We start from the raw sequence: 60,948 nt of genomic DNA on the forward strand, positions 1-60,948 counted from the left end.
AAAAGCGGAACCCAAATCCCCAAAACTATATCTTTTAAACTGAGGTTTTATCGCCGGTGATGTTGGAAGATTGTGAAGGCGATTCTTGAAATCGCATTTTTGGACGAAAGATGTTTTCGTGTCATTGTGTTGAAATGGTGATATTCTTCGAACGGATTGAGCAATTTCAGTATGGTTTTCATCTAAAAGTAGCTTATGAAATTGGCTTTCCAGTCATTATTATGTTTGATGCTACATGTTTTTTTAAATATGAAATATAATTTTGGGGGCTTGGGTTCCGCTTTTTTTCCCGCTTTTGTTTTTAATCACCCTGTATGACTGCAATACATGTACATGTACAAGGTCAGGGATCACACTATCACTGCCATCTTTAATCAAAGAGGCTTTCGTATCAAGCAAATGACCATATTTTTTTTTAAGAAAACGAAAACCATCATAATCTGTACTGGATAGTTTTTGTTAATATGTGAATTTTTAAAAGTGTAGATTTGCCAGTGTGTAGATAATGAAAACTGCCTTTTATTCGTTTTATTTTTAACGTTTGTCGTCTCTAATATTACTGCTCAATATTTGCCAGCTACCAAAAAAGCTTAAGCTTATGTACTCGAATATTCAGTCAGGCAAAAGTACTCGGCATGCAGTTTAATTGTAATCATCTTTAATACATGTACACGAACATCATGAAAACTTTAAAACGTTTGCACAAACGATTAAAGCTGTACTTACATTGCCATAGACAACGAGACTAATGTCTACTCATATTATGTATGCGCAAGATTTGCGAAGATCCTTAGTAAAATGAAATGCAAGAATTGATGATGGTTGTGTCCTTTTTGGGGGGGGGGGGTAGTTGTCGTAGTACATGTGCACATGTATATGTATGCAGAATCTGCAAGAAATATATTGTCAGTGTGTCTGTAGAACACTTTAATTTCCAAAATTCAGTTAATCGTTGGGAAAACGCCAGCAAGCCAGATGGATAATTCCATGGGGTGTTTACTTGTGCAAGTATACCGATGCCGTTGAAAATGTAAGCATTTTGATAAGGGCCTCCCTTGTTATTTCTTTGGTTCTCATTTTCCGGCCGATTTTTGCCACCTATAGGCCATCAGCCTCGGTCCAAAATGTTGGCCACCGGTATCAAATGAGGGGAATAATCGTCATAGCGATTTTTGGCAAGGTATACACCTCCAGAGTTGGAAAATATGTGTGATAGCATTGCATCGGTGGCAGCTTTTTGGGTGTTGTCACCCTTTTTTTTCAGGATGTCCATCAAAATGCTTGTTGCCACTCTAGGGGCGGTATTCCTTGCGCATGCGCACTATCATCATTTATGCCCTGATTTGATACTGACCAAACCCCCAGGCTGATGGCCTACTACCGAAGAAAACCCCTGTCTAGAACTACACAGAACTACCCATGTAGTCTGTGGATTAGCAACAGGCAAGGCAAGCTGGTCTATGACATGCGAGCAGATTCCGACATTAATTATGCAAGACAAGACGCAGAATCTGACCATTCAGCGGGCGCCTTCTTTCAGCAACCCATTTTTGTAAAATTACAAAAAACATGGCAGCCAATTGACCAATCAGCAGCTTAGGATTTAACGCGGCAAAATAATGCAGTCAGGCAAGATGGCGTCGATCGGTCACCGGGCCCCCACTGATCTCATTGCCGGTGAGGGGGTACTTGTGAACGGAGCGGATAGCTGCAAAGTGTAGAGAATCTCTAAGCCATGAAAACGCGTAACAAAAACGTAACCATGCGAAACATCTGGTAACCTATATTATAACACCTCATCCACAGCTTCCTTATCTTGATTGGCCGAGAGCAAGTCACGTGGCATTTGCTATTTTTACTTTTTGCTGTGCACGGCCAAAAGTACTATGCATACGGGTGTGCGTGTAAAAAGCGCTTCGCTAGTCGCTACAGAATTGGGTTCAAACATTTCGTGAAGGGGTAGTTCAGAAAAGTGCAAGTAAATGTTCAACTAATTTCGTATTCAAATTGAAGTACATGTACATTTTAATTGTATTTAGATTACATTAATCAGTTATCGCTTAAAATCAAGCATAATCTGTCGGCGAGGTGTTATAAAACAAATATTGATGGTGACTGTTTTATCTTGTGGTGTAAAACTAGCCTACCTCGGTGATCCATGTAGCATTTTATTTTTCCTCGGCTTCGCCTCGGGAAAAATACATGTAGAATGCTTCATGGATCACCTCGGGAGGCTAGTTTTACTCACCACTCGAAGCAGTCAATAATTATTTGTATACTATAGGGTGTCCCTCCAAAAAGGTGACCCATAAACTATAATGTGAATAAACTGCGAACTGTATACATGTAAATATGGCTTCATCATAAATGATAGGAAGTATAGCTTTCCATTGATACCTGTGATGAATAATTCTGGTCATGCAACACTGAGTTTCATTGTATTAAAAATGTATGTAAAAACCTTCTTGCGACAGTTTGTGTAAAACAGTGTAAACGCAATGAAAGGTAAAGAAAAAACAGCAAAACAAGCTATCCATCATGATCTTTTTCGGCATCACCAACACCCATGTATCTTCCAACATCATAGTTGGGCAGGCACATTTAGACAGTGCTTGAGCCCACTCAAGACTCATTGCTATCAGGATTCGCTTTGAGAATATTCGGAGATAAATGGTATGATCTCCCACTCCCAGGTCACGGAATTTTACTCTTGTGCCTTTTGGGGTTTAGTTTGTTTAGTAGTGTTGTGGTTGTCGTCGTCGTCGTTGTTGTTTGGGGGGGGGGGGGGGGGTCGGGTTTTCAGTAGTCCACTTCCGAAATCTCAGGATTTTGCAGGCCTGCGTTTGGCACGTGGTGGGCAATTTGATCAGCCTGGAATGCCTGGTGCTCGATATAGCCACAGTGGTTCGTCGGCAATAGCTCCCTCTTCCGGTGGATGCGAAATAATTCAAATTATAATACATGTACATAAACTAAAGCGAGTATTGTTGATGTACCCTAACGTGGCGCGGCCCCTAACGTGGCGCACTTTTATTTTTCGCCTGTAGCGCCTAGCTAGAGCAAAAGTTTTAACTGAAAATAAAATGAAAGTGAAATTTCATCAAGTTCTAAACACTCCCGTTCATAAATCGCGAGTTTATTTACCCGTTACAAAGTTAAAAGAAAAAATTATTTTGGCGTGATTTTCCGATTTTATTTTCAAGTGCAAAGTGAACCCTTTGAAAATGCCCCGAAAAATAAGAAAATAATTTTCTGACAAACATCTGGCTGGGTTTGTAAGTAAAGATAGTAATGATTTATCAGAATTTATCAAGTTTACAGAAATTCTTAAATGTTAATTTGGAATTTTCTGAGATTTATTCAAGTGCGCCACGTTAGGGAACCTCCGCCAATTTTTGCCCAATTTCCGGACGCGACCGTTTTTGCATTTCGGATTAAATTTTATGAAACCGAAATTGTTCACAGAGGTTAAATAGCAAGCATTAAAAAGGTAAAAGTACCAGCATTTCACTGCATGAATTTGAGGTTTATCAACAAAGAGGTTTGGCAACACTACACGAGGAAAGTTGGGTAAGCTTCGAAGTGCGCCACGTTAGGGAACACGACTATAAGTACCATCATGCGGGAAAAAAACTCACCAACTTGAGGAATTTCGGAGTGGCCAGAACACGACGGGTCACCAATGCTATCTTTTGTGTGGGGGATTATTAAGACTATCTCATCAATGTCTGAGATGCAATGGCTGATAATAGCAATGCCAACATTGGCTCGGGTTCTTATTTGAAAGACTCGTCTACACAGATGGTCTACAAAGGGTTAAAAAAAAACCGGGGGCAAATTATAATAAGTACTGAACGGTACGCGTAATTTTTATTCCTAGGAGGGTTAGGGGCAATGTCATGAATAATTCATGTTTATCCATGAGAACGGACAATGTCATCAACAGTATTGTTGTTAGTTACTCAACTAGTTACAATACATCAAAGCATTTTAAAGAACGGTTGTCGTCGAGCTACCACACAGTAGCCTAGTGGATAGCGAGATGAACTATGGATACAAAGATCCCTGGTTCGAATCCACGTCGTCGCTGCTCATTTTCATCAGCTATTTTTCTTCTCCAAATTTATCACTGAGATAATTTTAAATTAAGGGGAAAACAGAACGAGAACCTAAGTCTTGCAATGATTCAAAGGAAAAACTGAATTATTCATGACATTGCCCCTAACCCTCCTAGGAAAAAAATTACGCGAACGGAACGAACTCAACCTCGTCCCCAGTGCTTACTTTATTTCCAACACGGTTTCCAATAGTAAACCCTGGATAGGAAACTTTCTTCCTGTATCCTGATTGGATACCGCAATTGGCTAGTAATGGATTTTTATCGTGTACTTGGTGCTATTATATTCACAACGTGCAGTACGTGTTTTCGAGATCATTCGTCCACGCCTTCTCGAAAGTACTAATTTCCTTTCTAATTTGCTCATATTAATGTAACGATATGGGTTTTGGGTTTAAAATAATGAATAATTCATAAGGAGCATGAATAATGCAATGTTATTTTCTGGCTGTTCCTTTTAGTGTACTTACCCCGCCAGCCTAATTGCCCAAGTTAACAAGTTTGGACATATGTTCGTCGACATTTAGGTCATTTGATAATTCTATCTTGAGAATGATTATTTGGTAACAGTATGTCATCATCATTGTCAGTAATCAAAGTCAACACTCCTTCTGAGTCAATTTTATGCGCGACGAGGGGTTGTGGTCATTGCATTACGGTAAGAGCGCTACCGCTCACATGGTTTGTCCTCTTGCGAGCGGGCCGTGAAAGAAGCTCAGACCGAGCCAACCTTTGTCTAAAAGTCGCCCACTTTTCCCTCATTTTGGGGGTAAGTTGGATTCTAATTAAGTATTGAGTAGATCAGGTAAGGGACATAGAAGAGGTTGGTTGATATGATTATTGTCAAACTGATTGATTCTTATAGTTTTTAGGGTGTTAGTTTCGTGTGGAAGTGTCAAAACTTTTCTAGAGTTGAATGACCGTTTTCGTACACATTCACGCACAATGCATTATATAATGGCGACATTGAGTTCAGCATTGTGTACATTCAGTACGTGGTGTGCGTATGCACAGCACAACGTTGAATCTCGACCACACTGTGGAATTAGACCTACTCGCTTTATTTCGAAATGTTGTTCGTGTATGTCGCATTGTTTATTGGTGCAGGGGACCTTTTATGATAGAAGCTATTTCCTTAAATATGTTCCCCGTGTATGCTATTTGTATTTTTATGTATTTTAATTTATAGCTGAGACATTGCTGTCACAAGCTTTGAAGGTTGACATCTCAAGTGCATTACAGGCCTTCTCTATTTTATATCAGGGTAAGACTGTAATTCTCTTTGTATGCTTGATTAAGTAGTCATCCTATTTAGTATTATTTTGGAGTGATCATGACACTGTCTACAAAACAACCATATTACTTATAGTTTATGCTGTGTAATTAAAATAACTGTTGTTTATAATATTAATGTAATCCAATGACTTTGGAACAAGACTTACAAAAGTTTAAGATCAATTCATTTTATTCATGGTCAACAGGGTCTTCTTTTATGGTCTTCATTGTCGTCTTATTGGAATCTTTATTCGGATCTTCATTTGGATTATTTTGTATAATTGGAGAAAGTGAATTAAATTAAAACTTAATCAAGTGAATCAGTGTAAACAACCGTCTGAGTGTTCCAGTTCAATTCTACTTGCTTTCCACCTTACTCTATCTTCATGAGGGTGAACCTGACCACCCTTATCATCGTTGGGGTTGCCACCTCGCGACATTAATATGAAATATGATACTGCATGTTGTCTCGATAAGATCGTAACAATTTGATTTCAAAGATCGTGTTTTCGTAACTCACGCCGTGCTCGCGCTGCTACGAATTGACTCTGTTTTTACCCCAGATACCGCATACAAAAACAAACGCTAATGTGTAACGCATATCCAGGCACCAGACTGTTCCTCATTTGCATACGTGTGCAAAAATCTTGCACATGCAAATGATCCAATACCAGGGTGAGAGAGCAGGTAGTGGTGGGCGCGTACTGCTCGACACCCTGGGGACGAGGTTGGTACGAACTCCGTTCAGAAACATTCGGCATGCAAATCCCTTAGATTGAGTAATGCGCGTTTCAGAATCGAGGTCGGGAACGTATGTGTATGCGGTCATCATTTAGTCGAGTAGGCCCTCACAATCAATGGTACGTACACACCATACTAAGCAGCGACTGAGGCAAAAGTTGAACACTCGACTATGGCACGATACCCGACTGTGGTCAAGGCATTGATTTGCTTTTGCACTATTTCATTATTACTTTACCTCACCTTGCTCCCTGGTTTCTCCAAGTACGATGAGCCTCAGCAGAACATACCGTCACCGAAGCGACAAGCGGATCATACCGCCGATGCACGACCCGAGACCGATCTCAGTGCAACACACGGCTATTCCCTGACACTAACAATCCGCATGGCAGCCATACCCAAACTGGTTCAGCGTCTGTACTGCATATTCATCCGTTCGGCTACGTTGTTTTGGTCTCCCAAGCTAGGCCCAACTATAAGCCTGATTCTTGACAAGGAATCGGCAAGAGATCATCGGTTTGCACGTAAACTGAGACAAAAGGAGAAAGAGCTGGGCCTGAAGTTTGACTTCCTGTACGAGCCTCTCCCTGATACTGCCTCCGGATGGAAACCTCAAGGCTACCAACGTCAACTGTGGAGTAGTTTCTTCATGGATCTATCCGTTAATGCTTCCATCATTGGCTGGACTGATTCGGACGCGGTGTTCACGACGCCAGTGACTCCGGAAAACATCTTCAACGGCCATCGATTGCGGGTGTTAACTTTCACTGACATGAAGCGCATGCACAAACTACGCTGGTACGACTCCACGCTGAAGGCCATCGGGAAGGCAATGGTTTCTGACTTCATGACGTACTTTCCTACCTTCGTCTGGAGAGACACCTTCACCAACTGCAGGAATCACATAATGAAGCACATGAACGTAAGCCAATGATTAATACCTAATAATCACGAAATAATCTAGCCCCATAAATGTGGCCAATTTACTGGACTACCTCCGTAAATAAAGGCCACACTTCCACCATGTACAAAAACATGTCGAACTTTGTCAAATTTTGATTTTCACATTTATGCTTAGTTTGTAGTTTATTTTTGCTTTAGAAGCATACTCACCCTCTTTATAGGCTAATCAGAAAGTGCTGCCGTTTTCAGATGTCTATTTTTCGTGAAATTTCCAGATTCGTTTGCACACATTTGCATATCAAAATTTCAACATGAAATTTCACGAAAAATAGACATCTGAAAAGGGACTCGGACTTGAGAGAGGTGGCTCGGACTCGGACTCAATGTTTGGTGACTCGAATACAATTAAGACTGATAGCTTGTGACAAATTTTGCTTAAGACTTAATAACTTGTGGTGGGCTTGGTTAGGACTTGTGAGACTAAGAATAGATTCGACTTTAACCTCCATGAAATTTCTTTTGCAGGTCTCTCACTTTGAGGATGCCTTTCTCCAGCTGGCCCACTTGAGCCCCGTCAACATCATCATGAACTACGCCTACTACTTCGAGCACGACCGTTACGACTGGCACTTGGATTTCAAGAAGACTTTGAAGAACTATAATGCGAAGCTACCTCCAGGTGTAAACATAAAACCGAGTGAGAATAAACCAGATTTACATGTCACCATCCACGAGAGCTACTACACTAAGATGCCCTACCCATTACTGCAGGGATATTGCGTAGCCAAGCGCTATGTTGGTACCCTTCCCACAAGCTGCCAGAAATTTGAAAATGTCACCAACTTTCAGCTGTTCGAGTTTATCTCTTGCAAGAAAGCTGTGAAGGCCCATCTGAGTCCCGGGACCTGGTGTTCGGGCAACGGGCGCCGGGAGTGTATTCGACGCATCGAAGCGCACTACAAGAACGTCAAGAAATATTACAATCTTGGATGGTATGACCTGGATCTGAGGCGAATGACTGCCGTTGAAAAGGTAGCCAGGCGGGAAAATATCACATGTCCAAATATATTCCAATTAGATTAAATGCAGTTTCATAGTTTTAACTTCCCGATCCAAAATAATCGGTACAAGTTAATAAGCACCGCCACTGCCGCTGGAACAAACTTTTGCCATGGGGTGCTGGAATAAAGGGCGGATAAAATTAATGCGAAAGCGGAGCGCAAAGCCCTTACATCGTGGCTTAATTTGAAATATAGATGCTGTGTGGTGCAATCTGGGGGCGATTCCTGGCCACTTTCATTAGACTTTTTTTAGCAAAAGTTTTTTGAGATTATGAAGACAATTTATTTCATTATTTTGTTTAGAATGTACAAGTTGCTCTAATAACGTTTAACTGTACTGAAAGTGGAGAAAGTGGTTCCATTTCATTCTGGAAAAAGAATTGTATCATTATGCAAGACATCGCATGTAAATATTATTGTTGCAAGGCTGCTTTCTTACATTTAGTAAATTCCTTCGTGTATGTTTTGTTTTATTACGGCGTGGGGCCACAGGGCCAGGGGCCGCTTTAGTTCTGTCTCACCAAACGATGTAGCTCTCGATATATTTGCAGTTTTCTTTGTTTGTTACACAGAGAATGGCAAATATAAAACACTAAAAGACCAAATACATCTTTATGTTTATGCTCGGTAGATAGCAAGTTTGGGGTTAGGCAAGGATTTATCGGTATACTGAGAATTTATGAGAAAAACAACTTGCAGAGGTAATGCATGAATAGCTTTTTTATTAAAACGAAACTACACTGGAATTGGCGTAAAGCATGACTAGTTTCAATAAAAAAACGTCCCACTCCTTTTAGCCTGGGGATGCGTCACGGTTAACCTTGCTCTTTGTTAATCTCGAGTACTAGCAACGTCAATTAAACTTTAAACTGAACAGAAAAACTTCAGGGGAAAAGTGCATTTGCCCCTATTGAAAGATAGAATGAAAAGAATCCTGGCAAGCATTATCAACTTTGCCACCATTGTCATGGCCGAGGTTATTGCTTTCGGGTCAAAGCTTCCATCGTGGCGGAAATATCATACATGTCATGATTTTAGATACATTGAGAGAAATATCGATTCTGCACTGCCTGAAATTTAGAAAATACCTCCTCCTGATATTTTACAGTGTTACTTTGTGCTAGACGTTCGAAGCGCCGCGACTTTTTTAGCAAACGTTTTTTTGAGATTATAAAGACAATTTATTTCACGTTTTTGTTTAGAATATACTGTTGCTCTTATAACGTTTCTACTGTACTGAAAAGTCGAAAACCTTGTATTTTTATCTCCATTCTTTGTTCCATTTAATTCTGGACAAAGAATTGTATCATTATGCATGACATCGCATGTGAATAATATTGTTTCTAGGCTGCTTTCTTACATTTAGTAAATTCCGTCGTGTATGTTTTGTTTTATTTTCCGAGCCCTTACGGCGTGGGGCCACAGGGCCAGGGGCCTGCTTTAAGGCCCCTGAAAATTTTGGATTCTGGATGCACTGTGATGAAATATACTGAAGTATATACTTAAACTTCTAAAACCCGAAAGGGTGTTTTTTGGTTCAAGTTAAAACAAAATGGTTCCACTGGAAGCGGGTGAATTTCTGTTCATAAAAATATTCACATAGGCCTAAACGATGTAGCTCTTGATATATTTGCAATGTTATTTGTTTGTTACAGGGAATGGCAAATATAAAAGACTAACAGACCAAATGCATCTTTATGTTTACGATCGGTAGGTGGCAAGTTTGGGGCTAGGCAAGGATTTATCGGTCTACTGAGTTTTTATGAGAAAAACTTGCAAAGGTTAACACATGAATAGCTGTTTTATTAAAACGAAACTACACTGGAACTAGTTTCAATGGAAGCCCGTCCCACTCCTATTAGGTTGGGATTTGTGTGAACCTTGATATTTGTTAATGTTGAGTACAGAATGCTAGCAACGTCAATGAAACTTTTAAATGAAAAGAAAAACCATCAGGGGAAAGGTATGAACTTTGCCCCTATTGAAAGATCGAATGAAAAAATCGTGGCAAGCATTATCAACTTTGCCACCATTGTCATGGCCGAGGTTATTGCTTTCGGGTCAAAGCTTCCATCATGGCGGAAATATAGACATGTCATGATTTTGGATACCTTGAGAGAAACATCGATTCTGCACTGCCTGAAGATTTAGAAAATACCTCCTCTTAATATTTCTTGACCTCCAGAATCATCGCTCAATTAGCAGACCCATCGCTCAATTAGCAGACCCATACTTGAATACGCAGCTCCAGTCTGGTGCCCTGTTCTTTCGACTCAGCAAAAACGCTAGAGAAGGTACAGAGGCGATTCACCCGTTTTTGTTTGGGTCTGCCGAGAAGGGTTTTAATTGATTCTGTAAATGAAATTGAATATTCAGACAGGTGTGTCAAGCTGGGTCTGCCTCTTTTAATCAACAGGGTTCATTTCCTTTCAATTACGTTTGTTATTAAATGTTTATATAATAAATTTGACATTGACACTGACACTCTAATTCCCATTAATTGTAGACATATCGAATCTGTTAAATTTGTCCATCATCGGGCTCGTTCCAATGCTGCCCATCATTCTCTTTTTCACAGATTCCCTAGATTATGGGATGAACTACCGGCCTTCATTAAAGATACAATTATCCATAGTTTATCCTCCTTTACAAATTCTCTCAGAAATCATTTATTAGTCCCTGGCCAGGAAGTCCCCTTGACCAAAACAGTTTAACTTTCTAGTTGCCTTGCCCATTCAAATACCTTGCTGCTTGTTTTTTTCCCTCAATTTTATAGTGCCTTTTGCATTATAATTCACTCGAATCTCTCTTTTACCGAATTTGTATTTTTTAATGCCCATTTGTGCTTTTAAAGTTTTAACTGCTTGTATAGTTCTATATTCTTATACTGTAAGCCATGTTTTAATAATGTCCATTTGTAATGTCCTTTTGTATTGTCTCTTCTTAAATTGTGGCATCAGGAGATTAACTTGATAGTAATTTAGTTTACTTTTTTAAAATCCATCAGGGGTGCTACTTCTTTTTTTTTTTTTTCTTGTTCTCTCTCCTAACTGTATGTGCATGTTTTTGTTTTCTTTACTGTATTGTCTGTACTTGAATTTTTACCTGTGAAATTAATAAATGAAATAAATGAAATGAAATGAATTCAGCGGGCGCCTTCTTTCAGCAACCCATTTTTGTAAAATTACAAAAAACATGGCAGCCAATTGACCAATCAGCAGCTTAGGCTTCAACGCGGCAAAATAATGCAGTCAGGCAAGATGGCGTCGATCGGTCACCCCCACTGATCTCATTGCCGGTGAGGGGGTACTTGTGAACGGAGCGGATAGCTGCAAAGTGTAGAGAATCTCTAAGCCATGAAAACGCGTAACAAAAACGTAACCATGCGAAACATCTGGTAACCTATATTATAACACCTCATCCACAGCTTCCTTATCTTGATTGGCCGAGAGCAAGTCACGTGGCATTTGCTATTTTTACGTTTTGCTGTGCACGGCCAAAAGTTCTATGCATACGGGTGTGCGTGTAAAAAGCGCTTCGCTAGTCGCTACAGAATTGGGTTCAAACATTTCGTGAAGGGGTAGTTCAGAAAAGTGCAAGTAAATGTTCAACTAATTTCGTATTCAAATTGAAGTACATGTACATTTTAATTGTATTTAGATTACATTAATCAGTTATCGCTTAAAATCAAGCATAATCTGTCGGCGAGGTGTTATAAAACAAATATTGATGGTGACTGTTTTATCTTGTGGTGTAAAACTAGCCTACCTCGGTGATCCATGTAGCATTTTATTTTTCCTCGGCTTCGCCTCGGGAAAAATACATGTAGAATGCTTCATGGATCACCTCGGGAGGCTAGTTTTACTCACCACTCGAAGCAGTCAATAATTATTTGTATACTATAGGGTGTCCCTCCAAAAAGGTGACCCATAAACTATAATGTGAATAAACTGCGAACTGTATACATGTAAATATGGCTTCATCATAAATGATAGGAAGTATAGCTTTCCATTGATACCTGTGATGAATAATTCTGGTCATGCAACACTGAGTTTCATTGTTTTAAAAATGGTATGTAAAAACCTTCTTGCGACAGTTTGTGTAAAACAGTGTAAACGCAATGTAAGGTAAAGAAAAAACAGCAAAACAGCAAAACACTATATTATGGGACTGACTGCATCCTACGCATTGTATATTTACACCGTCCGATCAGATAGAGCTGTTTCCCTTATGCATAAAGACGTAATTCGATCAAGACAGTGTTCATTATATCGATTATAATCCCTCGGACAATGGCTGTAATTGGCAGCCCACGGCACGGCTGTATACATAAAATAATGTTTAGTCAGTCAATTTCATTGACTTCTTTGGCGTATTATGAAGCTCCCTTTCATGCCGTGCGCTGCCAATTACAGTCTATTGTCCGAGAGATTATCTCACGCAAACAGGTGGCTGTGTTCACTACCGTTACACAACTCGTAGGGACGGCAACTGAAATCATAATGCAACATTTTTATACGCTATATTACAGAGAATCATAGCGACAGGGCCAATCCAACTAATCCTTTGCCTGACAGTAAACTTTCTCGATTTTGTGGGGATGTCTGTACACGTACACGAATTTGCCCGTGTGGATTGCACAATGGACTACCGGGACGAGTCATTCGCAACAAATCTTACGGGTTGCTCCATGCTCCATTCTAGACGATGTTCGCCGTACTCGATAATATTAAACTAAAAGATAAATTCTTCAATTAGACAATCATAATTGTTTCGTACATTTCAATTTACGTAAAATGCATATTTATTATACGTATATTCAATACCATAATAATGGTACACGCCGTTAATTATTTGCATTTACACAAGCCCCTCCGCCCATGGTACTCCCCGTGGTGAATGGTAGATTCCCGTTGCTCATTTTATGCTAATGAGGGTCACGTGGGGCCAAATCCGGCCTTCTGATTGGTCGAAGCCCGTCAAAAATGGGGAAAATATCCTGGTTAGACGGGCTTCACTACTAACACCCATGTATCTTCCAACATCATAGGTGGGCAGGCACATTTAGACAGTGCCTGAGCCCACTCAAGACTCATTGCTATCAGGATTCGCTTTGAGAATATTCGGAGATAAATGGTATTATCTCCCACTCCCAGGTCACGGAATTTTACTCTTGTGCCTTTTGGGGTTTAGTTTGTTTAGTAGTGTTGTGGTTGTCGTCGTTGTCGTCGTTGTCGTCGTCGTTGTTGTTTTTTTGGGGGGATGGTCGGGTTTTCAGTAGTACACTTCCGAAATCTCAGGATTTTGCAGGCCTGCATTTGGCACGTGGTGGGCAATTTGATCAGCCTGGAATGTCTGGTGCTCGATATAGCCACAGTGGTTCGTCGGCAATAGCTCCCTCTTCTGGTGGATGCGAAATAATTCAAATAATAATACATGTACATTGTAACTAAAGCGAGTAAGTACCATCATGCGGGGAAAAAACTCACCAACTTGAGGAATTTCGGAGTGGCCAGAACACGACGGGTCACTAATGCTGTCTTTTGTGTGGGGGATTATTAAGACTATCTCATCAATGTCTGAGATGCAATGGCTTATAATAGCAATGCCAACATTGGCTCGGGTTCTTATTTAAAAGACTCGTCTACACAGATGGTCTACAAAGGGTGAAAAAAAAACCGGGGGCAAATTATAATAAGTACTGAACGGTACGAACTCCGTTCAGAAACATTCGGCATGCAAATCCCTTAGATTGAGTAATGCGCGTTTCAGAATCGAGGTCGGGAACGTATGTGTGTGTGGTCATCATTTAGTCGAGTAGGCCCTCACAATCAATGGTACGTACACACCATACTAAGCAGCGACTGAGGCAAAAGTTGAACACTCGACTATGGCACGATACCCGACTGTGGTCAAGGCATTGATTTGCTTTTGCACTATTTCATTATTACTTTACCTCACCTTGCTCCCTGGTTTCTCCAAGTACGATGAGCCTCAGCAGAACATTCCGTTACCGAAGCGACAAGCGGATCATACCGCCGATGCACGACCCGAGACCGATCTCAGTGCAACACACGGCTTTTCCCTGACACTAACAATCCGCATGGCAGCCATACCCAAACTGGTTCAGCGTCTGTACTGCATATTCATCCGTTCGGCAACCTTATTTTGGTCTCCCAAGCTAGGCCCAACTATAAGCCTGATTCTTGACAAGGAATCGGCAAGAGATCATCGGTTTGCACGTAAACTGAAACAAAAGGAGAAAGAACTGGGCCTGAAGTTTGACTTCCTGTACGAGCCTCTCCCTGATACTGCCTCCGGATGGAAACCTCAAGGATACCAACGTCAACTGTGGAGCAGCTTCTTCATGGATCTATCCGTTAATGCTTCCATCATTGGCTGGACTGATTCGGACGCGGTGTTCACGACGCCAGTGACTCCGGAAAACATCTTCAACGGCCATCGATTGCGGGTGTTAACTTTCACTGACATGGAGCGCATGCACAAACTACGCTGGTACGACTCCACGCTGCAGGCCATCGGGAAGGCAATGATTTCTGACTTCATGACGTACTTTCCTACCTTCGTCTGGAGAGACACCTTCACCAACTGCAGGAATCACATAATGAAGCACATGAACGTAATGATTAATACCCAATGATTAATACCTAATAATCATAAAATATTCTAGCCCCATAAATGTGGCCAATGTACAAAAACATGTCGAACTTTGTCAAATTTTGATTTTCACATTTAGGCTTAGTTTGTAGTTTATTTTTGCTTTAGAAGCATACTCACCCTCTTTATAGAAAAATCAGAAAGTGCTGCCGTTTTCAGATGTCTATTTTTCGTGAAATTTCCAGATTCGTATGCACACATTTGCATATCGAAATTTCAACACGAATTTTCACGAAAAATAGACATCTGGAAAAGGCAGCACTTTTTGATTAGCCTATAAAGAGTGTGAGTATGCTTCTAAAGCAAAAATAAACTACAAACTAAGCCTAAATGTGAAAATCAAAATTTGACAAAGTTCGACATGTTTTTGTACATGGTGGAAGTGTGGCCTTTATTTACGGAGGTAGTCCAGTAAATTGGCCACATTATGGGGTTAGAAATAATCTTGACTCTGACCTCATTCTAGCCCCATAAATGTGGCCTATTTACTGGACTGCCTCCGTAAACATAGGCCACACATCCACATGTACAAAAATCGTGTCGACGGAGCCAAATTTTGATTTTCACATTTAGGCTTAGTTTGTAGGGTTTTTTTGCTTTAGAAGCATACTCACCCTCTTTACAGGCTAATCAGAAAGTGCTGCCTTTTTCAGATGTATATTTTTCGTGAAATTTCCAGATTCATTTTTACACGTTTGCGTATCAAAATTTTAACATGAAATTTCACAAAAATTAGACATCTGAAAAAGGCAGCACTTTCTGATTAGCCTATAAAGAGGGTGAGTATGCTTCTAAAGCAAAAAAACCCTACAAACTAAGCCTAAATGTGAAAATCAAAATTTGGCTCCGTCGACACGATTTTTGTACATGTGGATGTGTGGCCTATGTTTACGGAGGCAGTCCAGTAAATAGGCCACATTTATGGGGCTAACCTCATTCCAGTGCCACCCTAAATGCTTTGCCCTTAAAATTGAGAGACGGTTTTGAGACTGGGGCTAAATCGTTCATTCCATATAGATTCTCCTTCCAACGAGTCGCAATAACTGTATATTTAAACCCAAAAGGCCCCTTGTACACACTGCATTAATTCTAACAAAAAATATATATATTACTTCCTGATTTCTAACAAACGAAGATTGACACATTGAACATATTTCATGTGTAAGAGTTTCCTTGTTCAAAATGTTCAAACTCATTTAATCCTTACTTATCGGGCCAGATTTCCATTGTCTTCTTTTTGTGAGATGTCCGTTTGTTAGAAAGCTCATACTTTGTCGGCTGCTTAAAAAAATTAGCGACTCAACTTGAAAAGGTTAACCATCAGGCATATCCAGAAAAGCAGCGTAGTGGGCCAAAAGTTGGAAACTCTTCGTTAATTGGGCCCAAAAAAATATCAATACATTTTGTTACATTTTTACGTTCGTTTTGTCTTATGATTGATTTAACCATGGATTATCTTTATTGATTTCATATTATTTTTTTTAAGTTGATTTGCCAGAAATGGTGTTGTATGTAGCCTAGTCCATCGCAAGTCCGGTTACAAGATCTTCAGATCGAATACTTAATGGCAATAACAACGGAATGTTGTTTGTCACAGTTCATTTTTAGCTTGCAGACTTGTATGACTCGTGACTCGGACTGGGACTCGAGTCCGACTTGAGTCCCATTTTCCGTGACTCGGACTCGAGTCACGATGACAAAATGACTCGGACTCGGACTCCACCCTGCGGTCTCGGACTGACTCGGACTCGACCTGCGTGACTGAGGACTCGATCAAAATACCACATAACATCACCTCTTTTTTCGACAATATAATTGCAAACTGCTTTGAAGACGGTCCTCTCCTGAGCAAACAATGCAGTCTGTGCGGTGCAGATGAAACGCATCTAAGTACCGTATACATGACATCGCTTGCGACTGGCTTGTTTCCGACGTCTACACTTGATGATTGCGTAAATGCAAGCTTGACTGTGTTCGATACCATTATTATCCTTTCCAGACACCGTCCAGTTATTTAAATAAATGGAGAAAAGCTGTGCAAAAAAATGGAAACGTTTACACTGTGAGGTTTTAGCAGTGCCTCAGACTTTATTTCCATTATACATTAAAGGTGACTCGTCACTCGGACTCGGCGGATTCGACCAGCATGACTCGGGACTCGGACTTTAGAGAGGTGACTCGGACTCGGACTCGGACTCGGACTCGATGTTAGGTGACTCGAATACAATTAAGGGCCAGCGTCCTTAATAATTTACTCTGCGCGCCGCGATCCACTTCACTGCGCCGACTAGCGCCGGAGAGCGCCGTGCTCACGGCCTCCCTAGCCCCGCCGATGCCCGGTGCTGTGCGGCGCTGGAGGAAAACACGCATAACAATAGGCGTTACGGCCGAACGCACTTCATACACCGTGGATACACACGGCCCGCCTCGGCGCGCCGGCAGTGAGTTCTTGAGTTAAAATGTATATTGTGCATGATCTTCACTTTGTATTGGAATTCTACGAATGTACATGTATAATTTGTGAACAGCTGTTGACTGAAAAGCATTTTCAGACTATCAGACACCGAGCTCAGTAGTTCCCAATATGAACATGATGATGAGAATACTTGCGGCAATCCGGCGATTGGTTCCGAGAACGGAAACAATTCCCAGCTTTTATAGCTCCACGGATAAACACAATATCTGATAGCTTGTGACATATTTTGCTTAGGACTGAATAACTTCTGGTGGACTTGGTTAGGACTTGTGAGACTTAGGATAGATTCGACTTTAACCTCCATACAATTTCTTTTGCAGGTCTCTCACTTTGAGGATGCCTTTCTCCAGCTGTCCCACTTTAGCCCCGTCAACATCATCATGAACTACGCTTACTACTTCGAGCACGACCGTTACGACTGGCACTTGGATTTCAAGGAGACTTTGAAGAGCTATAATGCGAAGCTACCTCCAGGTGTAAACATAAAACCGAGTGAGAATAAACCAGATTTACATGTCACCATCCACGAGAGCTACTACACTAAGATGCCCTACCCATTACTGCAGGGATATTGCGTAGCCAAGCGCTATGTTGATATCCTTCCCACAAGCTGCCAGAAATTTGAAAATGTCACCAACTTTCAGCTGTTCGAGTTTATCTCTTGCAAGAAAGCTGTGAAGGCCCATCTGAGTCCCGGGACCTGGTGTTCGGGCAACGGGCGCCGGGAGTGTATTCGACGCATCGAAGCGCACTACAAGAACGTCAAGAAATATTACAATCTTGGATGGTATGACCTGGATCTGAGGCGAATGACTGCCGTTGAGAAGGTAGCCAGGCGGGAAAATATCACATGTCCAAATATATTCCAATTAGATTAAATGCAGTTTCATAGTTTTAACATCCCCACCCGAAATAATCGGTACAAGATAATAAGCACTAATAAGCACATCTTATAATAATCATAATAATAAGCACTGGTTGTTTAGTTGTAGTGCCTGTTGGAATATCACTACTATTGACAGTGTATCACTACTATTGACAGTGTGAGATACAAGTAAACGGTCAATAAAAAAAATACCCAATGGCCAACATCGTATTCCAAGCAAATTGTAAATATAAATCGTATATGACAATATTGAGCCTAGTTCCCATATCGAGGTAAGAAGCACGCAGAGAGCAACGCAAACAAGACCCAAAATGCAACGCAGAAATAATGGAAACATTTCTATCCGCAAATGTCGCCGACAACCCAAACAGACGCAAACTATATCGCAGACGATCGGCAAAGGTCAACTTTGCCGACTGTTCTGCGCACTGTCTGAGAAGTCTGCGCAGTCTGCATAAGCTTAACGTCGATATTGAAACTCGGCTGAAACACTGCTACAAGTCTCTTTCAAATTAATACCAACTTACAACGTGTGGAATTCGTAAGAGGGAGTGTCTAATGTCTGTTGTTTGCAGAAGTAGAGCATGCAGTCGCAAATCGAAACAGAAGAAGAATGTCTTCTGAACTAGGCAGTCAGTTTCGGGTCCGCTCATAAGTCCGACGCCTCATAGGTCCGACGCCTCATAAGTCCGAAATTTAGGACGTATGAGGCGTCGAACGTATGAGGCATAACAGTTATGTATTCCGCCTCATAGGTCCGACGCCGCATAAGTCCGAAACAGCGTTTGTCTATTGTCGGACTCATGAGGCGGCGGACTTATGAGGCGGATTTATGCCTCATAAGTCCGACGCCTCAATTTTGGGCTTATGAGGCGCCGGACCTATGAGGCGTCGGACTTATGATACGGCCCCGTCAGTTTGTAGGCATTAATGCAGTTACTTTGTTCGAGTTATGGAATGTATGCAGCGTACCTTGGAACAAAGCTAACATGAATTCAGATGTCTTTTGGTAAGACTGGAATAAAGCGTACTAATGTGACATAGGAATAATCCGACTTGGTATTCTTTTTTTTTCTCTGGAATAATCTGTAACATGGCAGCTATATATTTCTGGATGTGACACAGTGTACAGTTCTTGTTGAACCCATAAATATTTACACTTTTATAATCACAATAAGGTTGAGTTAAGCTTGGCTCCAAGCTGTTGGACAAACGCGAAACGAGTCCTGCACCCTTGCATCTGATCTTCTTACGTGTACAAAATAATACTCAGCAGGCGCGTAGGAAGATGATTTTAACAGGGGGGGGGGGCAGATTATATTTTGTGAAACAACAGCGCACCCAGGATTTTGTCTTCGGTGGGTTCAAAGAAAAAAATACTCTCACAAATTAACTAGGCCTTTAGCAGGTGCGGTTCCAGGATTTTTTTAGACGGGGGGGGGGGGGGGGGGGGGGGGGCACACCTTTGGAGCAATTTTGTTCCGAGAACTAATGCGAGCGCGGAGCGTGAAGCCTTTACAGCGTGGGGTCCGGGGTCCACTTAAGAGCCCCGAAAAATGTTGGATTCTATAAATGCTCTGTGGTGCAATCTGAGGAGAATCCTGGCCCCTTTCCCCTGAATTATTTGAGCAAAAGTTTGTAAGATTATAAGGATTTTTTTCATTGGTTTAAAATATAGGCCTACTCTTGCTTTTACAAACCTTTTAAGTTTCTTCTGTTCTTCACTTGATAACCATGTATTTTCGTCTGCATAATTATATTTGTGCATTTTATTTTTGAAAAGGAATTGTACAGACTTAGTTTGTAAACTGTTGCAAGAGTGTTTTCTTATGTTTTGTTTCAAGTTGAAATTTTCAGTTCATCAATAAGAAAAAACGGCTTGAAGATGTAAATGAATTCAAGTTTAAAATTAGTGTAATTTAGGAAAAAGGAAAAACGAATCAATTTGAAATATGCACGAACCACGTAAAAATTTTAGCCCGGACAAATTGCCCCATTGGTTTAAAATGTTTATGTTATTGTTAAAAATTTAAACGATTATAGTGCGATTTCATGAGACATCATAATAAAATAATTTTGGCAGAAAAAAAAGTGGCATGAGATTAAAAGAAATCCACCCTGCCGCCAGGCCGAAAAAAAGGAAAAATAAACAAAATATCTGCAATGAAATTTCCACCTCCGCTGTGGTTTGATTTAATAGTCTACACACTGCAATTCTATTCCTCGAAAAACGCAATTTATGAAAGGTTTGTATTTTTATTTTTTTTTTATTTTTTTTTTTAGGGGGAGCCCGGCCCCCATCATATTTTCAGCGAGGGCCATTGGCCCCCGCGGCCCCCCGCCCGCCCTCCCCCCCCGGTTCCTACGTGCCTGCTCAGGTAGACTTGAAACTTGCATCTAAACAAGTGGAACATTGACGGACTCTACCTCCTGATAAAGTCCTATCATAAATAAAGGTGACGGATAAACAGCTGGTCAAAAAAGCATGTTAACTTAATTCACACGTGACGTCACACTTGTTTGTCACCCCGAACCCATTTTTGTCTCCTTTCTGATCGGTGTTTCGTCATTGATAATGGGCGCGGCATCGATACGGACATCAGTTTCAATGAGAGAATAAAATACGCCTTTTATTTTTTAAAGTTTAAAGCGGCCGATGTTTAAAATGTATACCTGCATTCGGTTTATGAACTGATACACGCTCAGTTTGTCAACATACCTTCCATTAAAAACAAATGTAATCGGTCTATAAAGATATCCACTCCTTTTTTTTTTAAAATACATGAAAACATGGGGCACACGCGGAACAACACTTGCCGAGAAACATATGCGTTCATTCAAGGGGCACTGCGTCCTGGAACAGCCCAATTGGGCTACAAAACGCGCTTTGAACAAAATGATGTTAATCGGAAAGAACATTTGAAAGTAGAATATAAACATCCACACAACTATCCTTTAAAAACTGGGCATTTTTGTGTTATTCCTGTATGCGTGCGAGAACGACTTTCGGGGTCCACTTCATCGGTTCTACGTAGGCTATAGGCCCCTACCCGTTGTCATGGCATAATCATAGGCAGGCTTATGGAACGTAGCCACACTGCTGTACTATAGCAGATACTCTAAATGACAGTACCTATGGCATTTGCCACCGTACTTTACAGAGCTAATGTCTAACTCACCTCGTTTCAGTATCAGTTAATGAGTCTTTATTGAATCATTCAGGGGAAAAAATTGCAAGCGTCATTGATCGCAAGGATAATGGACGGTGAGAGACGCCTACTCCAGTTCAGTGGTTCAATATTTATAATTTGTTTTATTATTTTACCTAAAAATGGCATTAGGCCTATGGAGATGATGAATAATCAATGGGTATCTTAGCTCAAGGACTAAAACATAATTACCGAAGGTCAAAGCTATACATGGATAGTAAATTCCCCTATCTGAAATTCGAATGAAGTCGAGAAATAGGGGCTTATCTCTCATTATAATTAGCTACAGACTGCAGACACGACCAGGGTGGCCTGTCACGGACTCATTTGTACATCTTTAGTTGATAGCTTTTGTTTTAAGTGAAGGCATATAAAGAATTTACTTGCGTCACTTGGACTTCAGATCGGAATTAGTTCCTATGCTATACCCACGTACGCTGCCACTGAGCGGCTTCGCGCACGCGCAGTGTTCTTGTTTCGTGTGTGCATAGTTGAAGTTGTCGGATGAGCAAAGATCATTAGGTGCAAGAAACGAGCGAGACCACAATAACGTTCCTGTGTTCCAAGTGAAGGTAAGTTTAAGCAAATCATTGTGACTTTTGTAACTTCACATTTTTTTCGCCACTAGAAAAAAAAATGACAATGATGATTTCAACACAGTGGTTAATAGCAACTGATGTAACATTCTCGATGCTAAACCAGCCATCACGGAGAATTAAAGAGTAAGTTTTATTCTCAATATGTTGATGATCACATAAAATGTATTTCAAAGAAAGTGCTGGCCTATAGTTTCAAAATTTTAAATTTAAGGGTCCACCATTATGCACAGTACAGGTAGCCCCTCCATCGTTTAGTAATACTGAGGGCGTATACACGTTTAAAGGGAATATACAACATTTGCCAACATCGAAAAATGAAACTACCAAGTTTTTACAAAATACCTTACTAGTCTTAAGCATCCTGTAAAATTATGGCACCTGGTGTGAAGTCATTTTCAAGAAAATGGTATTTATTTTTCAACTACTGCTACAAATTTTGTTAACTATTGGTTACATGTTCATGAACGGGTGCAGGTCAGCTAGACTGGTTCCCTTACCTTACAATTTTCCGGCATCTATAAATGGATCCATTTTTATCTTTAGTGGAGTCATGGAACCAGACTACTTGAACATTTTTGGGGGTTTGGGGGTTTTTTTTTGCAGCATTTTCGATCACAGAACTTCAAACATGTCAGTGTAACAATATTTTATCTATTATACTAACCCCTCAAATAGTTCATCTCTGAAAATTACAGCAAAAGCCAATGGTGTACATTCCCTTTAATCATGGTTAGGTTTGACTCGTTGTGGTTCTCAGTTCTCTACATACGTTTATAATAAATCACATTATTAATTAGGCCTCTTCATGATCATTTACGGCTACTGGTTGGAAATGGATCCATGTTTCTGGGTACACAAACAAAATAAGGGTTTTTTTGGAAACCGTTGCCGCTACCAACAGCAACAGCTATTCACAACGTCACAACTGTATGCTGCCACACGTAATGCAATGAGGAGAATAAGATCTGTCCCCTTATCCATGTTCGGATTGTATCCAACGAAATTTAAAGTGTCGTTTCATGTCACTTTTCATCTGCCACATGCATACAGCATATATTGGACGACGAAAACAACGATATGCTAATTCAGCCAAAAAGACACTTCCCCTGGCAAAGGTTGGTTGTTTTCCTGGCGAATTTCACATCATTAAAATGTGGTAAGTTGGAGTTAATCTGACTTTGTTGTCCATTTAAACATGGAGAATTATTTCAACATGCTAGTATAACAACTTTGTGATCTTTGTTTTTCGTATGAAATTCAACTTACAGAAAATGAAAAAAGGTTCTTTCAAGATAAACTATCGTGGCGAAATAAGATGTCTAGAATGTTTCTGAGATGTTAGGACATCTTCACTAAGGGACCCATTTTTCTCATATAAATGATGTTCAAAGATGTTATACTGAGAAAAGGAATTTACAAAAGATTATACGTTTCTACAGAAAAGCATCTTTCAAAAGCTGGTTTCTTCGATGAATAAAATACTGCTTGGAAAGACTTTTCCTCACTTCGTTGCTATAGGGAGTACATAATACAATTGACAGAATTTGCCACCAATTATGTATTGCCAGTCCAGCTAACATAACACACCATATGGCTTAACCAGAGAAAAGTCTTGTTAAAAAAAACGCATTATTATGGATGAAACGTGATATGCTAATACCAAAAGCGAAGACATTATTCCGCCCAAATCCCTTTTATCATGAACGTTAATTCACAGGACTAATAAAAAGCATATATTAATTTCTCGTCAATGCACTTTTTAAGTTTCTAAATATTTTGCAAAATGAATGAACCCAGCCGTTTGTGCTTTCAGCCTGTTATTACCATCGATAATGATGTCCTTGGCATTAGTACACGTACGGTGAGCTGGCTCATCGAACACAATTCGTAGCTCGAGTCTTTCAGCTTGATAAATTATAATTTTGAATATGGATGTATTTTAGGCCTATATGTGTTGTTGGGGGTAAGTAATGAAGAATGGTACACTTCAGTATGGGATGTTCATTTTATGGGTGAAATTTTGAATAAGGCCATCACGGACATTACCAAAATACCATACTTTTTTGAATGTCAGACCTCTCAGTCGTGCTGCAAAAAAGTCCCGAATATTCCTAAAATTCATTTAACTACAAAACAAACCAAACTCAAAGTATAAAGTTGTTCAATGTTTTCCCCTGTAATCAAATTGAATGTCTATTTTCCAATATGTTTCGTTCGCGTTGTAAACAGGTTAAGATATTAAACATGTTTAGAGTATTGCTTTATTGTGTAAGTAATTGAACATTGATGTATAGGAATTGTACACGTAATACTCAGCTTCTAAACATGTTTACAAAGTGATAGCAAGATTGTATTTAATGTACCAAGCTAAACACAATATCTTAGTGTACATAGTTACATTTGAACGTTTTGTTTAAATGAAGGGACATAGTCGAAGATAACATAATAATTGGCAAATTGCAAGACACTTGATTCTCATAGAAAGAACGCTCATATAAGAACGCTATATAAGTGCCCTGATTATTATTATTATTATTATAGAAAACTAGCAATAAAAATAAATGCACGCTTCCCCCATGTTGCTAGCCATTTGTGAAGTAAAGCTATGTTTCTTCTCAGAACAAGCCTGCGTTGACAAGGTCATTGTACCTCTCAATGTCAGCGAAGATAAGGATGTCTTGGCAACGACCTTGGACTTCCCCAAGCCTCCCGCCAACTGCACCTCGTCCGTAGTTTGGGAAATCACCTCCGAGGGAAACACGACCGCCAATCCCTGGATATCCGTCCAAATCCTGGATTTCGTGGCTCCGGCGAATGACTCCGATCTTTTCACCGTGGGATTTTCCCTGATCCGTGAGGAAGACGCCTGGTTAGTCCTCTCACAACAAGTGGAACGCCGCATCTTTGTGGGAGTTGAGAACGAGTTGAGTCTGAGAGCCCGGTACTCATTTCCCGATGACTATGATGAACGTTTTAACGGCACTTACATATTTCAGGCACGGCTGACGCTGACAAACGAAACAGGTATATTTTTTTTTCTCAAGAAGACGATCAGAGAGTACTAATCAAAACCTCGATTTAAAAAAGTTTTTTTCTACAAGAAAAATCGTAATGGGAGTATCTGTTGTGGCCACTCTCTCACATTTCGTCATTTCTTTGTTTACTCCGTTCTCAGATTGCGGTGGCGATGTATTTTGCCGGGAAGTGACCCACCGAGAGTGTTACCATCCCGAGGCCGTCTGTGATCGCAAGATCGACTGTTTGAATCAGTGGACGGACGAAACGGATTGCGGTAGGGCATCGAGCATTAATAACGCACTATGGTATAATTCGCCGCCCAGACAATTTATTATCAGCCATTTTGGAGGTGTGCCGGCCGCGAATTTTTTTCTCCCAAACGACATCCGCATATGGGTACGCTACGGCGTTTTGGACTTAACTTTTCTAAAAACATGAGAAGAAAATATAAGATTAGGAAAAAAAATGATTTCACATATTATAAACACCAAATTGGCAGTTGTAATCGAGCAGCCTTTTCAGATCGGGTATCTCAAATTAGTCAAACGTATTAATAAAAAAATTGTAGGTCTTTCCCCTTCGCTCAAAGTGTAGATTATTTTTTACATTCAAGTTTTTATTTCCTCTCGAATCACTCTATAACTAGATCATTGCGGCGATGTATCGACCATTACTGTCACCAACGGCCTGCCGTACGTACTTCAGAAAGACGCCGAGGCATACCCCTATGGCCAGAGCTGCCTGTGGCGCGTAGCTGCCACTGTCGGAAGTCGAATCCGGATCACAGTGAGGGACCTGGACCTCTCAGAGCGGAGCATGTTGATTTTCGGTCAGGGCGACGTGATTAACAAAGAGACGGCTTTCGCGGTATTGTCGGGATCGTACGCAAGACAGACAGTAACATCTAACACCAATGAGGTGTGGATTACATTACAGTCTGTCGAGAGTTCTGATATTCGCTTCGCCATTGAGATTCAATCATTTGAACCCATGCATGCAGGTAAGCGTACTTTGCTGCCCAGTCTACCAAACAGAAAAACTTCATTCTGTTGATTTGTATTGTCTTTAACCAGCATAAAATGTTTTAGTGCCACTAATGAATTGATACAGGTCGGGATTAGCCAATAGGCACAGTAGGCACTGTGCCTAGGGCCTACGAAAAATTCGGGGGGGGGGGGGGACTAGCTACGAAAAAAAATTGGGGCCTACGAAAATACAGCAGTGGGCCATAAAATACATAAATAGGCCTACCCACACACACAAGTGGGAATTTGCTTGCAATCGGGGACCCCCTATATTGTCCCTCTTTTGTTTATCTTTTGAAGAAGCTAGACCTCACATATGTTTGTACAGGATCGCCAAATTGGGGACCGCTCTTATGAGAAGCGATTGACGCCCTTGTTGCCAGCAGGCTTAGAGCTAGGACCTATACTGTTTATCCTGGCTTGACTTTGTGCATTAATAGCACCATCATGGATTTAGTGCCGGTGCCTAGGGCGAAGTAGGGCCTACGTAACACTGGTGCCTAAGGCCTACGAAACACTTAATCCGGGCCTGAATTGATATTTGTCTCATTTCAGAATGCGGTGGACATCAATTTTCTTGTCCACTTGAAGACAACTGTATCCCTCGGGACCAGGTGTGTGATGGCATACCACAATGTCCTCTTCACGGAGACGAGCTTGCCTGTGGTAGGTACAGTAGGTGCAGAGTCTGCTCCAAAACGCACAGAATCAGTTATAGAGTCTCCTGAGAGACTCTCGGTCTCTTCTAAGACTCACAGAGTCTCCTGTTAGACTCTTAGAGTCTCCAGCAAGTCTCATGGAGTCTTCGTTAAGACTCATATAGTCTACTGTGAGACTCTCAGAGTCTCCCGGAGCCTTCTGCAAGACTCACAGAGCCTCCTGTTAGACTCACAGAGTCGCCTGCTAGACTCACATAGTCTCTGTTAGACTTATAGTCTCCTGGTAGACTCAGAGTCTCTTGGTGGCTCAAAGCGTCTTCTGCTAGACTCACGGATTTTTCTTCTGCTAGAATCAAATAGTCTGTTCTAGACTCACATACTCTCATACGGGACTCTCAGAGTCTCCTCCTAGACTGACATAGTCTCCTGTGAGACCCAGAGTCGGGGGATCGCAGAGTGTCCTATTAGGCTATTAGGCTCACAGAGCCTTCTGCAAAGACTCACTGAACCTCCTTCTAGACTTAGAGGGTCTCCTTAGAGAGCCTTACCACGGAGACTTCTTCTACACTCCAAGAGTTTCAGGTTAGACCCAAATAGTCTCCTGCTAAACTCATAGGGTCGCAAGCTAGACTTGAAAAGTCTTCAGCTGGACTCACAGAACGGTAACCAATTGAGACTACAAGACCCACAGAGTCTGCAAGGCTCACAGAGCCTCTTTCAAGACTCTCATGGTCTTCTGCCATACTCACAGAGACTAATGTGACTCTTTCAAACAAAATTGTTGCCACGTGGGCTCTTTTGCAGACGTCTTCTTCGAGACCCAAGTAGATATGAGCGATTATATTGTGCATTGCAATACTTACATTACGTTAATGATTATTTTCTATCAACTTATGGTAGGTTGTCCATGTTATAATATTCCTTTGTAACTCTTTGATTCCCAGGATCGTGCGCGGATGTTGGTGATTACCGGTGTCCCAAAGGCGGATGCATTAGTTGGATGGAGGAGATATGCGATGGGAAAGCACATTGCAACGACCTGTCCGACGAAAGAAACTGTTGTATGTATCAGACTTGTGTTTTCTTATAACGGTAATGGTACTTATAAGCTTAAGGCGACTTACAGTTCGTCAAGTAGATCTTAATATGGAAACGTTTGAGAACACGTGCAGTTAGTGCTAATGTAAGGGCTTGGTAACACTGAGTAACGATTGCATAAGGTATAAGAAATGCTTGTAGTGCTGCATTCTATGGAATTCTGAACTAAATAAGTCGACCAATTATGCAAATATTATGCATTACAGCAAGTGCTTTGACCCCTCTGACAAAGCGATGTATGAATATCAATGTCAAAAGATCTATTATATTCATAACCTACGTCAAGTCATTATAAAACACGTAGTGTTATAACACATGTAGTGTTATAACGAAACTGAATTCATTTTGTAATCACCATGTTTACTATAGATCCATGCGGGAAGAGTTACCTTCTTTTGAGCAATTCAACAGTGACTTCAGTGCCGTTCCAATCGATTAATTATCCGCTCCCGTACCCGAACGATGCCCTGTGTGTCTGGTTGGTCACTGCCGACGCGGACCGCATCGTGGTCCTGCAGTGCACCCGCTTTCATACTGAGCGCAGCAAGGACAATCTGATCGTGGGCAACGGCCACGATCCCTCGGACGAAAACTCGCAGATTATGCGCTTGAGCGGTTTCATTTACATGTTCCGGATAATTTCCAGAGGGCCGAAAATCTGGCTGAAATTTCAGAGTAACGGCCAGGGAACTAGGAAGGGATTTTCTGCAACGTTATCACAAGAAATGCCTGAAGGTCAGTACGTTATCCAAACACTGTGTGCATACTCCGAGAATGAGCCCTTTGTTCTTAAGCCAGTATCGTCCAACCCTTCTCCTCCAAATAAACCGTACCAATGAGTCTGTAGATTCTTGCCTAAACATTAAAGCAATCTCAAAGGATCCTATAATTGTGTTTATTACTTTTCAACAGCTTCCAGTAGAATCCTATAGATTGCCCGTATTCATTGTATAATCAGATGTAAGATCCGAAGACCAGCCACCTGTAGAATCTTGTAAGATATCAGTGAAATATCTAAGAAAGCTTATAGGAAAGCCTATAGAAATACTGATGGCAAACATACGAGCTTAGGGTATATTCCAAGTTTATAACGCCCTGCTATTTATTTTGTAGAGCTGTCTCACGAATTTATCGAAACCTCATACTTACCGACATCATCATCATTGCAATTGACACAGCTTGGAGAAAGTACATTACCTTCAATACCAGTTAACGCGAAGATTACAAAATAAGACTACGTGCACTTTTTTGAATCACAAATCAGGTTCCTGCTCGGACAGTGAATTCCAATGCAGGTCTCCATCGGTGACTGGGCTGACTTGTCTAAACGCTGCAACCTCCGTCTGCAACGGTATGGCGACCTGCATCGATGGATCGGACGAAGAAAACTGCGGTACGAACCGACCACGTGGCACACATGTTTTTGCTTAGTTGTTTATAATTGAACTGAATAATTAGTGATAGGAGAAACATGAGCTTCTGTTTCAGGACGTAAGCGGATTGGGCAGTAAGAAAGTATAGGCCTACTTGGTGTCAAATAATTACGATTTCTACTGTTCTTGCTTCAGAAAAGTTATAACGCACTGCTGGTACCTTCATATTTCAAAGAGAAGGTTCTTGGTGTCCATTATGATTAATCACATCTTACCTAAAACCCGATTTCTGACGGGATGGGAAAAAAACAATGGTACCTATCGTGGGCGTCGCGGGGGGGGGGAGGGGAGGGGTGTTCACCCCCCCCCCCTCAGAAAAGCCAAAAACTAAGTCATACTGCTGTTAATTTAATGCACATTAAACAACATGGGCGTCTGCAAGGGTGTCAATGGGGTTGGGGTAGACAAATGTCCTCCGCCCACCCTCGAAAAATTGATCAATTATGTTGGAGAAAGTACAAGGATTTGGGGAAATAATGTGCTTTGCCACCTCTAGACAAAACCCTGGCGACGCCAATAGTACCTATAATGTTATCATGACACTTTAGGTGTGTGTGGAGCTCGCGACGTCTATGTTGAGGATGACGCTATCGTGTTCCAATCCCCATCCTACCCTGGTAACTACCCTAATGACCTCACATGCACGTGGCAAGTGGTTCGTCAACCAGGCGATTCCTACGTGATGAGGATAGTCGATTTCGCGATGGAGGAACGCTACGATTTCCTCTATGTAACCCGACTTCCGAAGTCTGGTGTGGGGAGCACTTCTCCGGGTATCAGGTGGCGAGTTGTTTTTGGCTTGACGGGGGAGGACATCGGGCAGCGGACCATGGTGTGGTCGGAGAACGTCTGGCTGACGATGATGACTGACAACTCCAAAGAATTCCGAGGATTCTCGATTGTAATCGAGCGTTTGAATGTCACTGATCTTGGGGGTATGTCCAATCTTACTTTGTTGGAATCACACAACTATCATTCTCTTACAGAATGTACAAATTCTAGTCATAAACTGTTGATACTAAATGCTGATTTATAAGTAGTTAACTACGCAGTGAAGCTGTACAGCTATCATGCTGGAGAGAAACAGTAAAGCCATTAGCTCATTAGTTCTCAATATGCAAGTGTTACTACAGACATAGGAAACCAGCCTTTGTCGAGTCGGATTTCAACTGATTTTCCTAACTGGAATTATCTCAAGTAAATAAGATACCTCTTTTGGGACTTGAGTTACAGAGCTCGTATCAGGAACTTGCGACACCATCACGTTGTCTTTATAAACTGGCGTTGTTTACCTTTTCAGATTTGTGCCAAAGTGGAGAGTTCCACTGCGGGAACGGCTTTTGCATCAGTCAAACAGCCATCTGCGATGGCTACCTGGATTGTCTGAATTACAGAGATGAAGCCAACTGCAGTAAGTTAAAGTCATTCTGATCGCATCAACTTGATGCCTCAGTGACACCTCTCTCGGTTTCGCGTCAAACTTGGCTAAACTCTCATCTATGCAGGGTGAATCAAAAAAACTGAAACCCATATGTCGCGACCATCGTCTCAGTAAAGTTCTAAATGTAGCACTTTCAAAATCTAGGATATGAAAGCCCAATTCACAAGCTTTCTTTTAGTACAAGAATCATTCAAATCACTTATATGTTTTTTTAAGTTACGGGCTTTTAAACACAACCACCGTTTTAACGTTCTGTACACAGATCACAAAAAGGTAAGTGTTCTTTCAGCAAAACGAAAACAAATCACACCAGGATGTGTGTGACAGTTTTTGTCAAGACTAGGGTATTATGTAAACAGTAATGATTTGGTGAAGCTTGGCTTTTGTTTTGTTCCCCGTGTGATGAACCTTCGAAAGCCAAATGCTGCTGCCCCAAAGGGTTGAAGTATATAAGCCCATGACACTCTAGCTTTCATGATTTATTTCCTGATTCTGTTTCACTTTAGGTGAAATAGTTTGCCCAGGGTCGTACAAGTGTGATAACGTCGACACCCCTGCTACTGTCCCCAACTCACAACCGACTTCCCCTGCCTACACCCAGCCTTTGACCACGCCAAATCTACTGCATACCTACTGGCCAACTACCTACCAACCGACCACCCAGACGGCCGACCATGGATATGTCCAAGCTCAGTGCATCCCAAGAGCTCTGGTTTGCAACGGAGCACAGGACTGCCCAAACCTCGATGACGAAACAGACTGTGGTAATTAATACAATCCCACTTCATGTTTCAACCGATATTTATAATTCCTTCTTTGGCGTCATTTTACCTTTTCAACATTACTTGCCACAGTATAGAGTACATGTTTAGGCTTTATTTTGTTAGCAAATGATGTTGTCGTATTAAAAGCCCCATGCACGCTATTATTGAAATACAGACAGTGATGAATCTCAGGTACTGTTTGCCATATCATTGCAGATTTACAATATTAGCTCTAATTGAAGTAAACTTGTTAAATTGCTTCACACGTGATATTTCTATATTGTCCGTTTGCAAATCGTCCCCGTTCGCTGAACGGATGAGTAAAACTGCCAATGTAATCCTCAACATTTGTCGTCTACAGTTCATCGAACTCATTGCACTGTATATCTGTTGATTATTTTTTTGTTTTTTCATTATTCCACATCAAATTCTTCGTCCGTCTGTAGATAAAAAACGATGTCCCACCGGTTGCGACTGCCACTACAGTCCGGACGGCCACTTTGTGGTGTCCTGTGCAAACGGTTGGAATGCGACCACGCTCTCCAACATAGCCGCTACAACGTACACATTGTAAGTCAAAGTTAATAAGCCATTTGCGAGTGACCCATGCCCTTCAAAAAATTGAAAAACGTTTGGTACACTGATTTGCGCAGAATACTTGGCACATTTTCACTTTAAATTCTCCAGACCAAAGCGGACACTGTTGCTAATCACATGATTCGGGGAAAGTTCTTGCATAGTTACGTAAAGACGCTCAGCGCCAATACATTGTTTACATTGGTGAGAATAACGCAAAGACCATTCTGGAGCTGGGGGTTGCCAGCATAAGGCTTGCCCCGAATCATATATGATATAGTAACAATCTCTTTGATCGGGAGAATGCAAATTTAAACGGTGCAAGGCATTGGATTAAGTCAGCGTTCCAGATGTTGTTCAAATTTAACTCGCAAATTGCTTATTGACGTATCGCCGTGTGCTAGTTAGGCACGCCCCTTAGACAACCCCATGGAATTTTGTACGTTATCAACTTTTGTTCCTCTCAGCTTTTGCGCGTTCCGCGTCCATTTATACTTTTGTTCCTCTCAGCCTTTGCGCGTTCCGCGTCCATTTATATATCATGTAATTGGACAATATCTCACAAGCTGCGTTGACGCGATTCTAACGCGATAGAATTGATTGAGGTTGGACCGAGCTGCGATATGCATCGATGTAAAACTGGAGCTTTTGATCAGAAACGAGTACTAATTATAATTGTTAAAAGTGTCAGACAATTATAACAAGCACTTGATATCAACCACTTGTCTCCCATATCGATGTATACATTCTATCGGCAGACATTTGTCTGGAGTTGACATCAGCCTCGAAGGAGGAATTTTCAAGGAGCTAAAAAATCTGAAAGTGTTGTAAGTATGTTAGTTAATTTTTTGTTCATTGCTGCTTTATTTCAATATTCTGTGAATGCGCCATATTCTTGAACGCATGAGGGCGCTGTCATGGAAATCTAATTTTACGTCTGGGGGTCCTGAAGCAACGTGGACGCACTTACGTACGTACGGTGTATGCGTGAAGCCAGCAGAGATACTCACCACACTTTAGTCTTTATGCACTTCGACATTTCACATGACCCTGCTACTAGCTTCAAGCATACACTGTACGTACTTAAAGCTATAGTCCATCATTTGCAGCTATCTGAAAAGTAGCTGGCGTAATTATTGTTGAAAAACATACTGGGTTGAAAGATAGTAAGGGGACTAAACTCCCTGTGAAATTATTCTTTCTGGTAAGCTGTCATTTTGAAGTAAACAACGAAAGAAGGCCTTTCCAACGGTGCTTCTTAAGACGCACCGTAGGAAAAATTAAATTAGTAGTTCGTTTTGTTATTCGGCGAAGCGCGCGCTATAATTCGTCAGATCAGTGCGCGACATCGCGTAGCTGCATTCGGCTCAGCGAGAACGTGTCTCGGACGCTGAATTCAGGCGCAATTCAAAAACATGATTCAGCAACTTTTGATTTGAATTGAGATCCTAGAATGCTGTTTTTCTCAGAATATTTAGCTGAAGCTGAGCTGAAACTTTATCAGGTTAGTTGTTCAGTACCCTTCTTTAGATTTTGAGCACTTTCGTTGCTTCAAACGAACAAAATGCACAAATTACAAATGATGGACTATAACTTTAAGTGCGTCCACGTACGTTGCTTCACGACCCCCAGACGTTAAATTAGATATCCTTGACAGCGCCCTCACGGTTCAAGAATACGGCGCATTGAAAGTCACAAAGGCTTTCAATATGTGTGGTAATCGATTTGACATTAGCATTTGGGTTTTTGCCTACAGTGGATTATATACATCATTATACCAACTGGTTAAAAGCGGCGTTGGCTGGAAATGTATCGCGTAGATAAGCTTGAGCTTACATTTCGTGCTCAAAGTTGATAAATGAAAATGACAAAGAGCATCCTTTTATATACCTGCAACGTATATTGTAAGGTCCATTCAGGAAATGGACACTGTTTTTGTTATCCGATATCAAGTAAAATTGTTGTAGACTTTGTGTCTCGATAGTGTGTTGTACTTTCTTTTTAATGTTATAATTTTACTGGCATTTTTTAAAACAAACTTTGTTTATTTCCTTATGCTAAATCTGTCTGACATCAAGTACTTTCAATTTAAGGATTTGTTGTACTTGGACTTTTGGGGGGTTAAGTCTTTATTTCATTTTAATTTCTTTGTTTATGTTTGTTGTACATTTTGTGTCTTCTCGATAATGTGTTGTTCATACCTTTTATTGTAATTGTTTTACTGGCACTTTATTATTAACATTTTTTAAAATTAATTCCCATTTGTTCTGTCTTGTCGTTTCGAGTTTAAACTTACATTCATCTTTCCCATAATTTTCAGCTTAACATGTCAACTGCTTTCGATTGAGGATTTTTGTTTTTACTTCTCGGGTTTTAGGGGTTTTTTTCTTCTCTGTGTCTCTTTTCATTGGATTGTTAATCTTTGTATTTTTTATGATATGTACGTTTTTGTTTTGTTTCAAAGCAATTTCTCATACTGTTTTTAATTAATATTGAAGTACTATGAGCAGGGCCCTTATGGAAAGCAATGTTTCTTAACTGATAAAGCCACCCTGTATAAATAAGACAACAAATGAAATAAATAAATAAATGAAATAAATAGGTAATACATGTAATTGGCTTGCATTACTAATACGAACTGGCTTTTATCTTCACTTTTAGGTCATTGAAGAACAACAAGATAAATGAAATACCGAGGCACACCTTTGATGGCCTGACCAGCTTGGTTTGGTTGTAAGTGAAAATGAAATTAAGATCCTTTTTATCTTAATTTCAAATCAAAATAAAATCTGCCTCACAGCCTGGCCAGGTATTCTTTGGTATGGTAATATTTATCTTTTTATTTTAGAGATCTGTCTAATACGTCCCTAACGGAGCTTCAGACGTTGGCCATGGAGGAATTATCTGGTCTACAAGGAATGTAAGTTTATGTGCAAAACTCGTAATCTGATATCGACTCTCGTTATTGCGAGCTCGGCTCGCAATAACGAGCAAATTTCGCCATATTTCGCCAGTCCCGAGCACATTCCTATAGGGATGCTTACAACGAGCTTTGGTAAAGTGAGAATTCGGTTAAGACAAGCGCTTTTCGATCCCCTCGCGTAATGCATTGTTGTCTAATCATTTTAAGGAGCATTTCAGGAAAAAAACTTGTCAATCAGTGGACCCATTCAATTTGGAAAGCTAATCACTCTGTCATTTCAAGAAAACACTTGCGTTGTATCCACATTGTTTTTGCACACGATCGTGGTGAAAATGCTATTTCGCATAAGACGAGTTCCGGATAATACGAGGAAATTAACTAAGTCTGGAGAACCTCGTAGCAAAGAGAGTCGCCTACACCCAACTGCTACACTATAATAGTAGTGAATATCAAATTACGTTTGTAGTGACATAACAATACTAAAAACTGATTGTGGATGAAAACTGATCAAATGTGGCCACTGTACCAACTGCTTTATGGAATAATGTATCGATACACTCAACCAAAAAAAGAGTCCCCCCTTCCAATACTTTTTTGTCTAACTCAAAAAAAACTGAGCACCTTTCGCTCAACTAACTACTAATCAGTACAGAAATTTCTTACAATCCAACCATGCTCTTTATTCGGCCCACAACAGTGATAATGTGTACGAATTTTTGCAATTTATGACCAATGATACCGAAAACAGTTGCACTTTTTTAGACGTCCAAGCTGTGGTTCACACTCACCTTGCACGTATAAAAAAGTGGAACTTTTTTCTCGGTACCACTTGTCATCAACTACATAATTATGTACACATTATCACTTTTTCGGGCCAAATAAAGCAAATAGCTGGATTGCTAAGGAATTTCTGTACTGATCAGTCGTAATTTGAGCAAGGTGTGTCCAGTACATTTTCAGTTTGTCAAAACACTTTTAAAGGGGACTTTCTTTTTAGGTTGAATGTATAAATTTGACGCCAAAATCTTGAACCTTTCTACATACACTGCAAGCTGTTTCACTATTTCTTTATTTACACATAGTACAATCTTCGATGTGCCGCTCAAAAGGATTCAGGCAAATGCGTTTACTGGACTCGGAAACGTAGAGACTTTGTGAGTATATATACCTAATGATTATTGGTAATTTTTTTGCCAGTTAATCTGGATAGTTTGACGTCAGAATCATAAGAAAGTGTCTAATACGTTTTCTTCCTACGTATTTTTCTGCTTCAGGATACTGGTGCGCAACGATGGAAACTTGCCTCCATTAGAAGTTGAGGATTTAGCATTTGAGGGTCTTGAAAACGTTTCACTGCTGTGAGTTTCTGTCGCTTTGTAGCTTAACGAAAACGTTTAATCTTTAATTCGGGCGATTCACAATGCAGTGCGCCACCAAGAGTTTGCCACGGAGAGTCAATTTTTCAAGTTTACGGTGGACAAAACATGGCCGATTTGAATGAGAGTCAGTAGACAACTTAGATGGGGCAAAGCGTTCTGCCGCCTTACAAAAAACACCATATTGATAACAAGGGGGAAAAAAGGGCAAACAGATCCTCGAATCATACGCTTACGAAACCACTGACCGGAAAAACTAACAATTTCAAATGTCCCGCGCTGCGAATTTGTCGACCATTTCCCACAATGCACTGGGAAAAATGAACTCTCCGTGGCAAACTCTTGGTGGCACACTGCATTGTGAATCACCCGAATTGTAAAAACAATTAACGAAGTTGGAAATTTGTATAATATTGGTCACACTTGTTTATGTGATCTCTCACAGAATTGTTAATTAATTACCAATTAGCTCCCGGGCTATGAAGCCTTTTGTTTTTACTACCTGCAATAGGTTTGTTGATAATCATCGGATGTGCTGTTTCTTCCCCGAAAATGTTGAGTGCAAAACTCTGAAACCAGAGCCCGTCTTGTTCATGTGCGGTGAACTCATGCCCAGGGTCGTTCTGAAAGTCTTCATGTGGATCCTTGGAGTGAGCGCCCTCGTCGGCAACATCTTCGTCATGATGTGGAGGTGTCGGGAGAAGACGGAAGGCAAAGCGAGTCGAATTGTCCAATCTTTCCTGGTGTTCAACTTGGCTGTTTCTGATGCCTTAATGGGGTTGTACATGCTGATCATAGCTGGTGCCGATGTGTATTTTGGTAAACGGTATTTCGAGCTTTCTGACGAATGGCGAGCTAGTGTGCCTTGTCGGATAGCGTCAATGATCTCCATCGTTGCCAGTGAGGCCTCCGTCTTCTTTTTGACTTTCATCAGCATCGATCGGTTCGTAGCAATCGTCTTTCCCTTCAGCACCCACCGCGTTCGCCCCAAGAAAGCCAGGATCATCGCAGGCTGCATTTGGATTGGTACGTCGGTAATCGCACTGGTTCCCACCATCCTGGCCACAGACGAGCAGTCGGATATATACGGCCTGTCTGACGTCTGCATTGGGTTGCCACTGAGGACAAAGGTCACCGAGTACGAGATCCGGGAGCATACCGTTGAAGCACGGGGGATGAGCGATCTGACCGTAGGGATACCAGTCCCCGCTGGTACCCGCCCCTCCTGGTTCTTCTCCATCGTGTTGTTCCTGGGCGTCAACCTGCTGTGTTTCTGTGTGATCATGGCTTGCTACATCGCTATCTTTGTCAACGTCTCTAGGTCAGTCAAGAAGGTGCGGCGCCACAAGGGTCAGGACGACGAGGTGAGGATGGCCATCAAAATGGCCGCCATTGTCTCCACGGATTTCATCTGCTGGATACCGGTCATCATCACGGGTATCCTTGCCCAGGCTCGTGTGGTGGAGATTCCAACCGAGGCTTATGCTTGGATCGTCGTCTTCGTCCTGCCCATCAATTCCTCCCTCAACCCTTACCTCTACACCATCTCGGATCTTTGCACCAGGAAACGTCAGGAGGCAGCTTCTAAGAGGAAGATCAAGAGGACCATCGTGGATGCTAGCAACGTCACTATCGAGTCTGTGGTTCAGTAAGTCAACCAGAATTTCATCTGTAATGATTTAAATGTTTTTGCCTTTGGGGTTCCATTGTTGACGACGCAGAATAATAAATAAAAAGAAAAAAAGTCACGTATTCGCGGGACATGGTTTCTCGATTTGAAAGCCTTCACATGGAAATCAAATTTAGTCAACTTTGAAATTGTTGCGAGATACAAAGAAAAGTATAAGAAGAATAATTGGAAATCTTTGTTGTACATCATACAGCAATATTATGTTGGAAGAATATGATGACTCTTGAAGGCAGTATTGAATTTGCTTTTTATGGAAATTGAGGGCGGTATTTATCAGTGACCTTTTGTGTTAATCCTCGTGAGAAAGATAATTCCCACATCAATGCAATTGATGGCAGTGTTTTATATTTTTCAGTAATAGGACATAATATCATGATGGTTGCAAGGGTCGTTTGCTTGTCACGATTAAGGATTTGTAAAGGTATTTCGAGTAGGCCTATCTTGTTGCAGATTCTACCATGGGTATTCAAAACGGTTTATCCGTACTTGCTATTGTCTATGATATAACTGGTATAATTATGAGAAAAGTTTAGAGAATTTTGCTTTTGGATCAACGATAATTTCCAATTTTTATAAATGTAATGACTCTTTGAAATTACACAAATGCTTTAATTGATATTTCTCTTCATTTGTCTGTTGTGATCAATCGTATTAGAGAAATAGTTTTTATGTACTGTTGTATAAACATTTGATGAGCTGCTTGTCAATTTAGAATATTCTTTTGTAAAAAGCTCGCTATTTATAATGGAACTGCTGCAGTTGAATGCTTGCAGTGGACACCCTTATGATTGCATTGTCTATAGTATAACTGGTATTTACATGTAATTGCTATTTCTAGTATCTTTATATATTAACTGCTATATGATAATATTTTGTGAAATTTTTTATTTACACTTTTGTAAGAACTCTGTTAAATGACGCATAAATTTCGTGCCGATTATTCTGTTATATTATAACAGAATACTCGGCACAAATATGCGTCAGAAATAGGATTAAACTTCAGGGGGAACCTGTAGGTGTTTTTGTGCAATTTAAGATTTTATATATGTAATGTGGGTGGCGGTAACTAGGGCGCCAATGGGTACCCCCACCCTGTAGGCCGAAACAACTTTTCCTTCAGGATAAACAAAGAGGGAATTGTTTAAACGATTATTTACCTTGGTGAACAAATCCTAAAATTGTTCTTAGGTACAGTTTTTTTATATTATTTAATATCATTGCTGGCTGTTGGAAATTAAAAGCGGGGTTGATGAGGCAAGCATCGTTTGACGCTAGAGGGCGTAGGTCAGTGGCTATTGATTATAATACCGTGCAAAATCGCTCCAGAGTGAAAATGATATGTAAAACAGAAGCAAACACGAATACTTAGAATAATATACACTGTAATTAAGTGTTCATTTCTCTTGTTTGGTCGTAATTTAATCGAATAATATAATTTAATATTCCCAGGGTCTATAGCTACTTTCAACCCGCGCGACTGTTGATATGCCCTAACATTCGAATCATAATTTAAGCCAGAGGGATGGTTTCTTACAGCTTCTTGAAGAGGTCGGAGTTGCCAAAAACCTGAAGAGGTTTTCAGGAGCAAGTATCGGTGCAATGGTGGCTTCTTTCGTCGCTCTTGGATATGACTTATATGAGATAGAGGAAATTGTCTCTTTGACGCGAGCACCCTGTTTATCGGTGAGATACAGATAAATTCATGTCCCTCTAGTTTCATATCAATCTTGATGCCATTTGTAGGTTAGGGTCATTACAGCGGGGAGGGGGCACGTCCCCCCCCCCCCCCAGCAGAGGTCCGTGCCCCGGGTTGGACCCCCATATAAATCTTGACTTGCACATCATATACCACTTGCCTCCAGTGCCCCCTTGAAAAATTGGTGCACCCCCCCCCCCCCCGCCCATCCAAGAAGTTTAACCCTGGTTTGTCACATTAGGCAATGATCCTTGATTTGGCATCCGTATTTCTTCTTGTTAAAATAAATGGTCACTCAATCATATCAATCACAAATCCGACCAGAAATATACAAATTAATAATTTTTGACAAGTATTGATCTTTACAGGGCTCTTTATTTTTTTCAGTTCTGTTCAGTTCAGTTCAGTTCATTTATTTTCCACTTGCTCACTATATTGGAAATAACAGAACATGTACATGTAATTATCACACTTTGATTATTAAGCAACAAGTGGAGGAGGTCTCCAAGAAGCAGAGCTTGGAAACCAGATATCCCCTTAAAGTGTGTACTGATATACATTGAAAATGACATTTGAATTATAATGACAATAAACGAAAACAATATTTCAGTTGTTAAGTTAATGCTGCATCATAAAGAGACAAAGAACAAACACGACAAGACAACACAGAGAGGCTGACAATTCCGTTCGACAGTAAAGGTATCTAAGGTGATTACAAAGGTATATACAGTGAATAAATACAAATTGTGTAAATCAGTCTTGACAATAGTTATCCACTAGCCAAAGTTTGAGTTGTTTCTTGAAGACGGGCATGCTATTAATTTATTTAAAATTAGTACCTAAAGAATTCCAAAAATTCTGGACCTTGAAATGATACACAATTAAATGATTTGGAAAGGCGTACCTAAGGAATATGACAATCTTTGGCAGATCTGGTATTACACGAATGAATCTGAGTGTTTAAAATAAACATATTATTTGAAAAGACTTTGGTAATTAAGTTGTTATAAACTGATACATAAATGAGCCAAACTGAAGCAAGTGTATGTCAGGAACCTTGAGAGTTTTATGGTTGTAAACGAATGGGTCAGAGGAAATAAGAAAATGAACAGCATTAATAATTCTAAGAGCCTTCTTTTGCAAGACAAGGATTCTATTCAATAAATAAATAAACACTTGATTTGCCCATATGGTAATATTAGAGAATTTAGCTTTGCTCAACATAACGGTGATATTTTCTGCCTTTGTTTTTAAAGTAATAGTCCATCATTTGTAATTTTTGCATTTTGTTCGTTTGAAGCAACAAAAGTGCTCAAAATCTAAAGAAGGGTGCTGAACAACTGACCTGATGAAATTTCAGCTCAGCTTCAGCTGTATATTTCGAGAAAAACAACATTCTAGGATCTCGATTTCAAATCAAAAGTTGCTGAATCATGTTTTGAATTGGGCAAGAATTCAGCGTCCGAGACACGCTCTCACTGAGCCGATTGCAGCTACGCGATGTCGCGCACCGATCCGACGAATTACAGCACTGATAAATCGCCGGACATGCCATGAGAAATATCGTGCCAAAAATCACCTCTCACTTCGGAAAATCTTACTAGATCGGTGTACGAAGATTAGTAAGTGAAAACTGAAAGTGAAATAGAAGCAAAGTTTTCAAACTGTGTGAATAAACTTTAAAACCTCATTCGTACGTATAAAAAAAAGTCAAAAATTGATCGTTGAGAGGACTCACCTGCACCCACGATCTGCTTAAACCAGTCCCACTAAATCTAGAACCCATCGGCTGCAGGTAGGTAAGTCTTCGCAACGTTATACATTCTCGTTCTCACGCAAGTAAAGTCACGATATGAAAACAAACGTGCACAAAAATCAGAACAAGGAACGACAATACGAATTAGGGGTCTTAAATTAAATTCAGGTTTGTTTGTTTGTTTGTTTTGTTTGTTTGTTTTACACTCTTTGCTTTGTCAGTTTTACTTTAAGAATACCAAGATAAATTCAACTCGAGTGCTTTATTGCAGTAACAGTCAGAAATCATTTGCCAAAAGTTACAGAAGGTGAAAGGGTTACGGCAAAACCGAATTGTGGTGTACGCTAAGAGGTTTTGGACTTTCGCTCGTACCCCCCCCCCCCCCCCCCCCCCCCCCCCCGTCCCTCCGCCCTGCAGTGCAAGCAGGGCGCTGGGGAGGGCAGATAGCGTAATTTTTATTCCTAGGAGGGTTAGGGGCAATGTCATGAATAATTCATGTTTATCCATGAGAACGGACAATGACATCAACAGCATTGTTGTTAGTTACTCAACTAGTTACAATACATTAAAGCATTTTAAAGAACGGTTGTCGTCGAGCTACCACACAGTAGCCTAGTGGATAGCGAGCCGAGCTATGGATACAAAGATCCCTGGTTCGAATCCACGTCGTCGCTGCTCATTTTCATCAGCTATTTTTCTTCGCCAAATGTATCACTGAGATAATTTTAAATTAAGGGGAAAATAGAACGAGAACCTAAATCTTGCAATGATTCAAAGGAAAAACTGAATTATTCATGACATTGCCCCTAACCCTCCTAGGAAAAAAAAATACGCGGGCAGATGAGCTTCACCGAATCTTGTGAAGGAAGTGGGGATGGCATTCTGGGTAATTTATCATGACCTATGTATAGGCCCTAAAGCATCTGGCTGCAGCTGTAGACCGCGGTTAGCCAATGCGCGCAAATACTATCCGAAAAGTTTGCCATAGAAATGCATACACACCATACCGGATGTAATTTCTTTTTCATTGCGGACCATGTGGACAAAATAATTTTGAGCATCAAATTTTAATTTAATTAATTTCGAAACGGAGCCTGAGCAACTGACGGCAGTTGAACATTTACAAAACAGATACGTTTTACAGATTTTTCCTACATCATTATACTTTTCATCCAAAAAAGGCGCAGTCTTAACGGCCGTTTCAAACCTTGCAGAGTCGTGGTCGTGATGACTGGCAGGTCACAGGTCACGCAAAATCTATCCAATAAGAGCGCTAATTAAGCCCTTCCCAGCGTCCTGTTTGCAGGGCGGGGGGTACGAGCAAATGTTGGACATTACTTCCCTTAGGACATGAGGAAAAAAATATGTAAAGAAAACAATGAAATTAATTTGAACCTAGTAAAATTCGGACTTTTTATTTCCCTTTAAAAAAATCTTCCAAAGCGGCCAATTAAAACAAAAAAAAAGATTGAAAAAATATGGTTTCTAACTCACACCCTCCGATCTCAAAACCATTCCATTCCAGCTGAGCCATATCGAAGAGCTCGACAGCATACCGTAATTCATGGCTTTTACCTGCGTACGTATAATAAAGGTATCGTGGAGGGCGCTCAACAACCTTCCATACGACGGTTGTCTGGGGAAAAAATAATTCGCAGGTGGGCCGTGCGAGAGTTCAAGAAGCTCGCCGCATAGCCTTTTACTTTCATGCTGAATTACAGGTACATGTACCTGGATGTTGCCCGGATCACATGGTCACTGGTCGCTGTGAGAGATCTGTATACGCTAGCCACGGCTTCTTTCTTGAATTGAATGACCTTAGTGCGCTGATACTGAACTGTAACAATCGATCCAGTCATGCGATCCCACCTCTAGACTTCTACAATCGATCCAACCAGCGACCCCACGTCTAGACTTCTACACTGCATGCAAACACCAGCAAAACGCATCATGGCCACTGCTAGTGTTCTGCCACGTATAGAAAGAAAACCCATTCTAACACCAGAGGAGAAACGAGAATTTGAGGGCTATGAATTCCCCTTCGAGAATCTGGCTCTTCAGGGAGGTGGCAGTAAGGGAATGGCGTACATTGGGACAATCAGGGTAAGCGCATGATTTTAAAATGTGTACAAGTTAAAACGACAAACAAATACATGTACATGTACACCCGTTGCGTTCCGCGAGCATATGGTAGCCTATAATCATGTAGTCCATGCATGGTCACGCTCCAATACACAGATACACACGTGTAGTATACATGTACATGCATGCCTGCCTGTATCCCGCGAAATCTTTTTCTGTACACATATACATACATTCGTTATGGGCGTATTTCGAAGTACGTTGAGTTGCAAGTCAGGTTCTTGGACTTTATTTTCCCTTGAAAAAAACCCTCCAAACCACATATTGGTATAAAAAAAATGTTCCAAATGACTAACAAACCTTTTTAAGAGAGAAAAAAAGAAGTAAAGAAGAAGAAATTAAAAAAAGATCCAATGGGAATCGAACTCACACCGTCGGATTTGTATTAAATCCAATGTAGTATACATGACACTACAACATTGACTCATCGATGTGGTACCATTGCATATATAGGGCTCTCCAGCATAATTCTATATTCAGACTATATTCTACAAGCTGGTTTACCCGATCATAGATCGGGTAGGGCGTAGTGTTGGGGATGAAAATGTGGGGAGTTAAATGTAAATGGGGGATATAGTTGGGGAGACATGCAGTTATCGAAAAGCAATTTCTGTGGTGTGATCTAAGGCAATTTCTGACGACTAACACCAATTTGAGCAAAAGATCATTTTTAAAGTTTTGAGTTTGGAGTAATTGAATCAGCTACATGTATTCTGAGCAATAGAATCATTATTGTAGGCTACAATATTTTTATTCGGGGAAGAAAAAGTGGGGGGGGGGACCAAACAATGCCCCCCGCCTCAAAATGTGTGTGTGTGTGGGGGGGGGGGTCCCCTGTCCCCCGTCGATTTACGCACATGATAATTATGTACCGTGGCAACTGTCTGTAAATGTTGCCGTAGGTCTGTTAAATTGGCTTTTTGTGAGGCAGTCGCATTTGGAAAACGTAGTGAAAAGGTTACTGTAGTACACAGGCGAAGGCTGGTTTAAATCATAATTGAATAAAACGTGAAGGTGTCATTTGAAATGAAAATGTTGAGTGTTACCATAAAATACAAACGGTCTGAATCACGGAGGAAGGTCATAATTAAGTTTCAGTATTGGACTCTTCAACAAACGTAAACTTGAACTTCTTACAATTTGCGAGACCGTCTGCGAGGAAAAAGTCAATTTAACTTTTATTGAAGTTGGTTCAACCATCTATAATAAGAGCAAGTTTGCAATGTTTGCTTCTGAAAGGATCCGAGACCGCGGCTTCACGTCCGTGGAAAAATGTGGGTGTCTTCCGCCGGGTCGGACACTTTTTCGTCGATTTTTTTGTGACTTCGTTCAAGATCGCAATATTTGAAGCAATGCATCGACCCTTTGTTGATCCCAAACAGGCCCCCGAAATTATAACGCGACACTGACTGTGACGTGCAGCAAACTCACAACGCTCAGCCTTGGTGGATGCATAGAGCTAGTGGAAGCATGGAGCTGTAAACACATTATGGAAGCAACAGCACTCTATCACGCGACGTCACATGCTTGTGCTTCAAATAGCGAGCACCGTAGACCCAACCTCGTTTCCAGGGTGTGGAGCAGGCTGCAGTACGCGTTGCCATCGACAGTTTTGCATAGCCCGGAAATACTACGCAGTGTAGACTTTCGATTGGTCAGACCGCGCAAGACATACTTAATGTGTAGTCCTTCTGAGTATTCGTTGCACTCGGCGCAGGGGCGGCAAGCGAAGCATATGAAAGAATAGGGGCACTTGGTGGCCACGCACCATGGAGAAAAAATATTTTACCAAGGTCACCCCATACCACAATTTGGTGAACGCTTTTGCAGAACGGCCGAGTTGAACACGTAAACGGAACCCCTACGTCGAAGCCGCTGACCTCGCACAGTCTAGACACGCAGAAAAGCCAGGACGGGGGGCGGCCAGGCAGTCAACGTGAAAGCACACACGACGGCAAATTCCTGCGCAAAATGCAGTCACGAAAAATAGACGAAAAGGATCGCCGGTCCGTACGGGAAAATCAGGACGACCCGAAGCGTCCGACCCGGCGGAAGACACCCTCCGCATTTTTCCACGGACGTGGAGCGATTTTGGCGCCGCGGGAGCCCGCGGTCTCGGATCCTTTCATGAGCAAGCATCGTCTCGGAGGCCGAGTTAAACTCTCTCTTATATATATATAGATAGTAGCGAGCATGTGGTATGGAAAAATAAATCGCGGGCGGGCCGTCGCCTCACCGTGTAATGGGGAAGTTTTTTTATCGTTAGGCAATTCGCAAATGAGGGCCGAGTTATGGGGACTTTCTGCTGTCCCCACAGCGTCGTCGGTTATAGTACCCCGGGACAACTCGTGTGTAAAGTCCCCACAGTTACGAAACAAGTATGTGTGTCCATCTGCCCGTGTTTACCGATTTGAAGCCGCTTTTTGGTCTTCGCCCGACATTAACAACTTAGGCCTAGGTCCCATCTGAATAAATCTTTCGCCGAGAGCTTGGTCCATTTTTGGTTCCTTCTTTTTCCTTCCGCATCTCCTTCCTGGAATTTTCAACCTCATAATTTTTGGGAAATCAAGAAAAAATGACTTTTAATTATTGTCACCGTATTTAGTAGTATGTGAGCAGATTCGCTGTTTAATTATGCAAGACAACCGCCTCTGAACTGTAGATTTTGCCATATCAGCGGGCGCTTTCTATATCGGGTGTTCAGTCATTGTCACGTCATAAACATGGATAAAAAAAAAAACCTTAAATAGAACACTACACTTTGTTTTCCGCAAAACCAGTTCCTTTCTCCTGTGAGGCTGTGGCACTACTCTTTGGAGTTATATTTAGCATAATAGTCGTTACGTGACTCGGAGGTCAACTCGGTGCAACCAGGATCACCGTGAGGTTTCTATGGCTGTTGCGAATCCGTTGCATAATGCAGTTGCGTAACAAGGTGCTTTTTAATGGGGGGGGGGGACGTGAAAAGAGGCATTCGCCTCATCCGTGCTGAAAGTTATACAGGTTTTTTTTTTCACCAGTCACCCAGCCTCCGTAAAATCAGAGGTCCGGACACAATCTTTTTATAGGGCGATGATTAAATCGGACTATCATGGGCACTATCGTACAGCAGGTGGCGCCTTTCATGGTGGCACCATAATAATAATAATAATAATAATATTATCGGAGTCTTATATAGCGCACGTATCTACCAACTATTAGGTACTCAAGGCGCTGGAGATATGTCTATTATTAAAGAAAGGTAAATAAAGTTTATGGGAAATATGAGACATTATGTAGCATTATGTATGCTACGGCGCATATTGCAGCCACTGCCAGAAACACCGGGGCAAACCTCTTCTCTTAGCGATAAGTGTTACTGGGTTCTTTAACGTGCATATACACAACACACGGGACCTACGGCTTTACGTCCCATCCGAAGGACTAAGCAATAATGGTAAAGTGCCTTGCTCAAGAGCACAAGCACTATGTTCCCACGGTCAGGACTCGAACCCATGTACCACGGCACACGAGTCGAACACCGTAACCATTGGACCGCCAGCACCCGCATGGCCGACGTTCACGCGACGCTCGTGAAAAACGCCACTTGTAAAAAAGGGCACTCTTTACAAATTATCAGGGGGTAAAATCTACACTTAAGAGTTAGTCACAGTAAGAGGTGAACTGCTTTTGTATCGCTTCATTGGCTCGCATGAATGCGCTTTACAATGCATAAACAATAAAATATATGACTCAAAAAAACAATTTTAGATTACATTTAGATTACATTTAGATTACAATAGATTCCATTTAGTCCAAACTGATGTTGTCTTGCAGGTTCTTGAAGAGGTCGGAATTGCCAAAAACCTGAAAAGGTTTTCAGGCGCCAGCATCGGGGCCATGATGACTTCCTTCCTTGCTCTTGGATATGACTCCTATGAAATAGAAGAAATGTGTGCCTTTGACGCGAGTACACTGTTTATGGGTGAGAAAAGATAATTTTACGAGTGTGTCCTGAAAACCAGGAACCGGGGTTTCGGGGTAAATTGCTCAATAATCAATAAAGTTTTTTTCATAAGTGTACACTTTATTTTACAGCTCATTTGATACTCTTCATTTTGGTACAAGCCAGATAATGCTAGGGTCACGCATGACTAATCAGAGACAATGTGAACGGGTGATGTCATAATTGGCTTTGTTCTGGATAAGGGGTCAACAATGTTGCATAATTTCAGGCATATTCATGGAGTAAAGACTGAGGTCTGTCTAAACAATCTTTTGTGTTATCTAATGTCTTCTCTTGTCTTGTTTTGGCTTGGGATAAACATAACTTTGTTGAATAAGCCGTCACAAATAAGCCCCAGTGTCCTTCCACGTTTTCCCCATTTCTCTACACGCAAGCTTCTGCTCTGGTTCTCATTACCCGCACTGCATTTTGGATCATGTCTCTTTGTTGATGTTGCGCCTCAACTTCTGCGACAGCTCTCTCATAAAGATTCTTTCTTTTCTCGGCTGGTCCTCTTTGGAGATACCTTTGCCCATAAGTTTGAACTGGGATGACCCGTGTCGACGCCACTGAATGGGCTACATTTGGCTCATTGTGTAATCCACATAATGCCACTAGTTACCTCTTTGTGCAGTAAATCCCAAATGAAGGCCTGTAAGCGCCCAGCCGTACTGGCTCTGTTTATCGCAGTCAAAATGTACCTTAATAAGGGTAGTTCTAGACAAACTATACGTTGTTCGAAAGCTGCTGAGTAGGACAACAAGCTGAGAAACAGGCGAGTCTTGAGACCTAGGAGTGTTGGGGAAAAATCCAGATGTAGTTCATGATGCCAGTAGTTTTTTTTTTTGCAGTAAATCCCTAGTAAGGCCTGCAGCGCCCAGCCGTATTGGCTCTCTATATCGCAGTCAAGAGGTGTCTTAATATATAGGTAGTTCTCGACAAAAAAAAATGTTCAAAAGCTGCTGAGTAGGCCAACAATCAGGGAATCAGACAAGTCTTGAGACCTAAGAGTTTTAGAGAAAATTTCAGATGTAGTACATGATGCCACAAGTTTCCTCTTGGTGTAGTAAATCCCCTAGCAAGGCCTGTCAGCGCCCAGCCGTATACTGGCTCTCTATTTTGCAGTCAAAAGTACCTTAACTTGGGAAGTTACAGACAAACATTTCGCAAAGATTGAATATAAATGTGTCTGTACTGTGTCCAGCTTTACTATGTTTTCCTTGTCTTGTTAAATGTCTATGTAGATGCCAGGTTTGGTATGATCGGGCAGGGCATCAACCTATACCGCAAGATGGGCGCCAATCCAGCCAACAAACTGATGATGTATTTTCAGGATCGTATCCAGAACAAATTCGGTAACCCAGAGCTCACATTCAAGCAGGTAAAATCTTATCAATGCAAGGATCGTATAGACTGATTCTGTAATGCGCACTTTCTTATGGGAGCCAAGCACGAAGCTTACAAAATATCCCCGTGTGCAGTGAATTGTTGCTGAGTTTTCTGCCTGGCGAGGCCGTGAGGCAAATATCTGTCCTGTTTGACTTCTTTCGGCTCGCGAGGCGAAAAACTCACCGTGTGCGGACAACACGAGCTTCGTGCTGAGCTAAAAAGATGGTGTTTGTTGTGTATTCGCAAAGCATTGTGTATTCGCAAAGCATTGGTGATGTTGGACCTCAATTTGATGCTAAGGGCAGTGACGTGGTCAGGGAAGGGAGGGGTGGGGCCAGACGGGCAGATTGCAGCGGGATGGAGATTTTAAAAGCGAATTGGAAAGCTGATAGAAGCAAAATTGGGACGGTGGAAATGGGTTTAAGGGGATGAACATTATATTTAGCAACTGGCAAACAAAACCAAGGCTACGCATGGGGAAAGGAGATGGGTAACCGTACGATCGATTAAGAAAAAAATCTTAACTCCTCCAGTATATTTACACCTGCTCTTCCCATGCTCTTCAACATTTAAAGATTTTGGCGATTTGTATCCCCCCTGGGTTTTAAGCCATACAGTATGGAATTCCATCTCTGCCAAGTTACACGGCGCATGTTTGGGAGATCCAAGCAAGCCTCCCAAACATGCGCCGTCGACGGCGCATTGTCGCGTCGTGCCGTCGCATAGTCGCGTCGTGCCGTCGCGTCGTGCCGTCGCATTGTTTTGTACTGTTTGTATAGGGCCGTCGCATAGTCGCGTCGTGCCGTCGCATAGTCGCGTCGTGCCGTCGCATAGTCGCGTCGTGCCGTCGCATAGTCGCATAGTCGCATAGTCGCATTGTCGCATAGTCGCATTGTCGCATAGTCGCATTGTCGCATTGTCGCATAGTCGCATAGTCGCATTGTCGCATAGTCGCATAGTCGCATAGTCGCATTGTCGCATTGTCGCATAGTCGCATAGTCGCATTGTCGCATAGTCGCATAGTCGCATTGTCGCATTGTCGCATAGTCGCATAGTCGCATAGTCGCATAGTCGCATAGTCGCATTGTCGCATAGTCGCATAGTCGCATAGTCGCATTGTCGCATAGTCGCATAGTCGCATTGTCGCATAGTCGCATTGTCGCATTGTCGCATAGTCGCATAGTCGCATTGTCGCATAGTCGCATTTTTGGCAGGGAGGGATTGGGCAAACACTTTTTCTTGCACCTCTTGATTTAATTTGATTATCTTACGTTTTTAAAAAGGACTGTTTTTCTCAAACATTATTTTTCATCATAAATTACCAGCAACGAAGACCATGTCGAATCTCTAAAATGCCACAAATTTCAGGATAGGTGTAACCAGCTGCAAAGTAATGGCAGATCATACCCTGGGAATTACATGTAAGTGAAAATATGTAACATTCATAGACACTAGGTCAAATGGAAAACATCATTGTAGCTCAAGTTCAAATATAAGAACATAGGCCTATGTCCTAACTAAAGCTTATTTTTTTTTAGAATTAGGTCCATAGCTTTTCAACATTTCTGCAACATATACAAAGAAAATACATAGAAACAGGATGCAACATTAAACATAGTTCTGAGAAGCTACAATTTATTCTTTTCTCTTCTGGATTCTAACCCTGATTATTCTAGTATTGAGTCGGTCGGAGCTGTTGAATTTGACATGCTCACTCATAGTCATAGACATGCCCAATGAAAACTTTCACTCAAGAGAGAAACATTGAGAAGCCAAACTGACCAATCAGGTGCCAGAATTCCATTTTGTGACATCACATCCGACCGATAATAGTAATAGTTACAACTACAACAAGTCAATTAAAAAATATTTATTCACAAATTAACAGTCGGAGGGGGCAGGCTATCGTTTGAATATGGAAATAAAAGTACGGTGGACCGTGTCCAATACTCTAGTAGTGTGTATCTAGTGATGGGCGGGTCCCGCGGCCGCGGTCATCTATTGTATTAATTATTAGTTCTGGATAGGAGCTATACCCTCCAATTGTTTAAAATATCGATACATTCGGGCGATTAACTATATAGCGTTAGGCCTAAGGCTTGCGGGTACATGCATTTCAAAAAAATACTGTTCTCTCGGCAACGCATAAAAGGATTCATTAATGTATACTCTGAAGATGTAAGCCTATTCATCTTTTGGCACGATTTCTAACTCGAAAGCAACTGGAATATGGGGAGGATGACCAAATTAGTTGCACCCAAACACCGCACAACAGCGCCCCCTTGGTGAAGCCCTGGAAAATTAATGAATGAAAATGCGACAATGCGACAATGCGACAATGCGACTATGCGACAATGCGACTATGCGACAATGCGACTATGCGACTATGCGACTATGCGACTATGCGACTATGCGACTATGCGACTATGCGACAATGCGACAATGCGACAATGCGACTATGCGACAATGCGACTATGCGACAATGCGACTATGCGACTATGCGACAATGCGACTATGCGACTATGCGACAATGCGACTATGCGACTATGCGACAATGCGCCGTGATCTCCCAAACATGCGCCGTGTAACTTGGCAGAGATGGAATTCCATAATACAGGGTGATATTGCGATCGCGTATTCCTTCTGTGTGTCCGTGTGTACAAGCATTACATTCACTGTGTGGACTTTCGAACAAAAGAGGTCCACATAAACCAGGTAGCAGCGACGTTGTGTGGACTTGCTCACATCCACACAGTGTTTCCCCCTCTCTGGAAAACAGGTTTAGGGGGCATTTTTGGGTTGGGTTTATCCGTGGCAAAATGAAGCGAAACACTGAAGGGAATCAAAGGGGAAAAAAATTGGATTGAAAGAGTTTTCACAGTGTGAGTAAAATTAGGGTTTTTTCACAGGGTTTTTTTTTCAGAAAATGTATACCGTTTTGCGTAAAAAATGTAAAACTGCTTCATTTTAGTACACAGTTAACAAGACTATTGCTTATCCCTGTTGGTAGTTATGACACATTCCATTTTGGTTAGGTACACTGACAATTTTCCTTATAACTGCCTGTATACAATCTGCCAGCGTGCCAGGGGAATCGCGCAAGTTTTACTTGCAGTATTTTTTGAAGGTTTTGCGATGCTGGATACGCCACTGGAGGAGAGCACATCAACACAAATTCATTTGGCTTAAACCTTGTCTCGGTTGACTAACCTTGGCCTTGCTCGAACAAAGGATGGTTGGACTAAACTCTCCTCGACTACAATATTGGAACCAGACCACATAGCACGGTTCTGTCACTTGTTACCACTAGCCAGGGCATCATACAGCGTATCAGGGAGCCCGGACTAACAACTTTCATTATCACGTTTTGACCATCATTTGACTAGAGGTGTTCCCACGTTGCTGTTAGTGCGCAGGCGTAAGTTACGTCACAAATCAACCCCTGAAGTCGTCTAATTCGCTCTTTTCACACTCCGCCATTGGGCATGCACAGCCTCGATCTGGCAACTTTACACAATAAAAATAGCCGGTTCAGTGATCTGAACCCCGACACGGGTATCACTGAACCGGCTATATTTATTGTGTAAAGTTGCAAGATCGAGCTAGCTCTCCATGCCAATGGCGGAAGTGTGAAAAAAGCGAATAGGCCTTTAGTATGCTGCCACCATTTCAGTCATGTTCCCTGTATCCAATAACAGTGCTGAATGATCATGTTTCTTTGTTCAGAAAGAAACCAGACTATTTTTTCCTTCCAGCCTCGATTTGGTTACGTTGATTAGAACGGGGAAAATCAAAATGGCCGCAACATGATAATGGTCGCCCGAACTTGCTCTCTGTATCGGTTTGCAATTGACTTCGCACATGAGCAGTGAATGAGTTTTTTAATCACTTTGATGAGCTCATTGGGAGGAACACTCCGCGTGAAGTCACGAATAATTTCTTAATTAAAGTAATTTGAACAATGCGCCAATTCCTGCCATTGTCTTTTCCGTTGTGATGTCAGTGGTCCCTCCCAACTCTCTCTTTGTAACTCTTGAGGGGGTGCTTGTACACGCAGTCCATAGAGGTAGCAGTGTATTATACCAATTATTAATCGAGTTGGATTATTACCTATTCTGTGAGGTTCGCTATTTGTGATTTATTTGTACCCACAATTTTACCCATACAGTTCTATGAACAGACAGGGCGGGAACTGTGTTTGACTACTGTGTCATTAAATCGCTTACGAGCTGAATATCTTCACGTGAAGACGACACCCGATATGCCGATATGGTTGGCCATTCGCGCTTCTGAAACCGTACCGGGTAAGTTTTGTTGCAGTCTTTGCACTTTGATCCATAAGTCCTGCAGCAGACTGTGGACTTGGTTTTGGCTGGACCCACAGGGCCAGTCTAGTGACTGAAGGACCAACCAAGAGACCGAGTATTTACGTATAAAGAGTGAAATATCCTGAACTGACACACCGACCGACTGACGGACCGACCAACAGACGGTCTGTCAGATTGAATGAAATATGAGTATTACTGAATGAAATTTGAGTATTATGTCCAAAAGTGCTACTATCGAGTCCAGCTGAACAAGGCGTGCCTCGTCTCGCTTTTTATAAACTCATCATCGAAATAATTCGCGGCTTGTTTGAGATTGATATTAATTTACAATTTTGTGGTTTTGAGTCGGGTCGAAAAATGTTGTTTTGCCCTCAAAGGGAAGGTACAACATTTGCTTTTGCTTCAATTTTCAGAAATAAATGGATTTGGAGGATTCGTGTCATAGAAAATATTGTTGAACTGACATGTTTCACGTTTTGGGCTTGTAGGTGCTGGAAAAACCAGGAAAACCTATCATGTTCTTGTAGTCTGGTTCCCTGACCCCAATAAGATGAAACGGAGCACCATACACTTTAGAAAATTGTAAGGTCAGAGAATCAGTCTAGCAGGCTTGTACCTATTCAGGGGTGTGTGATCAATTGCAAAGAAAAGTCAGAAAACTAAAATATGAAAAATTAAGAACAGTTTTTGAAAAAAAAGCCAGTTTTTTCCAACACTGGTCGGCCGACCAGCGTTGGAAAAATGCAGTTTTTCTTGAAAATGTCAGCACACCAGGAGCCACGATTTTAAAGATCCAATAAGGTACTTCGTGATAATTTGATCATTTCGTTTTTTGATGTTTGCAAATGTTGTATTTTCCCTTAATTCTGTTGAATCACACTGAGTGACCTGTCTGTTTTTATCTTACTCTAATCTGAAGGTGTGATGATGCCCATCAAGTACAAAGTAATGTCGAAGGAAGAGGATATTTTTGTAGATGGTGGAATACTCCACAACTACCCCATTGACTGCTTTGATGGTAAGTCAGGCAAAACAAACTACGAAAGATAACACCAGTGCAAATCCAAGTAATAAGGACCAATCCATGTGGTGTGTTACCGCAAACCAGGAACTCTACGTCTAAAGAAAGCTTTTTATTGTTCATTTCAAAATTACAGTGACCAACCAACTCTGATGCACAGATAAGAATTTTAATGGCATTGGGCAGAGCCCATACTGAAGGCCCTATCCGATTATCCTTCATTAACTACCAGATACTACTACTAATTAAATCATGAAGCAGATAAAAATCACGCAGCAGAGTAAAGTGGAAACATTGGAAACAAAATGTGTGTTTGGCAAAACATCACCAAAGCATTGTGTGATGAGACCAGAGTGACTAGACTCGGTTCCAGCCTATATGTAACCCAGTCCCCCATCACCCATCATGAAACTTTAGAGTTCGAGATAATTCTTAACATTGACTTCTGACGGAGTGGACTCTTTTGATTTACTCTTTAACCAATCTTTCCCTGGTAATTAGAGAGAAGTTTATTTAACGGATATAATAAAGAGAAATACAAACCAAGCTCTTTCACCATGTATTCAGCTCCCCGCTTCATTTTTATCAACATCAAAAGAAAATAATTCAAACTCTGATGTTAAAGGCACATATAGGAACATTGGTAATTCCTACCGCTTTAATGAGAAAGCCTTGCTCGAAGTGAATATAGGGCTTGTCCCAAATACCCAGTGAAATAGTTCTGCCAAAAATGATTTCGATCGAAAAGAAAATAATCTTTGAAAGAAGTTTTTGAAAAGTGTGCCCGCGGGCACACTTTTTGAGGTGCGTTAGAGCAACCTAATCCAGCTACGAGACCTACCATAGCCACTGAGGTAAACTTGAACAGATTTATTGCTATGCGTCCTACTTGGTATTTTTAAAAAATGCACAAATAGCAAATGATATATTTCCTTTAAAACAAGTAGGCACACTGGTATGAATCCGCACTTAATATTTGTAATCTTTCCAATTGAGGTTGGTATTTGTCTATGGACAAGGAAGACAGTTTTCTTCATCGTTTTCATGATGTGTTCAGCGCTGAAGACAGGTTTGATGGTTTCAATGAGAAATCCATCGGGGCAGTATTGGTAAGTTTTGCTGTCGTCCTCCTTCCCAATAATTATGTTAACAGGTTGACATGTTCCAAGGCGGATCCAGGGTGATCCAAAGAAGGGTGTCTGTAGGTGTTGCGTTCCAAGATTTTTCAAGGGATCGAGGGGGTAGGGGAGTGTAGGCGTTGCAGTCAATGCATAAAAAAGCAAAGTCTGAGAGTAATGAATCAAGATTCTGGGCTTTTTGTTCATATGCCCCTTCAAATCGGGGTCGCTACGCCCCTGATCTCAACCTCCCCTTTGTATCCACCCTTGGTGTTTGATGGCTTGACTTAATTGTTGATCCGTGTAGCGTAATTTCCTGAAAACAATTTACTGCTTGGTTTTCCCGTAGTATTCCGAACATGAAGTGGAAGCATTTAAAGTAGTTTTGGACGAACGAGCATGTAAACACAAGAAGGCAGGGTGTTCTATCACCGTACCGGATACCGAACGAAGCAGGTAATTGCTCAGAATTATAATAGAGCAGATTTCAAAGACATCGGACTTTTCGTTCTGAGTATCAGACGTTTATTGGCAACCCAATATTTCCGTTTTTGATTCATTCTTCTTGATGGAATTAATGTCCAAAGCGATCCCTACAATAAAATGTATGTTTATGAAGATGAGAGGAAAATTTGGCAGGCTACATGAAAGAACAGCGAATGTCATTAACAAATTATGCCTTTCTCAAATCGATGGGCCTACAGCTCAACCCTTAAGTATATTGTATACATGTCAAGAAACAATAAAGGCATTCACTTTCTTTACTTTGGTGGTCGAGCATCCAGACCTAGTCAAAGCAAATCCGAGGGACGCCGTGTAAACAAAATATTGTTTCCCTAAACATTTCTATAGGAAGAGGGCACAGTCAAAGGAAGAGAAAGCGAAACTGCACGACAGTTCCAAGCAAGCACTGACCAAGTTTGTTGCACTTCTGAGGAGTTACGACAAGGACGATAGTGGAACGATCTCAAAACAAGAATTCAAGGAGTCTCTAGAAGGCGTAAGTCGTTTTACCGTTGCATTGCTGTCATCAATTGATTACGCATTATTTTCATCTCTATAGTGAAGGATCATGGCAGCCTCCAAGCTTACAATGTGTGTGCTCTCTTATGGTAGTGTTTATTATAATCTTTCTAAACGATTAAAATAATGTCTCAATTACACTGTAAGTTTCGAATCGTGGAACATATTATAGTCATCCTTCAGCTTTATTGTTGTTGCACGTTAAGTTGTTTACAGTTACTGAACTATCCGGTTCGTTAGTAAAAACGTCATACACGCGCGCGCACCTGGATAAACGCTCGAGTCTTATTCGGGCTATGAACTACACCATGTGAAGTAATCATGGTTGAATAAGCCATTTGCGAGTTAAATTTGAATAAAATCTGGAACGCTGACTTAATACAATGCTTTGCACGTTTTAACCTAGAATTCTCCCGACCAAAGAGACTGTTACTATATCACGTGATTCGGGGCAAGCCTCATGCTAGCAACCCCCAGCTCCGGCATGGTCTGGTGTCTTTGTGCCATTCTCACCCATTGTGAACGATGTATTGGTGCTGAGCGTCTCTTACGTAACTATGCAAGAGCTTGCCCTGAATCTTGTGATTAGCAACAGTGTCTTTGGTATGGAGAATTCAAAGTTAAAATGTGCCAAGCATTCTGAGCAAGTCATTGTACCAGACGTTTTTCAAATGTAAATCCCAAAGGGTATAGGTTACTCGCAAATGGCTTATTGAGATGACGTCACACTGACGAATCGGATTCCGATTTTTTACCCAACTGGGAAACTGAATGAGCATAATGTATCTGCCTTACCCTTCCGGCCATGCGTCTGTGTGTCTTGGTTTTTTATCAGTACGTGTATATGTGGACACACAATCAGTTTCATTAGGATGTCTCAAGAGTTATTTAGCACATCAACTTTAAACTTGGTATGTGAATTGGTCTTGTGGTCCCCTAGAAGCCTATTCGTTTTGGGCCCACAGGTCAAAGGACAAAGTAATGAGTTAAAAGCATAGAAACGATTTCACCAGGATATCTCAATAAATACTTGGCATATCAACTTCAAACTTGGTATGCGAAGTGGTCTTAGGTCCCCCACAAGCCTTTTGGTTTTGGATCCCATATGCCAATATAATTATGGTCAAGGTCATATATGGTTAAAACAATAGACATGGTTTCAGCAGATTATCTTTAGACCTACTTGGCATATCAACTTCAAACTTAGTATTTATGTGGGTCCCCCAAAATCATATTGGTTTTTGGACCCCAAAGGCCAGGTGTAAAGGTCATTAGGCCTATAGTTAAATCAATAAAAACAGTTTCAGCAGAATATCTGTAGAATTACTTCGCATATCAACTTCTAACTTGGTGTGTTGGTTGGTCTTCGAGTCCCCTAAAAGCCTACTGGTTTTGGATCCCATATAGGTCAAATGTCAAGGTCGATTGTTAAAACAATGGAAATGGTTTCAGCAGAATTGCTTGACACATGGACTTCAAACTTAATGTGTGGGTTGGTCTTGGGGTCTGCCAGACGTTTATTTAAGGTCAAAGGTCAAGATCTAACGGTTAAAATAATGGAAATTTTTCTCCAGGCATAAATTCAGAAATAACTGCAAAATCAACTTACAGTCATGAGATTTAAAGTGGGCTCAGCGGGATGTTTTTGTTTGTCAACACATTGTTCTTGTTTCTGAACTGTATCAGGCTGCTGATAGGTTCACCGAAGATGATGCCAGGTTATTGTTTGGCAGCGACTCTCATAACCCAGACGCCATTTTTGATATTCTGGACAGCAACGGTAATGGAGAGGTAAGTCCAGCCTTACGTCCCAGACTGAACCTTAAAAAAACGCAAAGAATGAAGGGCTAGCCGAATTGAATCAACACAAGTGCGAATGAAAACAAGGTTACCGTTCATGGCCTTTAAACGTGACGCCAGCGGATTTCCGCCAATCACAGCTTTAAAATAATTGCCTAATGAGGGTGCAGTAAGTCAGCGTGTAACAGTGCTCTACATTCTGGGCGTGGAAAACAAGCAAAAGGTTAGTTCGTCCCTGACAAACACAGAGAAAAGAAACAACAGCTATAATCTGTATAAAGAATTAATGTGAATTGATTGTCATTAACCATTTTAACTAAATATTTGGTGGGCTTTGGAAGATATGTTTGTTCAGGGGAAAGCCTGGTTTTGGCGTCCGGGTCACATCTAAGTCCGGCGCACTCCTTTCCGATTTTACCGGTTTCCCGGATCATCGGACCATCGTTTAAGAGTGTGCGGTGAAAATTCGGACCGATCTGACCGTTCACCGGAAGAACGGATGAAATCAAACGTGTTTGATTTTTTTTTTCGCATCCGATTTCACCGGATCCGATGTCACCGTAAAGGAGGTTTCACCGAACGCAATATTTATGTTAACCAATCACATTTACGAAGGAAGTCACATGATTCAAAATAGACAGCTGCCATTTCGTCATCATGCGGCTGATCATCATGTGACTGGTCACCATGTGACCGATTATAGAACGAAATCGGGCATGTGTGCCAGTAACGTTTTGTCTAACCGCAACGGTGAAAAAAAACCGTACCGGTGACGGTTTCATCCGGTGAACCGGTTAAATCGGAAAGGTGTGCGCCGGGCATTAATAATTCTATATGGCTTAATACTGTGTAGCGAAGTCTTTACTAGTCAATTCCTTCTTCACTGGAGCAGATTGAGTTTTGTGAACTGCTGGCCTTTGCCGAGAAGAGAGGCGTCGATATGATGGAAGAACTCCGAGGGTTTGAACGACTGGCGGATTTCGATCACCTTACGGGCCTGTTCGGTGCTCTCCTCAATGCATTGATACTCAACGCCAATCGTCTATCATTCAAGGTATGAGTTGCCTTAATAATCAGGTTAGACACATTATTCTCCATTACAAATCACGCATGCGCGCGTCTCAAAAGCGCGTTTGGTGCTACGCTTTCAAATTTGATTCAATTTTACACTCGCAAAATGAAGATGTTGAGTCAAACGGTAAGGAAAAAAGGCAGTTTACCATGGAGGAAGGAAAACATAAACCTGTTTCCTTCCTCCGTGCATGGTAAGGCCTACACGGATGACTTTTCATCATTTTTCATTTTCGGTGTTTGCTCTAGACTTCAGATATTGATCGCACCATTGGAGTCAATACGGGATACCTGGGAAGTACCGATTTTGATATGGAACCTGCAGACAGAGATTACATCGCTCAGGTAAATTATCTAAATAATGTGTGTAAGAATTGTAAAGAACGCAGATTTTGAAGAGTTACCTCTTGCGATTTAGTGACTGAATAGGCCTCAAGATAATTGTGTTTGTTTTTATCTGGTATAGAATTGAATTTGTATCGGACGTTTGATGTAAGGTTGATGTTGGTATTTTGATATTTGTATCTTTCAGTGTGGGAAAATGGGAGTCGTGTATTTCCTTCGTGATTACATCAAGAAGCACAACCTACAGAAGAAGGCTCATGACGTCACAACAGATAAATAAACGTCACAGCAAATGCTATTACATCTGAGTTGGGATAACTTGAACCGTACTGAGCTCGTCTCCATCGACCTATCCAAAGGCACTGGTCAACGCTTATCTCTCTTACGAAAATGTGTGAAGGAAACCCGAGGCTTGCATTCATTAGAACATGTAGGCACATACGCCATGCACACAGCCGTACACCGTAAAATGGTTTTTAGGGTTTAAACATTTTTTGTATCGACATATTGTCGACATGTTTAGTCTAAGACGTGTTTAGCTTTTTTTTACACAGTATGAAAACCTGGTAGTGTCATCAATAAAAACTTATTTAAAAATCAAGTTTATATTTAAAATTCGTTTTGCTGAGTCGGATGATACAAAAAAGACTAATAGAAGTGTGTATTTGGCATGTCGCTCGACTTCAACCCTATAAGTCATTTGTATTTTTTACTATTTATTCTTGATGATACTACAGGTTTTTGTCGTGTGTGCACCGAAACATGTCACAGACATCCATCAACATGTCTTAGATTTAAACATGCGAAAAAAGGTAGATACAATTAATTAGTGTTAAGAAATGTGTTTAACCCCAGGACCAAATTGTTTGCTCAGTCATGCGGAAATCACTAGAGCGTGAACAAAATGACCACAAGTCCAAAACTCACTTTTTTTCAACCCAGATTTTCACTGCCAAGGAGTGATTTAAATCATAGGTGTTGTGTGTAAAGTTTGTTCCTTGAAACTTGCTCTTGTATGTGATGTAAAAATGAAGTCCATATGTGTAAATATAAGAAAGTTATGCCTGTTTGTTCATCTGGTTCAATTTATCAAACTGCAAGCCATTTCACCACATGACCAAATGGCACTCCATACCTCAATTTGTGCGTGGATGCTTCTGAAGCACTTTTCTCATTTTTTTGTAATGGCAACACTATGAATAAACTACACCATTAGAACGATCCGAAAACACTCTTTCAGCTGGTATATGGTTGATGTATGGACGGCCAAACATATCAACATACCGCCTTTCTGAAAAGTAGTGAATATATCTGTGTTGAGTGTGT

General features: G+C 41.2%; 5 protein-coding genes across 7 annotated transcripts; all 5 read left to right on the forward strand.

Annotated features, from left to right (window-relative positions):
• The first annotated feature begins 4,512 nt into the window (after positions 1–4,512).
• On the forward strand, positions 4,513–19,184 carry LOC119731216. Of its 3 annotated transcripts, none has more exons than XM_038204297.1 (4): positions 4,513–4,886; positions 5,307–5,381; positions 14,081–14,737; positions 17,572–19,184. In XM_038204297.1, exons 3-4 carry the CDS (start codon positions 14,201–14,203, stop codon positions 18,127–18,129), a joined length of 1,095 nt encoding a protein of 364 aa, XP_038060225.1. In that variant the 5' UTR covers positions 4,513–4,886; positions 5,307–5,381; positions 14,081–14,200; the 3' UTR covers positions 18,130–19,184. The 3 variants fall into 3 exon arrangements, with proteins under 3 accessions (XP_038060225.1, XP_038060226.1, XP_038060224.1); XM_038204298.1 differs by lacking the exon at positions 4,513–4,886 and adding an exon at positions 4,904–4,922; XM_038204296.1 differs by lacking the exons at positions 4,513–4,886; positions 5,307–5,381 and having other exon boundaries at positions 13,751–14,737.
• Positions 6,082–8,522, forward strand: LOC119731218. Its single transcript, XM_038204299.1, has 2 exons — positions 6,082–7,055; positions 7,562–8,522. The coding sequence occupies exons 1-2, from the start codon at positions 6,306–6,308 to the stop codon at positions 8,117–8,119; spliced, it is 1,308 nt and encodes a 435-aa protein (XP_038060227.1). The 5' UTR covers positions 6,082–6,305; the 3' UTR covers positions 8,120–8,522.
• Positions 19,185–25,355: 6,171 nt separating the features above from the next.
• LOC119731338 (low-density lipoprotein receptor-related protein 2-like) lies at positions 25,356–29,176 on the forward strand. The gene is made up of 7 exons (XM_038204512.1): positions 25,356–25,359; positions 25,610–25,963; positions 26,544–26,654; positions 27,167–27,229; positions 27,592–27,708; positions 28,115–28,480; positions 29,010–29,176. Exons 1-7 carry the CDS (start codon positions 25,356–25,358, stop codon positions 29,174–29,176), a joined length of 1,182 nt encoding a protein of 393 aa, XP_038060440.1.
• A 561-nt stretch (positions 29,177–29,737) lies between these two features.
• Positions 29,738–37,941, forward strand: LOC119731134 (G-protein coupled receptor GRL101-like). The gene is made up of 10 exons (XM_038204157.1): positions 29,738–30,113; positions 30,479–30,589; positions 31,126–31,383; positions 31,830–31,953; positions 32,718–32,786; positions 34,621–34,692; positions 34,808–34,879; positions 35,965–36,036; positions 36,157–36,240; positions 36,770–37,941. The coding sequence occupies exons 1-10, from the start codon at positions 29,861–29,863 to the stop codon at positions 37,908–37,910; spliced, it is 2,256 nt and encodes a 751-aa protein (XP_038060085.1). The 5' UTR covers positions 29,738–29,860; the 3' UTR covers positions 37,911–37,941.
• Positions 37,942–43,035: 5,094 nt separating this feature from the next.
• Positions 43,036–60,370, forward strand: LOC119731155. Its single transcript, XM_038204202.1, has 12 exons — positions 43,036–43,503; positions 47,359–47,506; positions 48,772–48,908; positions 53,085–53,220; positions 54,164–54,262; positions 55,262–55,374; positions 55,733–55,839; positions 56,236–56,383; positions 58,093–58,197; positions 59,099–59,260; positions 59,527–59,622; positions 59,810–60,370. Exons 1-12 carry the CDS (start codon positions 43,327–43,329, stop codon positions 59,900–59,902), a joined length of 1,521 nt encoding a protein of 506 aa, XP_038060130.1. The 5' UTR covers positions 43,036–43,326; the 3' UTR covers positions 59,903–60,370.
• Positions 60,371–60,948: the final 578 nt, after the last annotated feature.

The sequence above is a fragment of the Patiria miniata genome, unplaced genomic scaffold (assembly GCF_015706575.1).
Source record: "Patiria miniata isolate m_02_andy unplaced genomic scaffold, ASM1570657v1 HiC_scaffold_23, whole genome shotgun sequence".
In the NCBI taxonomy this organism is placed as follows: Eukaryota; Metazoa; Echinodermata; class Asteroidea; order Valvatida; family Asterinidae; genus Patiria; species Patiria miniata.

Bases quoted from the DNA above. Each gene is read 5' to 3' on its own strand.
- LOC119731218 (XM_038204299.1), top strand. From the start codon at position 6,306: ATGGCACGATACCCGACTGTGGTCAAGGCATTGATTTGCTTTTGCACT. The intron at 7,056-7,561 runs GTAAGCCAATGA...TTTCTTTTGCAG, and splicing joins ACATAATGAAGCACATGAAC to GTCTCTCACTTTGAGGATGC.
- LOC119731216 (XM_038204296.1), top strand. From the start codon at position 13,988: ATGGCACGATACCCGACTGTGGTCAAGGCATTGATTTGCTTTTGCACT. The intron at 14,738-17,571 runs GTAATGATTAAT...TTTCTTTTGCAG, and splicing joins ACATAATGAAGCACATGAAC to GTCTCTCACTTTGAGGATGC.
- LOC119731338 (XM_038204512.1), top strand. The intron at 27,230-27,591 runs GTTAGACCCAAA...TTTGATTCCCAG, and splicing joins CTACACTCCAAGAGTTTCAG to GATCGTGCGCGGATGTTGGT. The intron at 27,709-28,114 runs GTATGTATCAGA...TGTTTACTATAG, and splicing joins GTCCGACGAAAGAAACTGTT to ATCCATGCGGGAAGAGTTAC.
- LOC119731134 (XM_038204157.1), top strand. From the start codon at position 29,861: ATGAGGATAGTCGATTTCGCGATGGAGGAACGCTACGATTTCCTCTAT. The intron at 31,954-32,717 runs GTAAGTCAAAGT...TTCTATCGGCAG, and splicing joins GCCGCTACAACGTACACATT to ACATTTGTCTGGAGTTGACA. The intron at 34,880-35,964 runs GTAAGTTTATGT...ATTTACACATAG, and splicing joins TTATCTGGTCTACAAGGAAT to TACAATCTTCGATGTGCCGC.
- LOC119731155 (XM_038204202.1), top strand. From the start codon at position 43,327: ATGCAAACACCAGCAAAACGCATCATGGCCACTGCTAGTGTTCTGCCA. The intron at 55,375-55,732 runs GTAAGTTTTGCT...GTTTTCCCGTAG, and splicing joins AATCCATCGGGGCAGTATTG to TATTCCGAACATGAAGTGGA. The intron at 58,198-59,098 runs GTAAGTCCAGCC...TCACTGGAGCAG, and splicing joins ACAGCAACGGTAATGGAGAG to ATTGAGTTTTGTGAACTGCT.